We start from the raw sequence: 60,948 nt of genomic DNA, 5'->3' as shown, positions 1-60,948 counted from the left end.
TTTGAGACGTTCAAGGCGAAAACCATCAAGTAAATGTAGGCAGTAGTTTTGTATCCGTTATCATTTAAACGCTTGTTTCGACATACAACTCTGACTAAGTCGGTTTCGGAAATGTGCAGGTATCCTGATATAATTGTTTATCATGACGATAACAGGGTTTTTCGGACATCTTCCGCTGTCGTCCTTTGTTCTTTTCTTTATCACTGTCACGACAGGTATTCATAACGACGCTTGGCAGAAAACCTCTTTTTTTGTTGAAGAGTAGCGTGCATATTTCTTCCATTATTCTTCTAAATATATTAATTTGGATATTATGCATTAGTGTGCAAAAAGTGTCGGTACATGTCATTTCTTTGAAAGCAATAAAGGTAAGAAATAATAAGTGAACTTTGTGTTAAATAGTAGCAGTAAGTGAAAGAACGCTTTTATAAAATTATAAAATAACTATAATCGTCAACAATGAAGTTATCTGTTATGTTTTAAATTTAAACAATACTGTTGAAGTTATATGTAATAAAAAATCAAGTTTTAGAGTGAGTCACAGCTACAGAATCTTTTAATAATAGTATAATTAAGAAATTAGCAATTCTTGTTTAAATTTCTCTAGTGGGGAATTTGAATCATACTCTAAGTTTTATCGCGTCTGTTAATACCGCAAATTCAGTCATTAAGACTTATTCCCACTTCCTTGTAATTTTATTTCAAATGTATAGAAGAGGTCCATTTTTTCTGCTGAGAGTTTTAATTAGGCACGATTATAAACCTACTTCGAACGCACTTTAACAATTGCATGTGTATATGTCTGTGTATGTACTTAATCTTCTCTTAATCAAAATCCGACGTACATTAAATACATACATCGGATTTTGTATCTTGGGCTGCTCTAGCATCCTAGATGGAGAACAAGACTTGGATAAAGATCGGAAGTTTTCGGTTTTGGAGAGGGGGGAATTAAGGACCTCATTCTAGTAAGGATTTTTCATCTACTTGATCCCACTTGGTGTTTGATTCGGAAGAAATCTGTAAACAGACCATGGAAAAGAGTGTAGACGTTCCACAGATTACCCAAACAGGCATGGTTGTGATGCCTGTTTAGTGTTAAATGCCTGTTTTGGGAACTGTGTTCCGCGGAAGGTGAATAAGAGTTTAGCAAGAAGTTCTCCTGGAATTTGTCAGTTTAGTTTTCTAAGCATTTTTCATGAATAAATATTTTATAGTGGAAATAATCTGAGGTGAATAATATTCTTGAATATATCGAAAAGCTCAGACCCAGAACGCTAAATAACATCTGTGTAGCAAATTTTAATGACCAAGCCGTGTATTTTTAAACGTATAAATATTCATGAATTATCGTTAATTTTCACACACCGAAACCTTTCAACATTTGGGAAAGGGAATACCGCTATTTATGATCGGTCATAAAAATTGCCTGCAACCGGATTATAACAATGGGCGGCGTATCCTCTGTTCTCAAAACTGAACGAAATAACATCTGTGTAGCAAACGTCAGTGACCAATCAGCAAGGAAGTATAACGAAAATTTTTGCAATAAAATTGAAGATCAAGGTAGTCTGTATCCGCTTCTCAAATCTAGTAATACTGAATACTTTCTTCGTAAGTTCGTATTGTAGGGCAAAAGTTTCGAAACCGTAGTGCCGTGATTTTTGAAAAGTAATAGGCCTGCAGATGTAAATTTTAATATGAATAAGAGACAAGGGACTTTGTTTAATTTTGGTATTAAGAAATCTCCTATTGAAGGTGTTTGTGATGCAACAGATAGATTCATCCACCTCCAGCCTACAAAGCGATCCTCAGGATATACAAAAAGAGGGGAAAACCACACAGGAGAAAAAGTCTGCATTCACTCGTAAGTACATGTAATAATATTATAAATTTTTGATGATCAGAATGGGATATGTCAATGAAAATCAGCACAAATTAAATTAATAATGTTTATGTTTAATTGATGCTTAATTAATTATTAATTAATAATTAATAATAAAAATCAGTTAAATTAATAATTAATTATTATTTAATACATTACAAGATAACCAAGGTGTTTCGTGAAAATTTCAGGATTTGTAAAGTGTTCCGTCGTAGGAAAAGTTTGGGAAACGCTGCCGTAGGACACGGGGCTAAGATGTTTGGAGAACTTCGACGTGCAATAAACACATCGTGGGCGAGTTATCATAAAAGTTGCCAAATGTCAGCTAACATCTACTCTGTACTTAGAGAGAGAGAGATCTGGTCATGAAAAATTTCAGGCCGTTTGGAAAATTATTAGCCGGTAATTTGTTAGGGAGATGAATAATTTCTGTAGATCATTACGAACAGTAATTCTCTACCAGCTTGATCATAAAATTAGAGAAAGGAAGGAAGTGTGAATTCTGAACACTGAATTCTCCAAGGAAGACGATTTCACTGTTCAGATAATTAGACTGTATGAAATCAACGTACAGAAATAATTAACCAACGAGATCAGCAAGGTCATATTAATTAGGAGAGTAGTAAAGGTCAGTAAATGAAGACAACAAGGAGAAGCAATAAATCTTAAGCCAGAACAGACCGTACTTTGGAGACTCAGGGTTTTGCGAACTTTACATGTAAAACCTGACAAAAGCACATGTCCATCCTTCTTATGGAAGTCATCATACATGAGTAACGGGGATAGTTCAGATGATCTATAGTTGTAGAGGATGCCAGTTGAGGTTAGTCTTCTCTTACTGTGTAGAGAACGTTTCACATGTTGGCAGCAATATTCGACTCCTAGAAACCTAACTTATGCTATAACAACACTAATAATTTCAAAGGTATAACCAGTTCTAAGGAGCCTCTGATTCTCTGCAGCTTAATCAATTGAGTCGAAGCTCTCTGATTGGGAACATCGGAGATAAAGTTCCATCTAGGATTAGAAGAGCCTGCATCAAGTCTTTTCAGCTGACGGTGAGTGAGTTAGCTGTTATTATCATATGCAGGCAGCAGATTTTTCATCCTGTGAACTGTCATGTGAGCGCAAGCAATATAACGAGAAATATATATTTAAGCATAATACTAACCGAATAACCGAATTATATTAAACGTATGGTTAAAGAAACCATTCTGGGAACGTCATGAGAAAAATGTGCCACGGTTTGCTCAGATGAGCTGATAATACAGCGGTCAGTTGAGTTTCTAAGTTATCACTTTGGAAAGGAAGATCATCCAGGCGGAGACTTTGTAGTTATTGATGTTACGGAGATTGATGTGAGAACTGAGGTATAAGTGCTCAACATATTGAAAAATAGCAATGTACATACAAAGGAGCCTGAACGGCATGTCAGCTTGTGTGCTACAAGAATGTGCGAGAGAACTGGTTGCCACTGATGAAGTTAATTTGTCTTATTTTTGACTAGGTTCCAGGAGAGTAGAAATAGGGTAAGATAGTTCCATTGCTAGAGGTGACTCCAAGACAGAAGTAGGAAATTACAGCAAATTACAAACCAATTAGTATCTATGGGTTAAAAGTAAATCTCAGGAATGGGTAGGAACATGATACCATATAAAAGGGAACACGGCTTTGTAAAAGACAGGTTCTGACTTAGTAATTCAGTCACATTTTATAATACAGCGGAAATAGATAAAGGAAATGACTACAACATGACACTACTGGAATTTGCAAAAGCATTTAAACAGAATACTGGAATGAAAAGTATTATATAAGTTGGAGCAAATGGAGATTGATATGAGGCTACTGTAATGGATGCCTGGCATCAGAGAGCGTGCATATGGTGGAGTGGAATCAAAACAAATGAGATTAGTGGAGTGGACCGGGGCTCTGTACTAAGGGATAATTGTCTTTGTATATTAATCACATAATAGAAGACTAAGAGGAAATATTTGACGATGAAAAAATGGAGAGGGCAATGATTGATAAAAGTGATGTAAATGTGTTGCAAAATTATGTAAATGAATTGCCAGTGTAGGAAAATGCCATTGGGTTCAATTCACTGCTGTAAAATGTAAAGTAATGCACTTTCGGATGGAAAGATTACACACTTCGTGTCATATTGATGTTTACAAGAAATTGATGAGGCTAGGGATCTTGCGGTGATGGTGGATAGAGATTTGAAATTCAGAGGACATATTGCAAAAATTGACACAATAGCTCAAAGGATCACTTGGATGTTGAAGAACAATTGATAAGTAAGGATACGGAGGTTATTTCCCTTCTTTCTAAAGCTGTGAGTTGGTCACATCTTGTGCACAGATTTGATCACCCGAGTTTCTTGCAAATCTGGAGGTGGTGGAGAGGATTCTGAGACGAGTGACCAAGCTGGTGATAGGTCTGTGGAATGCATCCTATGATGACAGACTAAAGGAGTGTGGGTTGCAGAGTTTAGTTAACAAGCGAAAGAGAGGAGACATGATAAGGGATTGTATAAGATTGAGAGAAAAAAATGTTTCAGTACATGAGGGATAGGGACGAGAACAAGAGGACAACCCTAGGAAGAGTATGGTGTGTGTGTGTGTGTGTGTGTGTGTGTGTGTGTGTGTGTGTGTGTGTGTGTGTGTGTGTGTGTGTGTGTGTGTGTGTGTGTGTGTGTGTGTGTGTGTGTGTGCGTGCGTGCGTGCGTGCGTGTGTGTGGACTAGGTTCTCTGCTTGGAGATTACTGAATGACTGAGTTGATTGCCAGAAGTATCGTAAATACCAAAACGGTGAATAAATTTCAGCAGAGGTACGATAGGTATTGTGTGAACAATAGTAAGTGTGGGTCTCCCGTGATGTGTCTCCTGACTTTAGGAGATAAAGTCAGTCTTTTACGGTATTGGAAGACTTTTTCTCTCACAAACGTAGCTTTTTGATCCCTCCAAGCAAACAAACTTGTGAGAATAATACGCACAGTTACTAGACTAACCAGATATTGTCAAACGCCGTATTGTAGCATGAAAGAGATCTCTATGAAGTGAAGTTACTCAGCTGTACAGGTGATTTTTCTTAATATAATAACGTAAAGATGAGTGTATGAAAGCAACGATAGCTTTATTAGTTTACACAGAGAATTCTTAAAGTAAAAAAAATCAGCAGGAATTAAAAAAAGGTGAAGATATCAATATAAGCCTTTGTTTATTTATATAGGCTTATTAATTTATTGAGTACAATCCTTGAAATATTTTCATTATCTCAATGTGGTTAGAACAGTTTTAACACGTGCATTGCCAATCACGCGATATCGCGCGATGAGATCTCTCACCAAACGGCAGATCACGCGTTATCGCGGGGACGTCGTTAACTAAATAAAAAAGTAAAAAAAATTTGGCTACCACACGAAATTCCAATTTTCAGCTTGGCAATGAAAGTGTTAAAGGAACATTAAATAAACGTGCAGTTGATGGTAAAAGTAAAGTCACATCCACACGCATATTATCAAGCATGGATTCCCGTATAAATCCTATTGGCGTGATGATGAGGGTCAATCAAGGTGATCATCTAACCGGAAAGGTTTTTTTTTTTCTAAACCTGTTCATGAACGTTTAGCGCGTGACTATGTTACTAAAGACGTCAGTGATTGAGAAAGAATTCTAAACAGCGCTAAGTAAGTTAAGTAAAAACTGCTAATACACATATTTTTATTTTCAATTGTTCCTCGTGTTTTTTTTTGTTGTTTTCATTGAAATTTGGGAAGTTTAATTAAGTCATTAGCTTTGTCCAATGCTATTTGTTTTTTTGTCACAGGAGATACTTATTTTGAGACATAAAAACTCGGAATTCCGCTCAACTTTTATTTAACAACTAAAATAGTTTTCAAATTCTCCGATGTGAAGCATTTTTGCAAGGTGGAATGTTTTGTTGTAGCAGCCAAATCGATGAATAAATTTTAAAACTCTCTCTCATCAGTTTTTTTTAAGAAATCACCGAAGATAATATAATCGTTAAACTCCATGCTTTAAAATATTTCAATCAATATTTTTATTTATTGTACTAATTTAGAAATTTAAAAAGTGCAATTTGTAAATTAAATGTGTGTGTTTTTAGTTCGCATTTTATTTGGTTTGAAGCCTAAATGTGTAATATCAAAAAAAAAAAAAAAAGATGAAAGAACATCCTAGTTTTACTTACTTCTTACTTAATCCTCCTTCTTCTACCTTTTACAGTGTCGAGGTTATTATTTTTTATTTGCAAGAGGCAAGCTGTAGTAGTACAGAGGTATTGGTTGTATTTGACTCGCTATTTCGTGGGATGAAAATTTTCTTTCGAATAGAAGTATAAATGCAAATATGGCTTTAGGATAAAATATGCACTACAAATTTTACTTTATAGTTTACCAAATAAATAAAATACTTGAATAAGAACTATTTTAATTATTGTACCTTGGAAAACCGTAGCATTTAGAAGAAATATCAGGAATATTGATTCCTGCATACCTGACATTAACATCGTCCTTCGAGTTTACAAATGCTGTTATTGTGCTAAATAAAAAAAACATTTGAATTATTATTGTTTATGAATTCATTTAAGTACTGTTGTTACGGTACGTAGATTCCAAGGTTGTTAAAATATTTCAGAATGGCCTCTGGGTCATCATCATTGTTTCAGCTATCAAGCAACTTATCCTTCCACCCCTTCTCTCCTAAAAATAGTTAACAAGATGGCGCCACCTGTTGTATATTTTTCTAGTCGAAAGCGGCAACCTTCGTTAGTGTTGTGTCAACTGTTTATGACATTTGTTTCATTAGAAGCCGAGTTACAGTGCCAACAGTGACAGTGTGATTTCACGAAAGGTCGGAAAATGAGTTTCAAACAGAGGGCAGCCATTGACGTTTGTGTTAATCTTGATAAACGTTTTACTGAAACACATCAAATGCCTCAAAAAGCATAAGCTGGTAAATGTGTACCCCGTACTCATGTTTACAAGTGGTTTAAGCGATTTCGTAGTGGTCGTGAGACGCTTGAGGACGACAAAATGCCGGGCCGTCCAAAAACTGGACTGAGCGATGTTAACATCCAAAAAGTGCGTGATTTCATCAACGAAATCCCGAAATCGTACGTGAGATTGATTGAAAATGAACTGGGGATTCCAAAATCAACTGTGCATAACATTTTGACCGAGAGTTTGGGCCTTTGTAAATTGAATTCACGATTTGTTCCCCACAAGTTGACCGACGACCAAAAAATGTGTCGAATTGAACACTGCAAGGACCTCATTAAAACCGCTCAAAAGGACTCAGACTTCCTTGAAACGATCGTTACTGGTGAAAAACGTGGTGTTTTGAGTATGAGCTCGAAACAAAACGCCAGAGTATTGAATGGAGACCACCAGAACAGGGCATCCGAAAAAAGTCGCTTGGAGAAGTCAAACGTATAGATGCTGATTTTTTTCTATGATTCCAAGGACATCATCCACACAAAATTCGTTCCGCCTGGCCAAACGTCAATGGTGAGTTTTATCTCGAAGTATTTAAGCGATTTATAGCGAGAATTCGTCGCGTACGGCACGAATATCGTGACGATCGACAGTTGGTCAAAACACACTGTCACTCTTGGAACTATAACTCGGCTTCTATTGAAACAAATGTCATAAACAATTGACACAGCACTAATGAAAGTTGCCACTTTCGACAACAAAAAGATACAACGGGTGGCGCCATTAATGTCTTCTATTTTCGAAAAGTTCGGTTTCTTTTTGGACAGAGGGCGTATAAAATCATTCCCTTTCTAACTTTGAACAGGTATGTTCTCCACTCCTTTTCCAGACGCAAGAACAGAACAAGCAACAGACTGTGATTATTAAATACATGTCGAGTATTGTTCGCAGATTATTCAATTATTGTTCATGTTCATATTTCCTGTAACAAGGGATTAGCAAGTTATTATCGTCTTAACCTCCAATAACTGTCATCGTAATAACCGTGACTTCGCTAAGTATCTCAGGGTAGTGGAAGGATCAGGAGTACTTTATTGAGATCTATTTGACTACGTGTGTTCATAGCGTACTTATTTATCACCAGTTAAAAAAACTGACATCTCTCCTTACGAGGAATAGGCTTACCAATAAATGTCAAATGAATTCATATTATGGAATTTTATAAATGTTAAGTGGCATTTGGTTTTCCTCCTTCAGTTTGAAAGTTTGGTTTTTCTTCGTTCAAATTGACAACGGTTGTTTTTCCTATGTCTAGTCGCTTATTGAGTGTAGGATTGAGAAAGGACGATAAAATAAAACTCAAACTGTTGGAAGAAAACTATCAAAATGAGGAAAGTGATGAGTGGCACCAATCAGCTGAATCTCTTCATAGTTTAGATAAGAATGTAATTTGGATTTTAGTATGTTGAGAGATATGAAGATTTCTCCAATTCACTTAAGATGAAGCTGTGATTTTTTTGTTTAGGAAGAAGCCATGTGACTAAATAACCAAAGTGGATTTCATGTGAAAGGAAGTTGTCTTTAAGAGAAGGCACAATGACTGTGCCCCAATCGAGGATGTGACTTGTAATGAATATATTTTCTGCAAGCACAGACCTCTCTTCTGTGTTCCACATCACTGAGATGTTTCTTTTCTCTTATTTCAAAATGTCTACGTGTCTGACCTATGTACGTTAGATCATATAATCGTGGATTTCTTTCTGTTTGTACATTGGGAACAATCAAATAATTATTTGATTGTTCCCTATTGATTGTATCTGTTCCAAAGGTTATGTGAGATTTATTTTTGTTTATTTATTTTTCGCACTGAAGAAGCCACTTCACATTAATGTGAAGCTAGTTAGTGAATTATTTAGTTGTAGATTATTATAGCGATTATTTAAAAAAAATGAATATTATAAACCGTATCACTATGCAATAATCGGATCATCTCCTCATTATCATACGCACACACACACACACACACACACACACACACACACACACACACACACACACACACACACACACACACACACACATTAGGGTATCCATAATTTAAAACAAAAAAGTGGGTATCAAACGGGAGTTTCAAGATTTCCTTAAAAATTTTAAAATATATTTTCAAAAGCTTAAATTTCACCTACACAATTTAAGGAATTTTAATGCAAATTGAAACAAACTAAGTATTTAAAACGATAGTCTTGTTGGCCTGCTACGATATTTCATTTATAATGTAATTGTGTAATAATAAATAAAAATCAGTTGAAATGCTGATATTTTTAGCTGATATGAATTTTTAGATGGCATCAAATATTTAATAATAAGAAAATTAAATTTAAATTTAAATACAGTACCTTGAAATTTATCTGATTGAAATCTAAGTAGTCTCTATTCTTGTAATTATGTTGTTGTGTATTATTATGAAATGGTCAACTGTAATGCAGTTGGCCTTTTCATGATATAATTTTTAATATTAAAATATGCGATCGATTTTTTCCTCTTGCTGCATAAATCCTATATTGAAAAACATCTTTCATTCATTTTGAAGCGATGGAACCAGGCAGCATTAAAATAGTCAACAATGTTTTTTCATACTGTACAGAGGATTTTTTCTTCATGATAGTGTTTCAAAACGATCGAAATGGTGATACTTTGATAATATAAATTACTCCATAATATGATTTGCTTATACGTGTGTGTGTGTGTGTGTGTGTGTGTGTGTGTGTGTGTGTGTGTGTGTGTGTGTGTGTGTGTGTGTGTGTGTGTGTGTGTGTGTGTGTGTGTGTGTGTGTGTGTGTGTGTGTGTGTGTAGCAACCATAATATATTTAATAACAAATACAGTTTAAATGTTCACATTTAAAGTCGGTTTTGATTGCCTTTTCTCAGACTCCAGTGCCTTCCAATCAATAGACATTATGGAATCAATATTTGGCCCACCAGGTAAGAATTTTTTATTTTCTTCTCGTATTAACCGTATTTTTTTGAAACAAAACGCTGAATTTAGTTAAACCAATGTCGTACATAAATATAATTATAAAATCGGATATGTAATAAACTCAGGTGTCTTATCAAATCTAAAAAAAAAAAATCAGCTAACGCCTTTTTATTCCCGTATACGGGGAGTAGGCGAAGCCATTTAGCCCTATCTAACTTTTGGAGACTGAGTGGGCAGTTTAATCTCTACTGGTACCAATCAGAGAGATGGCCCAAGGCTATCACTAATTAAGCGGTACACAGTGAAGAGAGACGGCTCAAATGTGCCGCCATCTCGTGGTCCCTAACCCTAACACAATATATTTTAATGTCTGAAATAATGTGGGTTCTACAGTCGATTTTCTTGACTTTACGGGACGAAAAACCCACTTGCCCGTCCCAGAGATCGACTAACTCGGGAACCGGTCGAAAAAAGGCTTAGAAAAATTTCCTCTAGTCGCCGACTAGACTCGGAACCAAGTCTTCCTTCGTGCGGCCAAGCGCCGTGGTGTGCAAACGCCACATCCACTGAGCTACACAGCTCTTATCAAGGTGTCTTATCAATGTATTTATTAATAATTAATAACATAAACATATAAAAGAGTTTCTAGTTTATGTCAACTATTAAATAATTAATTGTTTAATCAATACTTTTAGGAGTAATGACTAATGCACAATATTAATGTACCAGTTACTCTGAGAATAAGCACATTTATTATTTACATGATTTAAACTGTTTAGCGCAAAAATTATCAAATTCTAGTGCCATAAGTGAAACAAAAAACACATGTTTTCTGTCTATCCAGATTCAAGCGCTAGAATTCCATTCTCGGGAATTTGTTTTTAACAGCAGATGAAGCATTTTAATTCATTTACTATTATAACCGAATTACTGACTGTATAGGTATTCTACTAAAACGCTATGAATACCGCAACGGGTTCAATTAGAATACATTCGACTCTGTTCATTTGAATTGAAAGCGAATGTGGCATTTACAGAAAAATTTCGTCCTATGAGTGTCTTCCTAAAAAGGCATTTGCGTTATTTTCATACGCGACATTTGTATATTGTTTGCGTGTTTTTTCTATTACAAACAATGTGCACAGATCATATGAACTAATTAGAACAACTCTCTTTAAATATCACATTACAGACAATACAGGTAAAATATACTATCGAGGATTCAAATTATATCTTTTTAAAATTTAGTATCTGCTCTGGACCGAGAATTTTATCAAAATGTGAATGCTTTCTTTCCACTTTTCTATAAAAAGTGTTGATAGAGGCAGCATTTTTTGCCATTTCTTCGAGATCACACAAACGTATAAAGATTCTAAGGTCTCTAATAACAGACAGATCTCAAACGTACAGAAGAACATTTCGATTAATTGTCATTTAGATGTTTCGAACAAGGGATTACAAAAGAAATATTCATAATGAGTTTGCTTATATACGCGGGTGTGCTGAAAAGCTATGATAATCACCATGAAGGAATTGAGGTAGAACCATGTAATTACACATTATTCTACATATTCCCCACAAAGTGTTATACACTTGTTCCCACGCTGCTGCATCATTTGCATTCCTCAAAGAAAAACGTTTCTCTTGTTTGCACAAACCAGTCTTTAGTTGCACATGTGACTTCGCCATGTGTGGTAAATTTTGTTCCTTTCAAGTGTTTCTTTAAATTTGGGAATAGGAAATAGTTAGATAGGACCAGGTCTGGCGAATAGGATGGGTGGAGTGAGGCAGACATTGAGAGCCCAAGCTGTGTATTGTCTTTTGGGTTTCATAAGAAGTGTAAGCAGGTGCGTTATCCTTCAAAAGCAACACGCCTCTGCTCAGTTTTCGGCATCATTTTTCCTTCAGTACCTCCTTAATTCCTTCAGAGCTGTAGAATAAACTATTGATGTAACAGTTCATCTTTTTGAGTTACTTCGTAAAGATTACACCATCCATATCCCAAAAGACAAAGACTAGAAACTTTCTACTGAATTTTGGGTTCGGAACTTCTTTGGCCGTGAAGAACATCCGTTTCTACTCCGCTGACTAGGTTATAGAGTCGAAGCCATGTTTCATCAACAGTCAAATTACGAACCAAACAAATTTGTACCTGATTTCTCAAAATGAACAAAATTCCCTTGAGATGACAACACACGTTCTCTTTTTTGGTCCGCACTCAAAGATTTGGGGACCGACTTCGCTGAGAGCTTTTGCATGTCCAGATGTTGGTGGATAATGACCCCAATTAGTTCTCTGGATAATATCCCAAGAGTCTTTGAAATGTTTTTGGCTGGTATTCGTCTCATCAGGGATCGATTTTTCAGGTGTGATTCGCTGTGAAGGTCTTCCTGACATGAGGGTATCTGTTGTCTCAGAATGCCCAGTTTTAAAGTTGGCCACTCATCTGGCAACTGTTGGATATGCTGAGGCACAGTCCCTTAAAAGTCACACACAAAGTTTGGTGAATCTCAGTTGCGGACTTTTCTTACAGTTGAAAAATTTGATGACCGCCCACACAAAGGTGTCTTAGAATTTCTTCAAAACATCTTACATGCCTTCTAATATATCCTAAAAGAAAAAGAACAAATTATTACAGTTTGGTGAAACATGGGTTCAAAGGGGTTAAGATATGTTCTTTCTTGTGTTAATTATCAGTTGCTTTAATATCCTTTTCTGTAGTTCTTTAGGCTAATTTCTTTTTATTATTTTTCATTATTACAGACGTATTTATAACATACTCTTTCTGATTACTTGTTACCAATTTTTCCATTTCTCTTTACAGATAAATCCATGGCGGCGTGGCCACTTGTTGCAAACACCAAAGCGATGTTTTTAATCGTAGCGTCATATGTGATATTTGCCATTGGAGTGGGTCCAAGGGTGATGAAAAATAGGAAGCCGTTCAACTTGAAACTAATAATGATAATCCACAACGCTTTATTGGCAGTTATTAGTATCATTCTTACTTGCGAAGTAAGTGCTTACTTCTTGTTCACAATTTACTTATAAATAAGCTTTTATCCTAATACATACACCATGCAGAAATGAGTTCAGAGACACAGTTTTAGAATGAAACATAATCGCATGTTTTATCACTAGTGGTCCATACTGTTATATAAGTCAAAATGTACCCACTGGCGGCTCGTGTCTTGAAATCGTGGGGGTGCTGCAACTTTCGAAATATACATACACACTGTAAGTACAGTGCATACGTGTTTGGATAAAATATCAAAATTATAGTAAAAATTAAAAAAAATTAAACATTAAACAATATTGTTCATTATCGATAAAATTAAAATTATTTAGTATAACTCAAAATTAGTTAAAAATAAAATCCATTATCGTAACCCTAATAATGTTCTAAAATAAAAACTATAACAAATGTTATGTCTTTAATTGTAATCTCCAAATATTTAAAGAGACAGAGTAAACATGATAAGCACTACGAAGTGGTGCTTTGTAGTGCTTATCTACTATTGGCGCAAACTGCATACAAACAACAGTGGAACTGTGCGACGGACAGTGCCGCATTAAGCTAATAGCTCGCATTTCACGTGTTGATGATAAAATTGTTGATGATATTACAAGCAAATATAAATAAATTAATAAATATATTTATATATCGAGAAAAATTGGGGGTGCTACAATTACGCAGTGCCTTTGCACGAGCCTCCCCTGTATATACCCTTAGAGTCTGTTTTACATCGGTGTGTTGTCAATGCTACGTAGCAAAAAAACTTGAATACTTCAAAAAAAAAAAGGTCTTCATACAATTCCATAAAAGTGTGCTGTCCGTGTTTAACTGTTGATTTGGCTGCCATAATGTTATGACATCAGGTCTAGTGGGCATTTCTTTTATCCCAGTTGTCGTAAATTTCATTTGCAAACCGCCAACAGATTTTAGCATTTTTGTGTGAAGGATTCATCTTAAACTGTTAATGATGATTTGAGTTAGGTCTAAACTGGACAGTTAGATCTACCAGTTCATCTAGACTTGAGTTTATATGTAACAATCTCTTTTTTTTTTGTACAAGTCTTCATTTATTCAAGAAAGAGACATAATTTCAATGATGTTTGTAATAAGGAATTTAATATTCTCTTCACTTTGTTAAGAGATATTTATCTAATATCTAAATTAGATATTATTAAATATCTAATATGATTTTGTTTATGGAAAATATTATTGTTGGTTTAGGTGATTGAAATTGAAATGAAAGCAGTATAAAGATATCGTTATGTTGATAAAATTATGATAAAACGATATTTTACTATAAAACGAATATAGCAGCAGTGTTTGTAGTTTCTCTATTAGTGATTGACTAGCGAGGGGACGTTAAGCCTAAACACGCCTCATAGTTCAAGACATTGGTGGAAACAGCCTATCATTCAGCAGAATGAAGAATCTCATTTCTCATAGATATTTCTCGTACTGAGTGAAATTAAATAACCATCGAGTAGAAAAGAAACTTCACGCACCGCCAACTGATTGCGATACCCGCCTGTCGTAACGTCATTTCACACAGTCGCAATTGAGAGAATACAGAGTATATGCTCGACTGTGATATGAAAACGAACAGCTGATGCACACGAGAGAGAGAGAGCCTGATTTGGCCAGAAAAGTCTTGGAAGGCATTAGCTTCCAAAAAATGCCGGTTTCCTTCGACGTTAAATATTTGTTGGTCACAATAGCCCCCTTCTTCCACAATTTTCTTCAAAAATCTCTGGATAATTTGCGGCCACCTCCTTATCTGCACTTGCAGCTTCGCCTGTGATTATAACATTATGTAGACTATTTCTCTTTTTGAAACGCTCGGGCCATCCTGCACTAGAGTAGAATTCTTCTTCTTTTCCATCTCTGATAGCCCTTTCTTTCAAGGGTTCAAAGAAGCTTAATGCTTTTGATTTAATAAGGTCAGTGCTTAGCGGGATCCGTTTTTGGTTACAACCTTCGATCCATGTAGAAAGAAGTCTCTCTAATCGAATAATTATAATACTTTGATTTCGAGTGGTCTGCATGCATGATGAACTTGAAGCAGCCTTCCTTTTCTCTTTGTATTCAGCAGCTTTGCTTAAAATTGCTCTTATAGTTGATTCACCCATTTTTTGTGTTCTTGTCCTGTCTTTGCTATGAACTTGCCTTGTTCATTGTTCTTTATCATTTGAAATTTTTCTTCCAATGATTATTTGTCGAATCATTTTCGCACTTCCACTTTTTTACTCACTAATTCTTTTACTCATGACGAAAAGTTGGGAAAATGCTTTAAAATTAAAAAAAAAGAGTAAGGACAACAATTACAAAGGAGGCACGAGATATGATCAGCAAAAGGCTGATAATTTCTCGTGATCAAATGAAAATGTCCGCGGTAAATTTGGAATATAGTGTACATGGAAATAGTGTAGTATGCCATTAAAAAATAACTTTGTGAAATGTTTTTAATCGGTAACTAAATTATTTCATCCTGGTGAGTAATTTTGTTTAAATAGTTAGTCTTAAAAAATGTATAGATAGAAAATTTATAAAATCTGTAACATTTGTTTTTAAGATGTATATAGGCGCACTAACCGAATCTAGGTATAGAAAAAAATGACACATTAATAGAAAACGCACTAATCGAAGGTGCGTTAATAGAGGGATCGCTGTGTTGTAATAATGTCACTCTATCTTCACAACTTCTATAATAATTCTGTTGCGTTCGGTTAATGTTTTCTTTGTTTTATAGTCTATATATGTGGCAATTGTGGAATATCATGTACTCCTGTGTGCTCCGGTTCAGCATAAGCACCCTTTAGGTGTAGAAAGGGTAAGTAAAATAACCATACACGTCTTTTTTGTTGTTGTTGTTGTGGTTTGCTTTTGGATCTTAAGTGTTATATTCTGTTATACATATTTATTTTTTCGGCATACTATTTAATAATAAACTATATTATTATTATTGTTGTTGTTGATTTAACAATAATTAATTAATAATAACATAATTAATAATAATTAATTAATATTATTAATATATTAATATTAGTAATAATATAATAAACATAATATAATTAATTAATTAATAACAATAATTAATGCATCTAACAAAATATATAACAAAACATTAACAAAAATAAAAATACGCCCCAAACGAAACAAAATCCGTGGATAACAGACAACATATTAACAGACATAGAAAGAAAAGATTCCCTATGGAAACAACTTAAGAAGTCCCCGAACAATATCGCTTTAAAAAATGAATACAAAAGAAAACGGAATCTACTAATAACACATATTAGAACGGCAAAAAGAAACTATTACAGCAACAAATTAACAACAGCTCAGAATGACATTAAGAAACCTGGCACCTAATTAATGAAATGCTGGACAATATACACAGAACCACTGCCTCAGAAACAATAAAACACAGCTTTGCCTGCTACCCCAAATCCCTCAAACAGTTGGCAAACAGCTTTAATCAGCACTTCGTGAACTCTGTCCAAAAACGATAAGAAACAACCTTTCCTCACACAAACGAACATTCTCCACTAGGTCCACGAGCAACCCAGTCGATGTGGTTTACCACAGTAACAAAAGAAGAACTATCACTGGCAATTCAGCAAATTTACCCTAACAAAGGACGAGGATAGACGAAATCAGACCAAAAGACATCAAGAAACACTCAACCAACCTACTTCCAGTTATACAAAAACTGTTAAATAAAATCTTCGAAACGGGACACATACTTGAAACACTGAAGACTGCATAATCACACCCATACACAAACAGGGAAAAAGAAACATTATAAGTAATTACAGCCCAATCTCCACGTTGTCTGTAATCAACCAAATCATGGAGCGCATCGTGCATCACAAACTCTCCACATACGTTGAAAAATTTCAAATCATACCCAAAACACAATATGGCTTTCAAAAAAATAAAGGAACAGCAACACTCCTGGAAGATTTCACAGACCTAATAAACTCCGCATTAGATAAAAACAGAATAACATTAGTGGTATTCATTGACCTAACAAAAGCATTTGACACACTAACACACAGAACCTTGTTAACGAAGCTAACGCATATCGGAATTGGAGGTCGTCTACTCCAGTGGTTTAAAGCATACATGAAAAACAGAATGCACACCACATGTATAGGATCAGCGTACAGCAAAGAGGTATATGTAACCTGTGGAATACTGCAAGGAGCTTCCCTATCTCCCATTCAGAGATTTACGTATAAGCTAAAAAAGCTGCAGCTTAGAGCCTCGCAATCTGCCGGGGTCTCAAATAAAAAAACAAAAAGACCAGCTGATGTAATTTAAAACAGTGGGGGGGGGCGCTGGGTTTAGTATAGCTTAGGGTCTCAGCAAGTCTAAATCTGGTCCTGCTCCCATTCTATTTAACATATACACACACGACATAAGCCACCTTCCCCTAAAAAGTAAAATCTTCCAGTACGCAGACGACACGGCCATACAAACTACCTAAATACCAAGCTTAGGATAATAGCAAGCAAACTATACAGATTAAAACACATTGCCCTAACCCACATAAAAATGCTAATCCATAAAGCATTATGTGAAATCATTTTAAGATATGCAATCACATCATATATATTCTGCGCAGACTATAGACTTAACAGGTTACAATGGTTGCAAGATAAAATGATAAAACTGATATTCTGGGAACAACCCACTCTTATGCAGGAAGCACGGACAAAACACAAAATATTTAAGGTGAAACACTTATGCCACTACACGGTCATGTTAAAACACTACTACAGCCCAACATATAGAGCAACCAGAACAACATATCAAATAACAAGACCACAGTCAATAAACTACATAACATATAAGTACAACAATCACTACAGGAAAGCCACCCAAAACTTCTACGTACCTGACATGATAAACAAACTGGCGTTCGACAACAGAAAGCCAGGAACATATAGAGAGCTGAAACAGGCGCTATATAAATATTATAGCGAGAATGAAAATTAGAGCAATTCCTGTTTCTACCCCCCACACACACAAACCTATGACAAAACCCCCTCTTAAAAACCATCACTACAAGAACACAAAGAAACAAACATGCCATGTCTAATTCCAACCCTATTTAAAAAAAAAAAAAAAAAGTTAAACTGTAATAGCAGTTGGAGCCTTCCAAGCATGTACCAACAAACAGTAAAATCAACACCTGGCTTGTGACTAGTATAGACACATAACCATGAAACCACCATCTATCATCTATTATCTTCCTCTGCTAAGCTTCGAGGAAGAAATTATTAACTTGTAAGTATCTGTTATTCAAAACTGCAATGTGTTATAAATATTATATATATATATAATTATTACAGCATCTATGTATACAATTTATCTCAGACATAAAAATAAAAAAATAAAAAATAAATAAAAATATTATTTAAGAATATTATTAACTTGCAAGTATCTAAAGATATACGTAGATATCTAAATATCTACGCCTGCAATTGCAAGTATCTGTTATATAATTGTTAATTGTATATATAATTATTACTGTATCTATATGTAATTTATCTGAGACATAATAAAAAATAAAAATAAAAATAAATTATTATACCCATATATCCGTGAAGTCAAAGGACTATATTGCCATTCATTATTCACACAATACTCATCATACCTTTATTTAAATTCGTTCGCATATAAGTAAAGTAAAAATATTGTTTTTTGCTCCAAGTAAAAAATCTAGTCCGAACACCCATGTTAACCACAATGTTATACAATTTCCAGGGGTGTCACTCGTTCTCTCCCCTGCTGCATTGCACTGTACCAAAAGAAAAAAAAACTCATCAATGTCAATCCTATAAAATCCCTTAATAACGGTAACTCTTCTCTTACGCCTCTCTCCCAGTTTTTCGGCCCCACTGACCTTTGGTCTATTCTCATAGGAAGCATTCCACAGAACTATCGCAATTATTCAGTCGCCTCTGAATCCTTTCTACCACTTCTTCAGCACCAACTACATGACTGTTGAAGAACACAATGATTTCCCCTATCTCTGCTTGTTAGTGTCTTCTTCGATATCCATATGCCATATGCAATATGGATATGCCCTCTAAACTTCAACTCCCTGTCCACAATCACACGCAAGTTCCTGGTCTCGTCAATGTCCTGTAGTTCCATCAATATAGTACAGGATATGTACTGACTGTATTATCTCCACGTACACTTCAGTAACGCGGTTTTCTTTTTTTTTCTGATGATTGACTATTCCTTCTTCTAATCTATGTCACTATAGTTAAAATCCCTAATAATAAGTATACGACCTGCAGTCATCATGCAAATTTATTAATGCGTGCCATCTACATTTTCTCTTTTACTGCCTGGTATAAGAGAGAATGGTCTCAGACCATTCTCGCTTACCTCGGATCAACTATCCTCTGCATGCCTGTCCTCTTGATGCACATCTACTCTTTTTAGTTTCAATTCTTCTGCTGTCATTATCAAAACTTTTCCCCTATTCTGACTCCTCTTTTTCTCCCTGAAAATACTGTAACCTTACAGTTCATCCCTATGACTATATCATCCTTAGTTAACCACGTTTCACTAATTATCATTCATCATTTTTGGTCAAGATGTGCTAACTAATAACAAAAATTCCTCACACGTAGTCCGAATACTTCTGGATTAGTATGCATCAACTGCAATATTTCCTTCATATCACAACCTGTCTGTATGTTTGTTAGCTCTTCGCACAATTTACCTTCTGTTAATATTTAATTCCACAGACACAGAATTTATTGACCTTAGAACTATTAACAGCTGACCCTATCACCTACCTCCCTAGCAAAGCCCATTTCCCTGATTTTTCCTATTTACATGTGTTACCAATTCTAAATGCTAGGTATCCAATCAGTTTAAGTGCACGCCATCACTGTTAAGAACATCCTTCATTTTATGAAACTAGTTCCAGACATTCATAAAAATGAATATTCAGTTTCATTTCTTAAAACAAAGTTCTTACTCCATCTCAACATCATATAATTTGCTATAATCGCTCTTATGTTTAATTCATTACTGGAAAATCTTGGTAGTACACTCATTGCTGTTCCACGCTCTCTTTTTTAATTCACTGCTATCATCAAATCTTTCGTATCCTATCTCACAGAAATATTTTGACTACCTAGATCAATTGTTCACACTACTCCAATAATCTCGCTCATTCCATCTCACTGCATATTCACAACCTAAGTTATAACCCTCATCTTTGATCTCGGATAACATATTTTAATGACTCTACCATCTTTCACACCCTTAATTATAGAATCCCCATACAGCACAATATATATTTCCTACTTTTAATCTTCACGTCCCTTACATCTACTGCTGCTTGTTTTTATCTCTGTTCTTCTTTCACATTCTTTGGTACATCGTTCAGTAAATTCTGTATGTGTTACCGCACTTTTCATTCTACGCACACATTCACTTTATCCATTACTAAATAATATATCATTCTCATTCATTATCATTTTAAATCCCCCTATACTTTCAATTCCACAAAAGGCATCGGACTAGATCGGGATACTTCTACACAAACTATACAAATTGGTGAGGATTTCAAAATTATAAAATGTATTCGTCATTTAAAAATATCTTTGTACCACAAGAACCTATAGAACACAATTTACTCCACATGCATCTATCAGTTACATTTGGATATGGCTGTATAAAGAAGGAACTAATCTTATAAGATCGCAATTAACTGTTAAATCTTGATACTCACTTAAACTTGAAACTGTAGACAAATCAGATGTGTTATCATAAATCTGACAAATGCTTCAGTGTTTAAAGGAGTCAAATACAATAGACGAAATAGTATATATATTAAAAGATGAGAAAATGGTCTGAATAATCTTTCGTTGCAATCTTGGCATCAGGTGATATCAACGTTACATAGGATAATTATGACGTGAAGTAATCTGGACTAACTTGCGTTTGTAACTACAAAAGAAACAGTAGATTCTGATGGCTTCTCAAAACTAGAAAATAAACGACCGTTATTTTTATGACCAAAGGTTTTGAGTGGTAGATGATATTGACCAAAGCATCAGAAACTAGAAGGAGCAATACACTGGTTTTGAAATACACTGGTTTTCTGAAAACCAACTGATAGTTCGTTTTCAGAAAACAAGTCTGAGATCGCTCGAAATTTGATGTAGAAGTAACTCCTTATCCTTTAATGATACTGTCGCTTGAATGTCAAATGATTATTTTAAATATTCATCTAGATTTATTCTACTAATTGCGATGAAAACCATATGTTCTGGATGTTTAATCCCTGATAATTTCTTCCTAATGTGAGCTATGTCGGAAAGTGAGTTCCTGATATAGCTCATATTAGGACGAAATTGTCTTTTGCTTTCATATAACATTTGTATTTTATATTTGAATTTGCTTTTATATAATATTATGGTCTAAGTCCATCACATGTCGTTTTGCTGATCTCCCTCATCGAATCTTAGTTATTGGTCTCTGTAAATGTCTTCAGCTGTCTTCCGCCAGACACACGGTGTGGCGATTCATATTCACGTGAATCGCTATACTTTCTGATGACATGGAAGCTCCTTGCTGTGGGCCTCCCATAGTATGTTAGCACTTAATAGCAACTTCTAAGAAATCTTACATTTTTAACAACTCAGTAGTCTTTATCGTTGACGGAAGCATATCTCGTGACATATCAACTTCCCACGATGCATATAATTGACTATCAACTTTAAGTCCGTAGAGTGAACGTCATATCACTAAATGTCACAACAGGATGTTTATTTGACATCTCTAAAAGTAAGCCGGAAAGAAGCTGAGTGCTTGCAGATAGAACTAATTTATGAACCCTAAGAGTTATTCTCTCACACGTTAATTTACATCGACCAGACTTTCTATATCAAGTAAATGATCAAAATAAATTAATATATTAATTTTATTACTGCGTCCTTTCAAGCAAATTTTCTACGATCTTGTCATCATGTTTTTAGTAATGAGTAAACAATAAAATTAATAGGTAATTTCTTAAACCAGATTCAGCTTCACGGTACCATCAACAGAATGTTTTAGCAGTTACGTATAGCGTAGATACTCCTACAGTACTGTATATGCACCTACACAAATGTGTTCTACAATGGTATATACAAAAGCAAAAATTAGGCTTAGCTGTCTGTACATGCGCTGCTACTGAAATTTCATAAAGTATACTCACAAAACCCAATGCAAAATTACACAAACAATACACACAGTGTTTAACCTAAACATTATAATATAAATCAACTATAAATCAAATATAAATCAATTATAATATGAATCAACCGCCAGTTGATTCAGTGCTGTAAATTTTATCATACTTGCTGTAATGATGTAAATTTTATCGTAGGGAAAGATGGCGCTGTGATCATCTTCTCCTATGATAAACATTTTATACGAGAAAAACTTTTTAAAATATTTGTAAAATGAATAATTTCAAATATATACTTATATTTGAAAGTATTTCAAATAAAAATTAAAATAATCGGTCAAATAATAACTAAAAGTTAAAAGAACAGTAATTAAACATTAAAAAGAAATTATACTAAAATATTTAACGACGTTTTAAATAATTTTAAAATATCTTTAAAATAATTTTAAAAATACTCAAAGTATTGTATTAATTTTAATAATAATTAAATAATTTAAATTTATCTTCATAATTTTAAATATTATTTTGACATTACTGTTAAAAGTAATTGTTAAACTTTTTAAATGAAACTGTATGATTTTGTTGTACTCTAATCGTGTAATTTGCATTTAATATGCCAATTTTGTTTTGTTATTTTATATGAATTTTAAGTTTAAACTTATATTAACATCCGGGATCCCTCGATGAATCTTTGGACTCCCTGGAGGTGTCACGTAATAATAATAATATTTCTGTAGACGATTTAAATGATTACAAGCACTATTAGTTCCCTAACAAATGATTGTTACTAATAAATATTACTAATAAAGTGCAAACTACAATTTTATAATAATCCACAATTCTAATACTCTGTAAATAAAATATTTGAATACTGATAAACCTAAAGAGTGTTTTATTATGTTCTCATGTTAGGGAAATTTCGTGGCATGGCTATTTTTCATGACCAAACTTGTCGAATTTTTAGACACGGTAAGTATATGCATTCATTTCATTATTTTTATAATCATTCCTAAATGTACAATTATTTTAAGATAAAAATGATTAATTCAACGCTACAAATTTAATGGTTTGATTTAATTGAAATGACAAAACCACCAGGACTGTATGCATTCTGTTGTATCCTCTCCCCATCTTTCTTTTCGTGTGGGCTCAATCCTGTCACGGTCAGAATTATATGCTCATGTAATATTAATTATCATTGAAAAAATGGTTGGTCTGCTGAAGGAAGACGTGTGGATTATTTTGTTCTAAATTTGTAATATATATGATCTCCATGTCTCTCTTCAGTAAACCAGCAAGTTTTTCAATGGGAATTAATATTGCATGAATAAAGATTTCGGCGAGCACAACGAGTAAACATATCTTTTTTTTTTTTTTTTGAAAGTAAAGCGGAGCATGTGTACTCAGTGGATGTGGAGTTTGCACACCACGGCACTTGACCGCACGAAGGAAGACTTCTTGGTTTCGAATCTAGTCTGCGACTAGAAGAAATTTTTCTAAGCCTTTTTTCGACCGGTTCCCGAGTTAGTCGATCTCTGGCATGGACAAGTGGGTTTTTTCTCCCGGAAACTCGGGTTTTTCGTCCCGTAAACTCAACAAAATCGCCAGTAGAACCCACATTATTTCAGACATTAAATATGAGTGTTAGGGTTAGGGACCATGAGATGGCGGCACTTGTTGAGCCGTCTCTCTTCACTGCATGCCGCTTAATTAGCGATAGCCTTGGGCCAGCTATCTCTGATTGGCTGCCAGTGGAGGTTGAACTGCCCACTCAGTCTCCAAAAGTTAGATTGGGTTAAACGGCCTCGCCTACTCCCTATACGGGAATAAAAAGGCGTTAGCTGATTTTTTTTTGATTGAAAGTAAAGAAAGCGGATACTTGCTTAACTGAAGAGGACGAAGGAATAATTGCAGCAATAACACACAGATTGTCTAAGAATCTACCGAACGCTACAAACACGGAATATTTGAATAGCATATCTGAAAACAAAATCTCTCAAAATGAATCGTATAGAAAGTTGCTAAATTCGTAGTCACAGGAGACCACATTGCTGCTTCCACGACTTGTTGATCTACGCAATGGTGCAGCTGGAGCTTTAAGTCGTCCGGGGCGGTCCCTGAGTTTGCCGCCCCTCACAATACACACCAAAAATAATACATAAAGTTCAAAATGACGTACAGGGAAATAAATTAAAACGCTCTGTTTATTTTGTAAGTAAAACTTTAATTTCAACATTCTAAAATCTTGTTTTTCTTGCTTTTCTGTTAGCAAAATCGTCGATGACATTGTCGAAGTCTATTTCATAGAATAATGTAGGTAATTCTTAATCAGTTTTATTTAGAAAAACTCCTCTCACCACTAGCAACACTTACAGCAAAAGTGAGGAAGATTCACAGCAGTGTTACAATATTTGGAAATTAGTTCTCCAGACTGTATTTTAGAATTAACTGCAAAAGCTCAAAAAGGTTCAAAGTGCCACTCTTCGGCGGACCGCCCCCTCCGCTCTCCCCTAGGCTACGCCTCTGTCTCTACGTACAGTCGCGATGTGTGACAGCGTTTATAACTACTGACTTTTATGCTACTCTGAATTAATCTGGAATCATTTGTTGTTGCTGTTTTTAAATAAAATTCGAAATTGCTATTAATGTATAAATAATAATTCTTTTGAAACTGGCTACGTACATCTAAGCAAATATTTTGCAATCTATACACCTAACTATTGAACGAAAAGGGAACTGTAATAATAATAATAATAATAATAATAATAATAATAATAATAATAATAATAATAATAATAATCTGCGGTACACACAGACTCACGACCTGCTAAGTTTGTCTTTCGTAACCATACTGTAATATAACATAGTTAGGTTTATGCCAAAATATGTGTATGTGTTTCTGTGTAAATTGTGTGTGTTCTCCTGCCTGTAAGTTACACACAAAATGGTATTCCTTGTTACCTGTAGTTATTTATTTGTGCTCTCGCTGAAAGTTGTAAGTCTATAGAACATTAACAAGAGTGCAGTTAGGGTTGGGTTATCTAGAAATTCTACTCTAGAAACTAGTTTGGCACTTTCAAGCAACTACTTATCTCCAATAAGTTGAGGACTTCGCATGATTGATGATGTGTTTGCGAATGTGTTCTCCGTCTAAACACATTCGGAAACATCCCTGCCACTGCAGAATTCAACCTAAGATCATGAAGTTAGAGGGCACAGAAAACTACCCACTCATCAGGAAAAATTGAAGAAAAAAAATCAATATATTCTCCAGATGATTACCTAGAAACTCTCCATTTTCACGTTTGAGATTAGCTAACGCATTTGAATTTAAATAGGATTCCAATCACTGTTGGTCCTAATTAAAGAACTCTTGTGAATTCATTTCTGTGATAATTTTTGTAATTTTTACATTGATAACAAACTATTAACAAAAATAACGAAATGCTGTTTTGCTATTCGATCCATGGAACGTTTTTCTGCAGTAATGAAGGTGACTGTGAACAAATGACCTTACAAGACTTTATCTAAATTCTTGGCCTCAACCTTTTTGCTAACTTATTCATTGGTTTCCTTGACCTACATAAATCTCACTTGCCTTACTTACTTTTCTACATTATTTTCAAAAAGCAGATATAATCGGGCATCAACATCTTTATCTTAAAACCTTTCTGGCTCGCCTTGTTCTACCATATTTGAATGCTTTTCCGCTGCTATCTTTCCCATATAATTTGTACGGGTTATTATTGTTATTGTTTAACATTTTATAGATGTTAAATATCTCAATAACTGCATTTACAGTATGTTTGCCATTTTAATGAAACTATAGTGTTTTTGGAAGAATGAGTTATTTTGTCTGTGTTAAATTTATCATTAATAGTTATTCACGAGGACAAAATGACGAGTACACAAAACAGCAGCATTTTTGATCATTTATTTATTTATTCATTTATTTAAATTCCATAAATGAATTCCATTTATAACAGAGAGAGAGAGAGAGAGAGGGGGGGGAGTAACCGTCTCTAGGCACAGTTTATGTTAACATGGTGTTGGAAATCAAGGTTTAATATCACTCTATATTGCCGTCCACTCAACATCCAAAATGTTTACAATTGCACAAGATTAAAATAAGTAATCGATGAATATACAGTCCGACCACAGATGAGAGACCACTCGACACTTCTGTGCATGGCAGAAGAAGAAGACGAATCCATTTCGGATGTTGATAACGAATTTGTATATCGCCTTATTCCTTATTCCCCTTCAACATGAATCGATTCTTCTTGTCACTGTGCCAGCTAGGGTTCTTCCAACTGTGCACAGACTTATACTCTTCTTACGTTTGGAATACTCCCTCATTGTTCTACAAAAAATGCCTTCACACAGAAAAGAGCCATCAGGTTGATTAATGATCCATCTCTCCTTAGTTTACTCCACTCTTTCTCATGGACATTCAGTTTCTGCTTTCTTTTGTCTAGAAATACTTGGCACTGTGGTGACAGTTGACGAAAGATATGGTCATTGTCCATCTAAACCGGCAAATAATTCTCCAACTCTCATATAAATAGCTTAAAACGCACTCGACAACTATTCAACACTCAGCACGACAATTAAAATCAAAATTCTCGAAAATTGCTTCTATACTTAGTTCATTCCTTCTTCAGCTTCCCCTGGAGCAATCTCATCCTAGTGTTCGTTTCCAGACGAATAGAATTCAGACAATACATCTTCATAAGAAATATCATCATTACGTCTTACTTGTCAAGTTTCTGCGTCTCCTTGGAACGTACGTGCTAGAGAGTGGCCTTCGTCTAGTGTACTGAATCATCATATAGGAAAAAAAACATTAAATGTTTTGTAGATTTTATTATAATATTTAATATGAGATTCGTATAAGTGAGTTTGTACTGACGTAACTAATATTACGTAACTTTTAAAAATGAAAGGTTTCTTTCCAAAATTTGCTTTACATATTTTCAGCAATTATTATCCTTCCAGAGAAGTGAGTTCTTGAGAAAAGATAAACATTTTGAACATTCAAATTATAACTTGATTTTTTTTTGTCTTTTTTCTGTAGGGTTTCTTTATACTGAGAAAGAAGTTCGACCACGTAACTTTTCTTCATGTTGTTCATCACACAGGCACCTTCTTAGTAGCATGGGTCTATATAAAATATGCTCCAGGTATATATTGCATTTCTTCATTTATCTATAAAATATATTTTTGCGTAAAATCGTGTATAATAGTGTAATTTTCTACCAATACGCATGACTTGTCACGTTGGTGTTAATCCGACTAATCCTAACTAATCCAACATATTAATTCTGTCGATACATTTGGAACGATCCTCTAATTCACAAGTTTACAAACATTTCCTTGACTCTTTCACTCTCGATATTGATAAGCATAAATAAATAAATAATCATCTAAGTTTTTTATGTTCTAAAGGGAACAGACTGAGCTTCTAAATTTAGATCAAGCTATCGTTTTAAAGATAGGTAAGCGCCAAATATTCTTCTCTCAACTGTCGCCATCTGATGGCCTAAATCATAACTTCTGTATTATTGTTTGTAAAAGTATGCACTAAATCGATTATATCATTGCCAACATATCTATATTAATTATTAAAAATAATTACTATTAATTGATATTATTAATTATTACTACGGAATATCAGGTATTTCTTTTGATAATTATAATTATCAGTAGAAATACCTGCGAGTGATTATTAATCGCAAACAGCGGCTGCTCCTGATTTGAAATCGTGGGGGTGCTGCAACTTTCGAAATATCCATACACACTGTAAGTACAGTGTCTACGTGTTTGGATAAAATGTCAAAATTATGGTAAAAATTTTAAAAAAAAATTAAACATGAAAAAATATTGTTTATTATCGATAAAATTATACAGTTTAGTATAATTCAAAATTACTTTAAAATAAAATCCATTATCATAACCCTAATAATGTTCTAAAATAAAAACTATAACAAATGTTATGTTTTTAATTGTAATGTCCAAATATTTAAAGAGACGGAATAAACACTAAACACTCTACTACTGGCGCAAACTGCATATAAACAACAGTGGAACTGCGCGATGGACAGTGCCGCATTACGCTAATAGTTCGCATCTCACTATGACACTGTGATAAACACAGTGCTTCTTCGCCCTCCAAAGTGCTACAAGATGGATTTTTATTATTTTTCCTACAAAATAAGAGAATTGTATAGGATTGTTGATGATAAAATTAAATATTACAAGCAAATATAAATAAATATATTTATGTTTCGAGAAAAATTAGGTGTGCTGCTGTTCCGTAGTGCCTAAGCACGAGCCGCCCCTGATCGCAAACATTCTTTTGAACTGTTGATATTAATAATAATTTTTGTTGTTGTTATTTAACATTTAAAAGATGGAATAAGTCTCAGGTGGAAGGCGATAAAAATAACATTATTAGTGTTTCAGACTTTTGATTACGGTGTGATATCGCTCAGTCTGATCAGCTTTATAGTACTAATATGTTCCTGAACTTAAGTTGTTCAGGAACATATCCGAATATTCTTTGTATTCATTAACTTTTTTGAAGTTCATTTCAGTAGAACGAAATGGTTTAAACTTATTTTCAATGGCACACGCATGTATCCATTATATAAACAGAGAAATTTTAGATGTGTTTTCATATTTTATTTACTAACACAAAATATGTAACGAAGGCCAGTTTATTAACTTAGCAGCAATGAAAATCGAGTGTTATACAAAACGAGTAAAATATTCGACCAATCATATTTCAGTAAGAAGAATGGAACGAATTGTAGAAATAATCAACTCTCACAGATTAGTGATGCTCACTGAAGTTTTCCACAATAGCAGAATGAACAACACAATATTGTCGACTTAAACCAAACACTTGTTTCATCAGACATCAATCGGGAAAATTAATATTTTCAATCCACGGTGAAAAAAGGAAAAAGAAATTGTTACTTTAACAAACGAAAACAGATCATAAAAATGTAAGAACAGATGTTAATGAAGACGGTCCTTTCTCTCTATCCTATCATAGAACAAACGAATGTCTGTCCAAAATTTCCCTTCATTATCCTTACTGCACCACCCGGTTTAAAACACAAAGTGTTTTAATAACAAGATTTCACCACCATAATAGAACTTTTATATAATCCAATTCGAATTTAAACTCGCAATATTTAAAAAAAGTAGACTTTCTTTTATTGGAACCTGTAATTGAGCGTGTTTTCCATTTACCATTGTACTTCTAGTTTGAAACGTCATTGTACATACAAATTTTCAAAGGATTATATTTAAATAATAAGATTTGTAAAATATACGTCAGTAATGTGTTTCATTCAGGTGGCAGCAGTGGTATGGCTATTCTACTGAACAGTTTTGTCCATTCCTTCATGTACACGTATTATGCCTTGGCAGCGATAGGACCCAGCATGCAGAAATATTTGTGGTGGAAAAAGCATCTCACTAAACTGCAAATGGTAAGCATTTGAAAATATTTATTATTAAGAAAGTACTGTAGGTAAGCTATGAACGTTTCGTTCATAGCATGGCTTCGAAGGTTGTTTCCGTTCTAGGTCATTCTATTAACTGTTTTTTAAATTTCATACTTGTGCGAAATTTGAAATTTGAGACGATATTGAAAATAATCTAACCTCTAAAATCGAAAGGTGAAAGCAAATTATTAGACAAATGCCCAGGGAATTATAAATAGTCGAGCGGCGTTTAAAAGATCACCGTGAGAATGCAAAAGTTAAGCAGCAAAATGGAAAACAATAAAAGCTCTAAATCAGCTAGCTTATTGTGTAACGAAAATTAGGTAAGTAAAGCTTATTGTTAAAAGAAGGGTGTTCATTTCATATGGAAACTCTATCATAAAGCATGCCATTGGCATGTTAAGTCTTTCCAGAGCAAAATTAAAAAAAAAAACATAACACATGCAGTTAAAAAACAAATAAGTAATCTTAATTCTAGTAGATACGAACGACTTAACTAGCAATAAATTCTGTGTGAGAGGATTTATGAAAATGTTGTTGGAAAAAGAGAAAGGGCATAGCAAAGTAAAAAGCATACTTAGATAAGAAATGGATCACGAAGTAGGACTATGATGGCAAACGTTTCGATGTGCTGGCTGTCTAGAAGAAATGACACAAGTTTATGGAGTTTCGGAGTGAGTTTGAGCGAAGACTGAAATTGTATAACAGGCATAGCCTACACTTTAATGCATCTGGTATCAAGAGTCTTGAAAAATTATTATCAATTCGTATGAGACCTGGTAGGTAAGGAATGGTGAGAATCTGCGTGTTAGAGCGACAATATTAAGAGACTGTGTTCATAATAGTAATGGGTATTATTATGGAAATGTTTAGGAGGAGAGAACGATTTTGTGTGCGTCCGGTTCGTGTCTATCAGGCATGTGTAAAGATGTCGGCATAAGTAAGGCGGTAGATGAGAACAGAGATCTGCAAGTTGTCGAACTCTGTCACGCAGACTACCGACAAGAGTATACAAAAAAAGATGCAGGTAACTTATTATATCTGTACACGAATACGTGGAGTATCAGAAACAAAGCAGTAGAATTTGTCGCCCTTATCAATACGTTAGAACCTCATATTGAAGGCATTGGTGAGACCTGGATATCAGAAGCCGTCATACTAACTGGTATCGAATGTAAAGGGTGCAGTGTTTTAAGGAAGGATAGACCGGAGGGGAAAGGAGGCGGTACGATGCTAATGATATAAATCACTTGAATCCAGTGAATGTCCAGATCCGTACGACACGAGCTGGTATACCATCCAATCCCACAGATATATTGACATTGGGGGTTATGCAATAGACTACTCACATCCACTTCATTCACCACAATTCCCGTATAATCTACTGGTTCATTCATTTCTGCAATGTCACCACCTGGATGATATATTCTTGCAAAATGCTCACTCAGTAACTCAATTGATTCAGTTAGCTCCCTACCATCGGCATTCTTTAAAATCATTCTACCATATACATATTTTCTTATACTTGCAACATATCGAAAAAAACTGTTTAGGATTCTCTTTAGCCTGCATGGCCAATGTTCTTTCGTAATCCTTTTTTGCTTTTCTTACCACACTCGTTACCCTTCTGGCCTGCGCTTTATACCGTTCATGTGCCTGCCGGTCACCTTTCTCCTTAAATTCCCTCCATAGTTGTTTCTTTTTTTCCAGCTCAAGCTTAATGGTGTTATTCATCCATTTAACTACTTGATTTATTATTCGGGCTCTAGGTATACAGTTAACCATTGCTTCATGCAAACACTTCTTAACTGCCTCCCATGCACTATCAACTTCTAGTCCTTGCAGTTGTACATGCCATGGCACTGAACCAATCAAACTCGTAAGCTTGTCATACTTTCCAGCCCGATAATTCCACATGTACCCAGTCTTAATTGTAAATTTCACACCTTTAGCCCCCTCCCAAGTCAAGACCCCATGATCACTCTCACCAATTGGTAGCAATGTGGTCATATTTGTTACAGCCAAATCCTCAGATGTAATTACTAGGTCAAGCACTCTCTGACCCCTAGTATTTTCCATTATATGCTGTCGCAGATAGTTATCCCTTAATAACCGCATAAAATCCAATTCCTTCCTCCCGTGTGTCCTCTCCTCACTACAATCAATCCGACCATAGTTAAAATGTTATGAATGTTATGAATTTTCCATTGAGAAAAGGTTACAAAGGGGAACTACAAAGCAGGAAACTGTGATAGGAGTTATGGCATTGAAAAGATTTCGGATGCAATAAGCAGCTATTTGTTGATGATCTGAAAATAGGTTTGGTAATCAGGAATGCTGCTGATATGCAGGACTTGTAGAATGGTATACAGATTATTTGAATAGGATGGGATTATGCGCATATAAAATGGCTAGAAATTCAATGTTAGTAAATATAAAGTCATGCATTTTGTCGTGATTTGGTATCAAATGTCGTATTATATTGATGGGATTATGCTAGAATAAACTCTAGGGATCTTGGAGTTTTATGAGATAAGAAGTTGAAGTTCAAAGATCATATAGAAATGATTGCAAATTCAACTCAGAGGATACTTCCAAAGCTTAAACGAATTTGAAATGTAAATGTAATGAAGACAGGTTGAGAATATTTGAAATGTAGATGGCGCCACAAGGTTCTTACAAAGTTCCGAAAGGATCATCAAGTAGATCAGTTCATGGAATTTTTCATTTTATGGTGTGTAGGAAAAGAAAGCGAGGGCACCATTGGATGTAGAGAATGAATACTGTCAAAAAAGAGGTGAGGAAAATAATAATTATTTGTTGTTTGTCTTTATAATTGAATTGAAAACAGTGTAATTACGATGTTAATTATATAATGAACACAATTTAATAATTTTCGTGCCTTCTTTTAAAAGTTTATGCTGAAAATTTATATTCACGTGTTATTCTTTTTAAAATATTGTTAAGGCAATATTGCCCATTTGTTATCACCCCAACACATCATGCGAATATGCTACAAGTCTGATTTGATCAAGTTTCTTTTACAATTTCTAAAACAAACTTCATAAAAATCCAAGCTTGTGACGCCATCTATAGGTTAGGATTCAAACTGTTTTAGTCGTTGAACTATTACCTATTTATCTACTAAGATAGTGGTTCCCAACCATTTTCCATTTCTGTACCCCCTTTTAAACCCATTTCTATAAATTGTATCCCTTGTTTTTAAAACAGCTGTTTCTAAATATTGCCACTTTTGTTCAGTGCCTACTTAATCTAAAATAGTGGAAATGAGGTAAAGAGTTGGGAAAGGAAAATTACTACATTAAATGTCCAAACCACAAGTTTAATTTTACAATATTCGTAACACAGAAATAAGTATAGCTTTATGTTAAATTTTGATAATGATGATCAAGCATTTAACAAACTTTTGATTTATTATTATTTATAATATTTATTTGTGTTATCTGAAAAGTCTGTAAATTGGTATATTGATCGCTAGCCGACTGAAATATTGTTGGTGAGATCGTTGAGCTTGCTTCGATGCACTTAGTTTCTTGAAATCAAGCTCAAAAGATGCAAGATACAGTCTTAAATTCGGACTTGCATTAAGCTTGTTGCGGTACTTATTTTTATGAAGGTGTAAGAAGAAAAAGTTCTCTCCACTAGTTCAGTATTAGTAAATGACAAGAGGTATTTGAGTGCCTTCTCACTGAGCTGTTCGTATCTCTCACTGATATCTACCCCGAAAGTAATAAGATGCTTACTTTTAAGATCAGAATTTAAAGAAGAATCGATTGAAAGTTCGATTAACTGTTTTTTTTTCATTGATTGATAGCTCAGCTTCTTTGAAGAATTTTTCATTGAAGGGATCTGAAATCCAGTTGTTTTGTTGTCCACGTTGAGGGAAGTACTTATAAAAGGACACTTTGAGACCTTCCAAGTGACTTAAAATATTCTCTTTCACGTGTTGGGATAGGTGCAAGTCATTCTCAGATAAGAAGTTCTGCAGAGTTTCAAAACCCTCAGGCTGAACTCTTTCGATACACGCTTTCCAAAAGTCCAGTTTTTAAATCATTGATTCAATTTTGTCGGTTAATTTGAAGATTGTGATTGAGCTGTTTTGAAGTCCCAAGTTGAGTTTGTTTATTTCTAGAACAATATCTGATAAATGTGCAATACTTTCAAGCCAATCACTGTCATAAAACTTTGGAGGAAGACGGAAACGATGATCTTCAAAAACGAAAATCTGGACTTCATGTCTAAGTTCAAACAGCCGTGTCTCCGTATGCAAACGTAATGTGCTGTGAAGGCTGTTCATTTCTTCACACAGCGCTTTAAACATTCTGGAGTTCCGTGGTTGTGAGTTAATAAAATTTACAAGTTTTACAGCCTCATCAAGAACGTCTTTCAATTCACTACGAAGAGGCTTGGATGCAAAAGTTTGTCTATGAATGCAGCAGTGACTCCATGGTACATGGGGAGCTACTTCTTTAACTCGGCAGTTTAGGCCTATGAAACAACCTGATATAGACTTGGCTCCGTCAGTGCATACACCACAACAATTCGACCAACTAATGTCCTTTTCAATGAAATAACCGTCGATCACATTAAAATTATCTTCGCCTGTGGTACGCACTGTCAGTGGGTAACAAAACAACAGGTTTTCCTCAATTTCATTCTCTGCCAAGTACCTCACGATGAAGAGCAAAATAGATAAAACAGCAACATCTACACTTTCATCGACCTGGACGGAAAATAATTTACTTTTTTTTTTAAATTTTATCTACTACTGTAGCTTCAACATCGCCAGAGATATCCTGAATTCTTCGAGACATTATATTGTTTGAAAAAGAGATAGTATCGATTTTTCGGAATGTTCTTCCCCAGACATACAAAAAACGGCATCCTTAATAAATTGAGAAATTAAATCTTCAACTCTGGTGTGGATTTTACGACATCTAGTTATGCGATAAGCAACTGCATTCTCATTGGCTTTCTTTCCTGACGTCATGTATGAAGCCACATTTAGACACTTTTCTAAGCGTTGAAAATAATGTATTGCTTTGTTTTTATACATAGGATGTTTAGTTTCTAAATGTCGCATGAGTAGAGAGGGTTTCATGCACCCGTTGGATAATACTTCCCCACACAAAACACACAAAGGGTTAGGACAATCATCATCCCCTACAAATGAAAACTCATATTTAATATACTCTTCACAGTATTTCCTTTTCTTCTGTGTAGTACCTGAGGCAAGCGCCTTTTTACTATCTCCCGGGGTGGGTGTGCTAGTAGCTGCGACACATGTCGAGAAGAACTTGGCACATCAAATTTTGGTTTTTAACCGTTCCTGTTTTCAACCACTGATCCAAACTGACACGCTTAAAAATCATTGACAATAATAACTGAAACTTCGTTAAACATTAAATAAAAAAACTACTTGAAAAGAATCACAATTAAAGACACTTATACTCTTACTTATACGCACTTACTTATAATCAATCAATAACTGAACTAATCAAACAGTCTCACTACGGATGTATTTATATTTTTGGAGAAGTTCTAGAAACGTCGCAAATGGAAGTCAGTGGAAGGTTCGTTATCGCAAAGGTCATTTCTTAGTACCACGCGATTGTTCTGAAAAGGAGGATGGGTGACAAAAGTGACACATGAACTGTTCTCAATGATTGGTACAAGAGTGGAGTGCTTTGGGGGAGGGGTTCATAGTCACTCTCTCACCAATCATTATTCGCTAACGTGAGCTAGTTTTGAAGTGTCTCCATTAGCATTGATTCAAACTTAACATTTATTGTTCAATAATTAACGTTTAGCATTTTGTTTACTTTACTTTTTTTCCGCCATTACTGATTATTTTTCGTTGTACCTCCGAACTGCCCAACGCGCCCCGTGGGTACACGTACCACCGGTTGGGAACCAATGTACTAAGAAAATAAAATGAAAGAATTGTGAGATTCAGAACATAAAATATACTGGTGCAGCTGCGAGAGTTGTATATTTAAGGCAATGCTAATTACACTATGACCCCAATGACCTTGTAAATGGTGTGGAATTTTTAAATCTTCTTCGATTTGCTGCTACATAGAAGTGTCTCCTAAATTACAATTATATCGACTGTTTTGATTTTTCGGAGAAAGAACAAAGTCTAGATTTCTTAATCATTTCGGAATCATGCAAAATATTAATGTGTTCACTAAAGTACAGAAACAGGCAATGAGTATGGATTCCATTATGGTCGGCTTTTATTGATGGAAAACGAATTTCTCTCTACTTACACAATAGCAGTTTTCTCTGCATTAGAAAAAGCAATGATCGAAACTGTATATATTCTATTTCACTTTTTTATCAAGGCGTCGGTTTGTCTAAAAGCGTCATTCAACATACGACTGTATCAACATAAAAAAAAAACTTCAATGGTGGAATACGAGATCACTTAAAGTGCTTAAGAAACACATTTACAAGAAATGTTTAACAATTAAATTGGAGAGTAGTGGTGTTTTCATGGAAATTGAGCTTACATAATCCACGCCTAATTTTCACTAACGATATTGTCTTATTTGCATCTGATGCAGAAGAATTACGGAAAAGTAAGTATAAATCAATTAATGAGACTAGTACAGAATTAGGTCTGATAATGACCCTAAGAAAAGCAAAAGCAATGAGTATTGAATAGAGTATTCAGCACTGTGATATCACAACATAATAAAAATATAATTAATATATTAATTATATATTATATATGTTTGTTAATTTATATATATATATACTGTATATATATTATTTATAAAATAATTGAATGACTAGAACCGAGATTTAAGTAAAAAGGTTTTAATATAAAACACGACTAGTTTGGGCTTGTAACAGCCTTCATCAGGTGATATTATAAAATAAATAAAAAGAAAAAAACTCTCTACGCTCTCTCCATCCGTTAATTCCTCGCATATACGGTGTTCCTAAAATCCATAAAGAGAACACCCCACTATGCCCAATTGTAGAAGGTATCAATTCTCCAACGTACAACCTTGTCCAGAGTACAGGGGGTAAAGGATTACCCATAGCCAGTCCATGATTTCAAGATAATATATACAAGCAAAATCATGGACTGGCTATGGGTAATCCTTTGTCCCCTGTACTCGCAAATATTTACTTAGAGGATTTTGAAACCAAGGCTATCTCTTCCTTTATTTTAACACCTAAAGTTTGGAAACGCTATGTAGATGATGTCTTCATTATTTGGAGCCATGGACATGATTCCCTTATGGTTTTCCTCGAACATCTCAATAGCCGACATCAAAGTAATAAGTTGACTGCCGAGCTTGAAACGGATAATTCCTTGCCTTTTCTTGATGTCAAACTGACTCGCTCTTCTGGTAAACTCAAAATATCGATATATAGAAAGCCCACACATACCACCAAATATCTGCATAGTCAGTCCCATCACTTCCCTCCTCATAAGCTTGGAATAATATCCACCTTCTGGATGACCCGAATGAACTTCTTTCAGAAATAAACCATCTCAAACCTTCTTTCGAAGTTAATGGATATTCCAAGAAAATCGTTGAAAGATTCCTTCTTAATCCTCCTAGACATCACTCAGAAGAAACAAATAGATTCAAAGGCAATATATCTATTCCTTACATAAGTACAGTTTCACAAAAATTAGCCACGGTTCTAAGAAACTACATCAGAACTTTGTTCACTCCACTTCCAAAGATGCGTTTCTTAATATGCCACCCAAAACCTTGTCATCATCAACTCAAATACCCTGGTGTATATAAAATATTGTCTGATTGTGATATTCCTTATTTTGGACAGACAGACAAATCTGTCGAATTGCGTATGGAAGAACACATGAGGGACATTACTTAGAAGAGACAGCGAGCCAGTGCATTATCAAGTCATATTCTTTTCTCAGCTAATCCTAATGTTGAAACCCAAAGTCTCAAAGTTTGCTGTTTCGGACGTCCTTCACGTGGATTATCTTCAAGGCTGATACGCTCACGTTTAAACTCGGCAGCCCATTTCTTAATTGTCGAAAACGAAGGAGAACAGGAGAGTAGCGTGTGTGTGTGTGTGCGTGTGTGTGTGTGTTAAAGATACCAAGCTATTGTAAACCTGGTTTTACTCCATTTCTCAAGTAAGCAAACAGACAAATAAGTCAAGTTTGCGCCTGCAGGCAGTGCAAGACCAAGATAACTCATGGTAAAAGTAAAATAAGCTCTGATCACTAATCTTAATATTTACCCATAATGCAAAGCACATCTCCTGGAGGAGATGTATGATGCTTTGTATTAAAGGCAAGGGGCCACTACCCAGACCGGTTTCGACCTTTATTGAGGTCTCATCAGTGAGAGCCAGGCTAGAAATACTAAGATATTAGTAATACAGAGCTTATAAGTATTTTACCAGAACAAGTTACCATAAGGTGTTTTAACCTTATTAAATAAAAATCTCTGGAGGAGATATAAATGTAGGAAGTATTTTACCTTGGGTATAATAAATGTTAAAGATACCAAGCTGTTTTAAACCTGGTTTTACTCCATTTCCCAAGTAAGCAAACAGACAAATAGGTCAAGTTTGCGCCTGCACGTAATGCAAGTCGAGCTGACCCTGCAGGTAATGCAAGACCAAGATAACTCATGGTAAAAGTAGAATAAGCTCTGATCACTAATCTTAATATTTACCTATAATGCAAAGCACATCTCCTGGAGGAGATGTATGATGCTTTGTATTAAAGGCTCTTATAAGCTCTCTACTTATAAGCTCTGTATTACTAAAATCTTGGTGTTTCTAGCCTGGCTCCCACTGATGAGACCTCAATAAAGGTCGAAACCGGTCTGGGTAGTGGCCCCTTGCCTTTAATACAAAGCATCATACATCTCCTCTAGGAGATGTGCTTTGCATTATAGGTAAATATTAAGATTAGTGATCAGAGCTTATTCTACTTTTACCATGAGTTATCTTGGTCTTGCACTACCTTCAGGGTCAGCTAGACTTGCATTACGTGCAGGCGCAAACTTGACCTATTTGTTTGTTTGCTTACTTGGGAAATGGAGTAAAACGAGGTTTAAAATAGCTTGGTATCTTTAACATTTATTATACCCAAGGTAAAATACTTATATATATATATATATATATAACGTGTCTGCCAAACCGTTGTTTGACAGACACGTTATATATCTGGAACACAAATCTACACAACATCATTCAAAGACGAGGCTCACAACATGGATTTTTATGGTAGGACAGCAATATGCAAGCCCCACAATACCCGATCCAACATGCAGCGTCCTATTTAGTGGTGCAAAGAGAGTGGAAGATTTGAAAGCAGTGTTATGACGTTGAATCACGTTTCACCCTCTACCGAGCAGATGGACATGCGTGGGTGTGGCAGATGCTCGTAGAACGTCTCTTACCAGAGTGCGAAACTCGCACTGTTTAAATTCAGAAATGGCGAAGTGTTGTATGGTCCTGTTTTTACCGGTTTGGATTCAGGCCTCTATTTGTGGTCCCAAGAACGTTGAACTCCTAACGGTATCTGAACATTCTGGACAATACAATGGTTTCTACTTTGTGATGTTTCAACAAGAAATGCATCGTGTCATAAAACTGCTGCTTCAATAGCGCTTTTTATGGACATGAACATCATCACACTTGACTGGCCCCCTCAGAGTCCTGATTTGAATCCTTTTGTACATCTGTGGGATGAACTGTAGCGTCCGGTGAGGTCAAGGAACGTTTGCCTAAGTGCCTATAGGATGAATGGTCCTATATTCTCATTGATCGCTATCGTTTGCTTGTGGAATGTATTCCCAGTAGGACTGCTGCAGTCATCGCAGCGAAAGAAAGACCTACATCTTATTAAGGTGGGCGCCATGAGTGTTTATTCCTCACATTATGGTGTCCGTTGACTTCTTTACAAGCAGTATATATACCAGGGTGATCTGAACAGTTTTTGGTATAGACCATAGATGGCAACTATATCTGCAAGATTTTTTTTTCTAAGTTAGAACATCTGTCATAAGCATCTCTGTGAAATTGCAAGTCTTTCTATCAAGTAGTTTTTTATACAGCTGTCTGAAGCAAAATGTTTGTTTGTATCCCTCGAAATGGATAAAATTGAGTATCGTGCGGTTATAAAATTCTTTGTAAAAGAAGGTTTTACGCCAAAAGAAATTCATTCGAAGTTCATGAAAGTTTATGGGCACTGTACTCCTTCGTTTGCGACAATTAAGAAATGGGCTGCCGAGTTTAAACGTGATGGTATCAGCCTTGACGATGATCCACGTGAAGGACGTTCAAAAAGGGTAACAACACCACAAATCATTGATCAAGTGCACGGGATGATATTGGATGACCGGCGAGTCAAAGTGCGTGAAATTGCTGAGACTATAGGCATTTCAAAAGTGTGGGATATGTTTTGCATGAAGAATTGCAAATGAAAAAGCTTTGACGAAGGTCAAAGGCCGGCACCTTGCTCATGTGAGCAAGGTGCCGGCCTTGCTCACAGCAGATCAAACACGCACTCACTTGAAAATCTCTGAACAGTGCTTGGAGCGTTTTTAATAAGATAAAACTGATTTTGTACGTCGATTTATTGCTGTAGATGAGTCTTTGATTGAGTATTACACACCGGAATCCAAACAGCAGTCAAAACAGTGGACAGAAGCCAGTTGTTCAGCGACAAAGTAGTTTCCATCAGCAGGAAAGGTCATGGCATCAGTTGTTTTTTGGGATGCCAAAGGCATTTTGTTTATTAATTATTTTGAAAAGGGTAAAACAATAACCGGGGAATGTTATTCCGATCTTTTAACCACTAAACGAAAAATTTCGTGTGCAGAAGAAAAAAATCATCTTTCATCAGGACAATGCACCTGCCTACAAAAGTGTTTTGGCAATGGGAAAATAAAGGGATTTGCACTATGAATTGTTGGACCATCCACCCTATTCCCCAGATTTGGCTCCCTCTGTCTTCTATCTCTTTCCAAAACTAAAACCCTTCCTCTCTGGTCAGTGTTTTTCTACGAATCAAGAAGTGATTGCAGCTGTAGAGGGGTATTTTGCTGATCTTATTGAGAACCACTATAGGGCCGGGATAATGGCGCTAGAGCATCGCTGGAATAAATGTATTAGTCTTAAGGGAGATTATGTTGAAAACTTAAAATACGTTTTTAAATTATAAATTCGTTTTTTTTTTCATTATTAGACCAAGAACGTTTCAGACCGCCCCCATAAGTAAATTCAGATATTTCTGTCTTCTAAGACACATTTTGCAGCATTTGTCCATGTATATAATATTGATTTTGTTTGTCGTTTCTCCGGTCTTTTGCCTTTCTTCTTTCTGGAGGTTCTTTTTCACTGGCTTAAAAGTATTACAATATTAAAAGATTTGAAGTAAGCTCATTTGTGCCAACTAGAAAGGAAAATAAAGATCATCTGATAAAAGTCAGAAGGAAGGCCATAGTTGTCATCTTCGTTAGACTTATTTTGTATCAAACCGACTTGAATGCCCTTGAGATGTCAAAAGTGGATTGAGTTTTTCTAAACTTTTCCAACACTTACCTACTTCCTAATATATTTGTAACGATCCGTGGTTTTGTTGGCATGATTTCTATCCGCGTGCGTAATTAATCAAACTTTTCCATTGTTCTTCGTGACAAGTGATTTCTACCCATTTTTGATTTTTAATGGCGTGCTCTGATTATTGAATTATAGCGTTGGAGTAGAACCAAACTTCCTCAATGCAAACAGCAATGATGTAAGATGTTGCTGAAAGGAAAAACTTACAAAGGCTTGTCAAAGTGAATGAGAACATGATTTTTATGCCTCTAGTGAACATTAGAAAAAGAATATTTCTTAAGTTCACACAAATGACATCATAGGAATGCTAAAATCGCAATTCTGAAATGATAGTAAAGAACATGGTCAGATTGATATGTACTGTAAAGGAGTGCAGCACTACATAACATTTTACGTTATTACCAATTTTCTATTGACATTTTGCCTTCCTATTAATTTGCTACTTGTCAGGTTCCCATAGTGCCAGATATTTTGTTAACAGACGCTTCTGACCGCATCAGTCCATCTAGGTTTTAACGCTCCATTGTCTCGTCTTTTTCCTATCGTTTTAGTAGCGTCAGACACCTTTGATAACCTTCCTTCTCACATTCTGTTTCAGGCACTAAATCATCTCAATGCAATGTAAAAGTATGTGATTTTCATTTGCATTATTTTATCGTTCATTACCTCATCTCGTTTAATAAACATAAAAATAAACATCGCCCACTTTTATTTTTCAGTACTATTCACATCCAACAGTTACATCAAGAAATTCTTAAAATAATAAACTGTTTTTCTTTTTAATTAAGATTCATTATGTTTGGAATGATCTTGACCTACTTCTTGAAAACAGTATTTTATTATGTTTTTTCTTCTTGTAGTGGAATTGGAACAACTGTAGAAGGGTTTGCTTTTACAGTGGTCTCTTTTGTTGTGGTGCAAACTTGAGCTCTCTCATTTTTATAAATGAGAGAGTTCAACGATTGTTCATGTTTGAGGATTATTCAAGCATTTCTTTAAGAGATAATTCTTTATGTACTAGCGATTTGCCAACACGTTAATTGGCTTTATACTAAAATAAACACATTTTAGTATAAGGTGGCTAGTTATCTTAATACATGTGCAGATTGTATGGGTTTCTCTGGCATGCTTTCCTAATTTCAGGAAGAAAAACTGTAATTGCCAGGCGGAGAAACCTCTATTCATCTCCGTATGAGATTGGTTCACTCATCTTCAAGTGAAAAGCCGTAATAAAAATTCTTCGCCTCCTAGAAGGGATCGAACCCTGATAATCATAAGCAAGGTGCTTTCGAAACCTATTCAGCTGCGAAACTCTAAATCCATGCGAATATGTTGTTTATTTAGAATCAAATTGATTATTTATTTACATAAAAATGTCCATCTGCTACGCCGTACATTTCGGCATATGTGGATATATTCCATTAGAGAGAGAAATTCCATATGAAGCCAAGACGATATACGAACGCCTGAATTTTACATCATATATACCGTAACTAAAATGAAGTTTCGCAGAATTCCGAAATTCGTTTTTCTGCTTTTTCCTTTTATCACAGAATTCATCTGAATATCGTGCATGTCGACATGAAATTTTTCTTTATCACATGTATAGCAAACAACCTTGAGAGATGCCTAAAATTCCTGTAACGCTTGAAATGTTCCATTATCCGGCTGAAGGAAAAGGGGGTGTGTTTTACATATAAGAGATAGGAAGGAAATAAAAAAGCTTCCGAGTGCCACAAGCAACACTAGTGTCTGACGCACATGTTAGTGAACAAACTCTAAGGCTGGAGAGATAGGTGACAATAGTTAAATACTTCGCAATTGCTAAATATATGTAAAATACTTGGTCACGTGCTCACTTCGTGTTCTAGGCAACTATTTAAGAATGCTGCTGGTCAGTAATTGTCTGTAGTGTTGATCAGGAAAAAAAATGATCTTTGAGAGTTCAATAAAAAGTTCACTGTGGGAATCTTCTGGCTGGTTCCACGATTCTCAAAACAGCAGAGCTGACTGGTTTCTCAAAAGGTGCGATGACCCGGATATTTAATCAATGATAAAATAACGCAAATTGCATCTATAAGAGGCATAACTGTGGTTCTCATACAATCTGTCAAGAATGAGATCGCTATCGTCTCACAAGGCTTCTACTGACAAATACAACTTTTGGTGTGCAGCAATTGTGAAGCATTTTATGAAGGCTGTTCCTGATCCAAATCTCACCAAACTGTGCGCAGGGAACTGAAGAGGATCAGTATTGGCAGTCGCTAAAGGAAGTCCAAATCGGTATTAAATAAAAGCTTCTAATTCAGTGGATCTTATGTGCATAATATTCAGTGCCGAACGTGCCTCATAGAAACTCTGCCTAAATTCAGTCAGAAGGCAGTTTTGATACATGAAAGGTTAGATGTCAGATGTCAGACCCAGTTGGTGAAGTGGTTTTCCAGAATTGGATATGCGAAATATGGACTGAGTAACAAATATCTCATAATGTTGACTGTATTGTCTTCTGAAGAGAAAAGTGTTTTTCTTAGTTTCCTCAATGTAGTTGCGCCATACTTGCATTTGTGTTCCAAGAATTGTTTTGTATTTTCACATTTGAAGTCCGTAGACGCCGTATGGTCACTCTCGTACCTCATCGGGTTTTGAAAGTGGTGCCTTTTGCTAGAAAAAGTGTTAAGGTGGCAGATGCACTTTCCGCACAGTGTAAGACGATCACAAACATCCATGAAACGGCGGGATTCGAATCCGCAGCCTCTTGATAAAGAGCCGATACGCTAACCACTCGACCAATCAGGCCGGCTGTGTGTTCCAGGATAGAAAGCAAAATATCGTGCACCATAGGAGAGAAAAGTTTGTCGTTGTCTGAGTTAAACGGTTCGAGATGTTCTCCATATATAACTTACACTTAGTTTAAAGATAGTGGAGTACTTATTCTTGTAGTGATGTAAAGAACCTGAATCTTGTTCTGTCATGAAATATTGCTTGCTTTTATAAAGAATAATGCAACACAATATTCTGTCCCTTATATAATAATTCGGATATCCCCAAAACAATTATTAATGGATATACGTGTGGTCGGATCACTGGTAGCACATACTCATTTGCAGTCCGATTGAATTGCATCTCCGCATTCCAACCAAACGCAATGAATTTGAATTGTAGTGTGGGACGGATTTTAGAATGTATCTTGGTTAGTGACCAATTTTATTGGTCGGTGTGTAACATTGCCTCCTTTGAGGCCGGTAGCATCTTGTGAAAAAAAGGTCCATGTTTGGACTGTAAAACAATAACTTCTGAATTATGTATCACTTAGCTCGCTCATGACAAAAACGTCCTTTATATTTACAACTTTCCTTCATTGGGTTATTAGCAACTGTAATAGAAATCATTCTTATAAGGAAAAATATATATAAAATCTTATAAGGAAATCCTGAAATAGGGTTACTGGAAGAAGGAAATTTCCATGCCGACAGGGGATTGTCTCTTAGATTGATTATGATGATGATATCGTAATAAAAATATCCAGTATCTTCAGGAAATGCCATTTAGAAGCATAAATCATGAACAACTAGACACCATAGCTTGAACATCTGGTTTTGTTCGCCAAGGACATGTTAAAGACAGTATAAAATGAGTAATATTTTATTTCCATCTGATACCACGACCTTATTATTAAATTGTGTTACAGTGTTTTTTTTTGTATTTTTAGTAACAGCTCTATTGACATTAAAGAGGTGTTGTAATAGTACAATAGAAGTAATCCTAATACTAATGTACCATCGTTTAAATTTAAATCTTAGGACATCTGGTGGGATAAGGATTAGATAATCTAGAAATTGTTATTATGATATAATTTCTATGACTTCCATTGTTTCACTTTTGACAGTTGGGTTGCATAAAATTTCAAATTATTGTAATATTAAAATCCAATTTTCTTTTTCTTTTTCAGGTACAACTCTTTCTTCTGTGTATCTTCTATATCCAGATTCCCTTCCAAAACTGTGGTTATCCTTTCGTATTCTGTCTAATAGGATTTTCTACAAATGGAGTGTTTCTTTCCTTATTCGTTAATTTTTACATCCAGACATATCTTAAAGGTGATAAAGTTTCTCGCCTTGCAAAATCTGTAACCATGACATGCGGTGGTGAATATTATCAGGAGATAAAAGATACAAAACGTGCATCAGAGAATCCAGACTTGGTTCGTCGGTACTCCAAAGTACTTGAAAGGACAGGATCTCGAAATACTTAGTTTGGGAGAAGAAACGAAGAATGAATGGCGACAAATAGAATTTATTTCAAATGCTATTTCTTTTCAATTCTCTGAGGAGCAGAAAATAAATTCTTTGAATACAATCGTCTGTTACTGAATATATTTTTCAGTTTATAGCATATGTTTTCTTTTTTTAAGTATATTTTATATGTAATATCAGTATATTCGCAATTCATGTTTCAGTTTCTTGAATCACATTTTGGTATAATTGCGTTCATAAAGAGCGTCCCAAAATTCACGCAAGATTTAAATTTAGCGCCATTTGTGCAGTAAAGTGTTGCCAACGAGAAAAAAAAAAGACAGCGTGACAGCTGACAGTTCAGGGTTATTAAAAATGGAGCGCTACATGAAAGAACAACGCATTTTCATTGTTGAGCAATATTTTAAAAATAATGAAGGTTTGGCAGCTACAGTTCGCAATTTTCATACAAAATATGGTCGGAATAGTGATTTAACTTAACCAACTGTGAAAATATTAATTAAAAAATTCAAGAAACTGGATCAATTGGTGATCTTATACACTCTGGCCGTCCTTCAACAAGTCGTTCAACAGAAAACATCGAAGCAGTTCGTGAGAGTGTTGCTGAGAGTCCAGGAACATCAATTCGGCATCGTGGTCTTGAATTGGACATTTCGAGAAACTCTCTACAGCGTATTCTCACGAAAGATTTGCATCTTTATGCTTACAAAGTTCAATTGACTCAAGAACTAAAGCATACTGACCACACACAGCAAAGAGAGTTCGTTGAATGGATTATGGAACAACAAGTGGATGCTTATTTTTCGAACAAAATCATCTTCAGCGATGAGACTCATTTTCATCTTGATGGCTTCGTTAATCGACAAAATTGTCGCATTTGGGGTTCAGAAAATCCACGAGTGATTGTTGAGAAACAAATGCATCCACAACGTGTTGTCACTGTTTGGTTCGGATTTTGGGCTGGAGGCATCATCGGTCCATTCTTCTTCGAAAATGCAGCTGGGTAAGGCAATAACAGTTAATGGTGCTCGCTATCGCGACATGATAATCCATTTTTTTGCGCCTAAGTTGTAAGATATGGATGTGGACGACATGTGGTTTCAACAAGACGGTGCTACATGCCATACAGCCCGAGAAACAATTCAATTACTGCATGAGTCATTACCTGGTCGTGTAATTTCCCGTTTTGGTTAGCAGAATTAGCCTCCCAGATCAGTGACTTAACGCCGTTGGACTTTTTTCTTTGGGATTTTTTAAAGTCTAAGGTTTATGCCAACAAGCCCACGGCCACCCACGCTTTGAAGGAGTTAACTGAGCGCTGTATCAACGAAATTCAGCCACATTTATGCAAAACGGTCACGGAAAATTTCGACAAAAGAGTGCGCATGTGCCAGCAAAACCGCGGAGGCCATTTACCCGATATGCTATTCCATGCATAACCCTATACTGTATCCTTTATGAATCAATAAGAAATTACAATTTTTAATTAAAAACCTGTGTTTTCTATCAAAATTACTTCTTGCGTGAATTTTGGGACACCTTTTATAAGAAAATAGTTTGGTGTGTTTATTAGCCAATATATAATTTCTACTTATAATTTCTTTATTCTATGATTGCTGAACACATATGTGACATTAGATTATGGATTAAATGCTTGATGTTACTTCCCTTGGTGTTGTGTTCCTATCGAATATGCGACATGCGCATAAGGAATACATTTGCAACTGATGTGAGCATTATCACACTGCAAAAACAGGAATTATTGCCAGCCTTGTTAGCCGTGTGGTTAGGGTACACTCTATCCTACCAACAGGCTGTTAGCCTGGATGTTTGTAATTGTCTTTATGTGGAAGTTGAATGTCATCGCCTAGTGTGAGATAACCATCCCGCTTATTGGAGATCAATAAGTGGCTTGAAAAAGTTCCTCGTTTGTTCTCTAGAGTAGAATTTCCAGATGATGTAAAAATAATTGAAAAATACAAAATTATATTTACAAATTGATAAAAAATAGAAAGAAATCTATAACCCACCCACGGTACAAAATGTACTATAGGTTTACAAAATATTTCGTGGGTGGGGGCAACATAAAGAAGAAAATACGCACATACGAGGTAGTATCAAAATGTTTCGAGACTAGGTTTGTAACACGCCGACAGATTGCAGCACAAGGCTGCAGACACACAGACATACACACAGTCACAGGGAGCACCTACCTTCATAAGTCAGTGTGCCAAAAGACATCGTCCTGTGTACATCAAGAGCTGTGCAACTGATGCTAATCTGACCACCTGCATTACCACATCTGCGATTTCGTCATGGACAGCAAGTTAGAACAAAGAGCAAATGAAATTCTGCATGAAACTGGGCAAATCTGCCACAGAGACGTTTGACATGATTCGGCAAGTTTACGGCGATGCTGTAATGAGTTATTCGAGTTGTTTTGAGTGGCACGCGTGCTTCAAGAGCAGAAGAACATCACTGAAAGACGGTGAGAGATCAGGAAGACCTTCAATGAGTTCAATCCCCAAAAATGTCAAAACCATTCTGCAACTTGTGCATGAGGATCATCAGAGAACACTCCACAACATTGTTGCCATTGTCTGTGTGTCAAACGGAACAGTCCAGGCAATCATGTGTGATTTGAACTTGCGCAGTGTTGCTGCCAAGTTCGTCCCCAGGTTTCTGACCCAGGGGCAGAAGGAACACCGCGCCGAAGTCTGCCAAGAACTCCATCAGAGTGCCGTGGATGACACATCCTTTATGTTGAGGATCATTATTGGTGACGAAACTTGGGTGTACGGGTAAGACCCTGAGACGAAGCAACAGTCCTCACAGTAGAAGAGTCAATCATCTCCACGATCGAAGAAGGCGAGGCAGGTCTGCAGCTCAACCAAGTGCTTGCTCATCGTATTTTTCGACATTCGCGGCATTGTGCATCGAGAATTCGTCCTCAGGGTCCAGTCCGTCAATAGCGAGTTCTACTGCCAGGTTTTAAGGCGTCTGAGGGAAGACGTTCGGCAAAAGCGACCAGATTTATGGTGCGCGAAAAACTGGATGCTCCACGAGGACAGTGTACCCTGTCACCCAGCTCTCCTCACATGTGAGTTTCTCACCAGAAACAACATGATCTCACTTCCGCACCCACCGTACTCGCCAGATTTGGCTCCTGCAGACTTCGCCCTCTTCCCGAAGATGAAGATCCAGCTCAAATGTCACCGTTTTGACACCATGCTGAGATCCAGCGCGAATTGCAGAAGGTGCTTGACATGCTTAGAAAAGAAGACTTACAGGACACATTCCAGAAGTGGCAGGAACGCTGGGAGCGCTGTATTGATATGCAAGGGGACTATTTTGAAGGTGATAGTGTGTAAACGTAGATAAATAAAGTAATTTCTCGTAAACAGAGCTAGTCTCGAAACTTGTTGATACCACTTCGTAAAAGAATCCTGCGAAACGTCGGTTATTTTAAGCTGTAAAACAGTGTGTGTGTGTGTGTGTGAGAGAGAGAGAGAGAGAGAGAGAGAGGATTCGAGTGCTACAACTTCGGTGTATTTATTAAATAAACAGCATTTACACAGAATTACAAAAATTTCACATTTTTGTATAAAATAAAAGATAAAATGTCCATTCCAGTGATAGAAAAAACAAGTTCATCATATATGTGCCGAATCCTTGTTCATAGTCCCCTTTACTGCGCAAAAATAATATCGAGTAACAAAATGACTTTTGCTTTATTAAATGTACATTAACACGAGCTATGCATTCTATAAGTCACCCCAAACACGATATCAGAGTTAAGTAAATCGAGGTGGTAAGAGGTAAATTGTAATGCATAATACTATTATGGAAAAGTAATCCATTCTACTGAACAACAGCAGATCTAAATGAAACAAAATAATAAATCCTATAACCTCTATTGGGAATAGGCAAGACTACTTTAGCTGTATCTAACTTATAGAGAGTGACAGGGCAGTTCAATCTCCACCTCTAGCCAATCACTGATAGCTAGTCCAAGACTATCACTAGCTATAAACTGGACCCAGTAAAGAGAGGCTGACAACTATCATCTCCTGGTCCCTAATCTTAACAATAAATTTATTGTCTGAAATAATGTGGATTCCACGATCGATTCTGAGTTTACGGAATGAAAACCCAAATTTCCCGGAGAAAAACCTGCTTATATACCATAGATCGACTAACTTGGGAACCAATTCGAGAAAGGATTAAAAAAATTTCTCTACTCGACAACTAGAAATAAACCTCGGTTTTCCTTTGGTCAGCATAGCATTGTGGATGCAAACACCACTTCCACTGAACTTCACAAGCTTCATTGTTTTAAAATTGATAATCCGCTTACAAAAGGGTAAGCTTCCTTATAATAGAGAAACTATATGTTTCTCATCTTCTTTTGTCCTCTGGTTATCTGAATTAGAATATTCCCTGTATGTTTCGGTTCTTGATATTTGTAATATAGCAGATATAGTATTTGGTCTTCTATATATAGAAGACCAAATATATACAGGAAATTACTCGTATATAGAGCCTATGAATGTAAATCATTCTAAATTACAGATAGAATCCATTACATGAATAATAGTGCATCCATTTAGTAATTTAAATATCAGAACTGTGTTTCTGTATTTTCATTCACCTTTCATTCAGTTGCGCTTCTTAATCACAACTACACACTTTTTAAGATTCGTCTCCATCCAGATAAATGCAAAAAATGATAGCTTTATGACACGAACAGTTGAAATAAAATTAGTGTGTATTTGAGATTTTTCCTAAAACGTGTGTAGCCATTGTTTTAGTCAAACTTCAAGGACTAAACACATTGGTGTACAGTGCAATGTAATTTTTATTTATTTCATGTGAAAAATGAAGGGAAATTATATGCCACAGTATTCCACAAGTATCTATAGATCAAGTGATATGATAATGTTCCTTTCCAAGAAATAGGAATGCCATCAACGAGTCAGCAATCCACTAGAATACCTTTCCCATTCAGGTAAGAGAAGCAAGACAGAAATACAAGATGGAGAAAAAATATCAACAATCATTAGTAAACAGATAATTTAAAAAAATAATAATAGTAACACTGAGAATGATAAAAGAACTACTCCTGCCGAAAAATCTCTAAACCCCCAAATCACAAAACACTATATAATTATATATACATATATATATATATACACACACACTAGTGGGGCTCTTCCCCCCTAGTGCCTATGGTGCCCCCCCCTTGAGTTCTGGTCTGGTAAGACGGTTCTCCACTGTTTTGACAACATGAAGGCAAACGCATTGTGTGGTCTCAATTCCAACTTTTCTGACGATGTGTAGCACCAATTTTGCATATCACAGGTTGATGTATTATTTTCGACAAGGGCTTTGAGGCATTATGAGAAACTTGCGATTTTACGTGATTATTTCTATAAGGATGAAAGTACATTCACAATTGTCATATTGTGCATTCTTTGCTTCGATTCCTTTTATACGATCTGCTCTTTTTTTCAATTTTTTTGCTAAATTTTGTCGCATATTTACATGAAACGTTCATATGAAAAGGCATCAATATTCCTCCTCTCTCTCTCTCTCTCTCTTAACAAATTCATTGAAACACGTGTATCTACAACACAAAATCCTTTCCAAGTTTGACTCTGTTAACCATCAGAAAAAGATTCTCCTCTTCTTTCATTTTTACTGCAGCTGCTGTTAGTAGTAGAGGGGGGCACTAATAACCAGATTCGGATCAAGATAAGATAAGGATTCATTACGTCATTGGCTGATAAGATCAGTGACGTTATTGTGTGATAAGATCAGTGGCGTCATGAGTATGGAATGTTTGGAATTTCGCTGGTCGACACATCTGTCAGTGACAATACGTTGTGTCTTTTGGTTCGCATATGGCATTCTGGGTAATGGTTCATGTATGGCATTGTGAGTGATGGTTAGAGATAAGGATAAGTAATATTATTCTTTTGGTTCGCATATGGAATTCTGGGTGATGTCTAGAGTATGGAATGTTTGGAATTTCCCTGGGGGACCATCCGTCATTGACGTCACGTTGTGTCTTTGGTGAGTATGGAATTATGGGAAATCGTCAGAACATGGAATTCTGGGATGTAGGTGTATTTGTCAGAGATGTGAGATGAGTTTTTTGTTCATGGGTGGCATTATGGGTAATGATTAGAGATTGGAATTCTGGGAGGATATTTGGTCAAGTGATGGGGTACTTGATTCGATTGTGGAACTGTGGGAAAATATTTGTCAATAGATTGCAGTAGGTATTTTCTAAAATAATTAGCTACTGGATATCATTGGTGCCCCCAAAACACACACACTTTTTTTCTTTCATGTTCACATTTTCTAAAATAATTAACGACCACACACAGACATACACACCGCATTTTTTTTCTTTCATGTTTTTCTTGTCAATAGGTTGTAGTTAGACATTTCCTAAAATAATTAACTACTGGATATCATTGGTGTCCCCTCGAAACACAGACATCATTTTTTTTCTTTCATATTCACATTTTGAAAATAATTAATTTCTGGGTATCAATGGTACCCCCTCACCCCCATCAAACACACACACACAATTTTTTTTCTTTCATGTTAACATTTTCTAAAATAATTAATGACCGGAATTTCAGTTTTACTGCTTCTTTGTCATGTTGAAGATCTTAAAAACTTCATTGCTTTTCTAATTAAATGTTAACTTTTTTACAAATTCTAAGCAATTAAATATTCCTCGATATGGAGAACACATCAATGACATCTTAATTTTTCATTAAAGTGGATGTTCTCTACTTAGGGACGTCAAGGGAAGTAAAGTAAACTCGCCGCTATCATCTTCTGTTAATTTCACACTGTAGTGTGACAGATTACACTACGAATTGGTAATTTGAACTCATAATTTTTTTCACATTCATAACTAAACAGAAATTATGACTTTAAACTTAATAAGTGTCTGAAAGTAGGGTTACCATATTTCTGAATACAATATGTGACATCAATGTCGACCATAAAAAAAAATTGTAAAGAAAAATAAAATGTTTACCTTCAAATAAATATTTAATCATTTTAATTATAACATTCATTTTTTCAGAGAAATGAACTTTCTTTTTTAAAAAAATAATTGTGTCATTTTTATCAGCTCAGAGAAATCTGAGCAATTCTCATCTGAATTCACTTTTATTTGAAAAAGACATTTAGTGTTTTAAGTGAAAAGTCATATTAGATCAGCAGACCAAATATTGTTCATCAGAGAAAATAATCATTTAACTGGCACTGTTGATCACAGCAAGCAAGAAATTCATCAACTTTTTAAAGTTTTGACATTCACAGCCATCTTTTTTCATCGTTTAGAATACTGCAACCCGAAAATTCGCATCACTCGATGCAGCCTTTTGATATGCTTCTATATATTTTTTCAATCTGATTGCTTGTTTTTCTCTATTTTGCTTTTATATCTTGCAGTAGTATTTTCATAACTGAAATATGTAATTACCTAGAAATATTTCACAAGATTAAGTTCACACTCTTAACATTTTCCAATGAGTTCAATAAAGAAAATGTTCCTAGCTCACTGTTTCTTGGTTACATTGCTGGTCAAAATAACTGGTTACATAAAGGAGTCTTAAGATGAGACACCATAGGAAGCAGAGCTCCATACATTTGATAGAGCGTTAGTCTAGAAATGACACCATGCCTGATTATCGATTCCCCATATTTTTTTCATCTGAAACACACAAGCAGTCTTCATATAGTGTTTGTAAATGTCCAAAATAAATAATCTTTAACGAATTAAATAAAGTGTTGAATGTCTAATTTAACCATCGATGAATTTAAATGGGTTGCGATAATTCTTCCCATGATACGAATAGCTGGTAATTCAGTTTCCAAAAATAGTAAATGATGATCAATAAGTATATTTTGGGTGAAAATTGCTCACCCAAAATATTTGGGTGAACCATTTCCTGTTTCCTCTATCATTAGTTCACCATTTTGGCATGTGAGAATATAACAGTCTCAAATGTCCAATTTGTACTCTACTCTTTTTTGCAAGTATCCTAGTATATCATTCCAACAGCAGCACAACTTGTCCCATGTGCTTCTAGATAACCACAACACAACATATGTATCTTTTAAAATAATAATTGGTTTCCATCCTTTTAGAGCTATGTGGATTGTTTTGTCTCATGCTATTTTCCTGATGAAAATAGCATGATACAAATAGCATGAATCCTAAAAGCCATTAAAATTTCAATGGCTTTTAGGGCTCACCCATTATTTTTCTTTACCCAACACAAAACAGTACAACACAATATGATAGCTGCAATGTATGTACGAATTGCAGTAAACTGAAAATGCACTAGACTGTTATTGCTTATAGTACTGTTTACTCTGACCGTTTCTTCAAAATGTGACATATCTGTTAGTGATGTCACTTATCTCAAACTCAAACTTACTCAAACTGTCACTTATCTCAAACTGATAACAAACTCAATTCAAACTTATCTCAAAGTTTGGGTGAATCACTAACAAATATCCACAAATGGGGGAGATCACTCATCTCCTTGGACTGAGCAGACATCTTCTGGAGGAGAGGGGTGAGGGGGTCATTGTAGGGAAGACTGCAGTCACCCTCTCGACTATCCCATCAACCTTCATCACCTAATGCTATTTTTCCCTATCCTAGTAATTATTGGATATATGACTGACAGAACTAGTCACTTGCTCTTACATCAAACATGCTGTTTGAGTAAATTAATATTAGTGATGGAGTTTTCAAAAATAAAGAGAAGGTACATTTTCTTTTCTTTTCACAGTTGTACATGATAAAAGTTTAAAATCATGTCACTAACAGTCAAAACTTCTTTCAAAACTTTAAGACACTACCCTACTATTCTACAAGCAGAACAAAAAAGACAGAGCTACCAAATAAAGTAATTATGGATTTTGTAATGGATAAAATATAGAATGAATTAAATAGGGACAATTTTGTTACTATAATAGATGTATTCAACAGATTAGAATGTAAAAACCTAAAGAAATTTGCAAGTTTGCAGAGAGAGATATTGTGAAATTTCTTGCTCCAAACTAATCAATCTTTTATGAAAATCCAATCAGTGAATTATTATTCTCATGCAAAGGCTTAGATGTTGGTTATGCATTTTTAACTAAGTATTTTAAGGAAATTACAACGTCATTAAGATACACATTAAAATAAATTTTAATATACTTCAATATTTTGGCAACGTCACATTGCCATTTTCAAGAAACTTAAGTACAACACATATGCACACAGGCACAACAAACAGTAAATGAGGAAGAAGCAGGAAGCTATTATTTTTCCTAAAGTCCTGATGGTGCCCTCTATTTATGGACTCCCAAAAATACATAAAGAAAATGTGCCTTTACGTCCCATAGTGATGGCATTGATTCCCCACATACAAACTAGCTAAATATTTGGCCAAAGCTCACACTATACTGGCAACACATCTTCACACATAAAAAAACTCAGCCCATTTCAAAGCCAGCATAGAAAACCTTACACTCAAACACACTGACATAATGGTCAGTTTTGATGTCTCCTCCTTATTCACAAACTCAAAGAATCCTTAGAGCTAATCCAAGCTAAATTTCCTCCCGATATCACAGCCCTTTTTCAGTTCACAATGAACTCAGGCTATTTTGTTTGGAAAGGAAAATTCTACAAACAAATAGAGGGGACAGCCATGGGTTCTCCACTCTCCCCACCCTGGCCAACTTTTATATGGAGACTTTTGAAGAGAAAGCCTGAAACTCTGCCCCACAAAAACCATCCATTTGGCTTTGCTATGTTGATGATGTGTTCGCTATTTGGTCACATGGCGCCAATACACTCATCTCCTTCTTAACACATATAAACAACCAACACCCCCAGAATCAAATTCACAATGGAAGAAGAAAAAAACAACTGCCTTACTTAGACACACTAGTCACCTGCCAGCTTGATGGAACCTTGGTTTTCTCAGTCTATAGAAAACCCGCCTATACAGGCAGATACATTCACCAACAATCCCACCAACCCTCCTCAACAATATGGAGTCATTAAGACACTACACAACAGAGCTAAACTTATCTGTTCAAATGACAATGCCCAAACCACAGAACTAAAGCACATTCTCAACACTTTCTCAGCCAATGGCTATCCCCCCAAAAAATCCAAAAAATATTGAAACCAGTAAACCACACACCCCCTCCCTTCACAACAAGGATTACTCTAAATCCATCACCATATCCTTTATCTGAGGCACCTCAGAAAAAATCACAAAAATCCTAAATAAACATCGCCTAACTTCTTGTTACAGACCAAATAAAAAATTGGCATCCTTTATCCACTCTACTAAAGACCAACCTCCCCCTCCCCCAGACCTACGTGGTGTATACCAGGTCCCTTGCAGCTGTAAGTTGTCCTACTTTTGCCAAACAGGCAGGATAGCCAATATCAGAATTTCAGAACACAAGGACTACATCCGGTTTCACCAGTATAGCCACAGGTCTTGGTGACGATGCACTGGATACCTGCCATAGAATACAGTGGAAGAAAGCCACGATAGTATACTGTAATAAATACAAGTATGAAAGGCTTTTCATGGAATCAGCTTCAGCCCTAAGAAACAATCCGAACCTCAACAAATTTGGCTGCATGAGACTTCCTAAAATTTGGGAAACCTACATCAGAAGACCTTCAGCCCAATCGCCCAAGAATACCAACATTGCATGCTAGAGGGCACCATCAGGACTTTAGGAGAAATAATAGCTTCCTGCTTCATCCTCATTTACTGTTTGTTGTGCCTGTGTGCACGTGTGTTGTACTTACATTTCTTGAAAATGGCAACGTGAAGTTGCTGAAATATTGAAGTATATTAACATTTATTTTAATTTATATCTTAATGAGGTTGTAATTTCCTTAAAATACTTAGTTAAAAAATAGTGAATTATTAGTTTTATTTGTTCATGCCAACCTTCAAATATTTCAAGACACTGAGCCAACTTTTTGGGAAAAAAATTCAGCTACAGAAGTAGCTTGGAAGTACAAGGAATCAGATGTTAATTAATATCCAGAATTTTTAGTGGAGAAGATTTAACATGAAAAGTATGCTATCAGACCTAATGTTCAGTTTGAAACAATAATAACAATAATAAATAATTACTTTATTTGTGTTGGAAAAAATACTTAACATAATAATGATAAATAATATAGAAAACCATTTGTGGCCCAGAGATACATTTTGTCCTATGATGTCACAAAGTAAAATAAAATCACATCAACATCACATCCACCAGCATGCGAAAACAGGTTCATGAATTATCTGCTTGAATGTTAGTTACATTTTGAAGAAACGGTAAGGGTAAACAATACTATAAGGAATAATACACTAGTGCATTTTCAGTTGACTGTAATTTGCACATACATTGCAGCTATTATATACAGTTTGTGTCCGGTAAAATAAAATAATGGGTGAACCCCAAAAGCCTTTGAAATTTTCTTTCTTCAAAAAAATAGCATGAGACAAAACAATCCACATAGCTCTAAAAAGATTGAAACGAATTATTATTTTAAAAGATACATATGTTGTGTTATGGTTATCGAAAAGCACATGGGAGAGATTGCGCTACTGGTGGAGTGGTATTCTATGTTTGCAAAAAAGAGTAGAGTACGAATTGAACATTGGAGACTGTTATATTCTCAGATGCCAAGATGGTGAACTAATAATAGAGGAAACAGGTAATGGTATAAGTAAACTTTTCCCTATTACCTGCGAAGAAGCTGAATGATTTTTAACAAAAATGTACAACATTGATAATCATTTACTATTTTGGAAAGTGAATTACCAGCTATTCGCATCATGGGAAGAGTTATTGGAAACTCATTTAAATTCATGGATGATTAAGTTAGACATTCAAGACTATTCAATTCGATAAAGATTCTTTATTTTGGACATTTACGAACACTACATGAAGTCTGCATGTGTATATCTGATGAGAAAAGAATAGGAGGAATAGATAAACAGGCATGGTGTCGTTTCGAGACTAACATCATAACAAATGTATGGAGCTGTGCTCCCTATGATATCCAGTCTTAAGTTTCTTTTGCATGACCAGCTACTTTGATGCAATGTCATCAAGAAACGGTGAGTAATGAAAATTGTATTTATTCAACTCATTGGAAAATGTTAGGATTGTAAACTAGATCTTGTGAAATATTTCTAGGTAATTACATATTTGTATTTTTCTCTGTGAATATTTCAGCAAAATAAAATATGCACTTGTAAACTTAAATGAACAAAGATGTGTGTTGTTGGTGTGTTTTCCACAGTAAAATTTTTACTCAGTTATTCTGTTTTGAAGTTGATATATAAATCCAAAACTTTATACCTTAATGCAAATCTGTTTAATTATTCTTAAAAAATTAATATTTCTTTTGGAAAAAGTAATGAAGTTTAAGGATCTAGAAAATTACACCTGTATGAAGACCATATGTGTAAAAATTGGTGACGAAGAAATCTTTATGCAGAATCATTAACACAGATCATAATACATCTTAATATAAGAAAACGTAAATGTTAAAAAAATCACTACTGTGAAAGTAATGCTGGGAAGGGAAATAAGTGGGGAAAACTGATATCCTGTAATTAATTATTTTAGAAAACTTTAATGCTACCTATTGACATTGTTTGAGTTATCTGTAAACATTTTGTCTATATACATCCATCATTGGATGGTCCCCCCAGGGAAATTCCAAACATTCCATACTCTAAACATCACCCAGAATTCCATACCAAACCATTATCCACAATGCCACATTTGAACAAAACTTGCATGCATCCACAACTGTGGTCAAAAGACCAGATCCCAGAATTCCATACTAACACCATTACCCAGAATATCACATGCTATCCAAAGACACAATGTGACATCACTTATCTAATTCTTATCTTATCAACATCTCCATCTTTTCAGAATTCCATACTCTATCCATCACCCACAATGCAATATGTGAACCATTACCCAGAATTGCCTAGGCGAACAATTACCCAGAATGCAATACGCAAACCAAAAGACAATGTGACATCACTGACAGATGTGTGGACCTGCAAAATTCCAAACATTCTATACTCTTGACGTCACTGATCTTACCACACAATAACGTTACTGTTCTTATCAGCCAATGTCATCAGGAATCCTTATCTTATCTTATCTCGATCTTCCTAATAATGACATGAAACTTCAAGAGCATCTTCCCATACACGATACTGATGCACTTTAAGTTGGCCAATCAAACTCTTATGTATGCTAACAGTAAGAAATGCAGATCTAGCCAATAAGCAGTAGATTCAATTCCCACTGTGGCCATGAACGTTTGTGAATGTCATAGATTGGAAACAATTTTTGTTAAACCTCATCGGAGATTTTTAAAATGCTTCATACAAATCCGGATTAAAATTTAATCCGGATTTAAAAATTTAATAATCTGGAATACAGTGTTCGGTATTATTAAATTTTATCTACCAACATTACTCATTTTTGTAGACTGTGCCAACACAGCTAGCCTTAAAAAGAGAGAGAGAGAGAGAGAGAGAGAAAGAAAGAAAGAAAGAGAGAGAGTTAAAATAATTTTCATTTTATCTAAATATAGGTTCCTTTGTAGTCCTGACATATTCTCAACTGTATAGAAGGAATACACATTACGGCGAATAGTAATGTTCATACTGCACATTATTTGGACATTCAATATTAAATGCAGTTTACAACTATGAAAAATAAACAAGTGAAACATTTATACATGAATCGGTGCTTGAATACCAAGAATCTGCTTAACTGAATGCATAATAGTAATTGGTGTTATAAATATAAATATAAACATTGCCGATATAAATCATGCCAGTACTATACGATATTTAGATCTGTTAGCCATGCTTATCCTAACACCATCAATGATAGTCTACAGTCAGCCTTAGTTCGATAATAATAAAATAATTTAATCAAATGTTTGTAATTGAGAATCAAACACTGAATACTTTCCAAAAGAGTAAGGTGATAAACTCTTTTTAATAAACTCTCTTTTTGGTATATTTTGCAGATCTCATTATTGCTGACTCAGTTGAAAACAAAACTGTAATAATGTGTTAGAGTAGCTTAGCACGAGATGGTGTAGGCGTCTGTCGTACTCTCTTTACGATGACGTATGAAGAAAGTCGTCTTAGTGATAGTCTTGGGCCAAATATATTTGATTGATTAACTTTTTTTTTCAAGCCTGAGGGACAGAATTTTCAAAGCTGTCCCTCAGACTTGAAAAGTTAGATATTGATAAAAAAAATTACTTTACCATTATTGTTTAACTGATAACTTTAATACTTTATAATACTGAGAAACGATTTTTCACAGCAAAGAATAAAAGCAAGAATGAACGATAAACGGTCATATGTATTGTATTGCAAATAAGACGTTAAACAATTAACGCGTTTCAAACGTGGTATTATTAGACGCTTCATGTTAGTCATCAATCGGTTCGTGCGATTTCAGCACTGTTATTGCAATAAGACCAATTGTGATGCCGTCATTGAGAGGCGGGAACATAACAATGAAAAAAGAGACGGAAGTAAGTTTGGCAAAACCCAAAACTGACCGTGGGGTCAGTTTTGAGTTTTGCCTAAGGTAATTTTTCTGAGGTCATTTATAGGTCTTTAAGAACAATCACCGCCCAAGAATCCCTGGCTTACGAAACCTTAAATTACTATTATTTAGATTAAGGGGATATTAAATCCCACATTGCTTTAAACCCGAATAAGAAACACATGGAAAATACTAAGAATAACGATCAGAACTTTCTCCACCTTTGCAACGAGTTGCCCTAATCTGTACTACGTACTTGAACTACGTGCTTTAGCTAACGCTAGTAGTATCCGATACGTTTATAGTTACTATATTGGGCATGAAACTGTTTGATTCCGATTTTTGAGTTTCTTATTCGGGTATAAAACAATGTGGGATTAAATATCCCCTTAATTTAAATAATGTTTTACATCGCCGAAATGAAGCCTATTGGCCCTTTACTTTAAATAACTTCAATTACTATTTTAAATTGATTACTCTATTTTCTGCTGAAAAATATGTTTATAATTCGCGCTTGTTCTGTTGGGTGATATATGTTTGTACGATAAATAACCAGAGTGTCCCAGAGGATATTTCCATCTTTAGTACCTTCGTACCAAGTTGCATATAAAATTGCTAGGTGCAAAAAGCCGCACACTATCGCAGAAGAATTAATTCTACCAGCTGCGATTGATATTGTGGAAACTATGCGTGGTGGCGAAAGTGCCTACCTCTATCAAACGATGCTGTTTCTCGGCGAATTTGTGATATATGTGAAGGTATGCAGAACAACTGTTTTCGAAGCTTTGTAACCAATTATTCTTATTTCAGCTTGAATTCTCGTAGGGAAACCCCCCCCCCATGTATTTGGACACATTGCATGATTCACAGAG

At 35.3% G+C, this 60,948-nt stretch overlaps 1 protein-coding gene across 1 annotated transcript; it reads left to right on the top strand.

Annotated features, from left to right (window-relative positions):
* Positions 1–276: 276 nt before the first annotated feature.
* LOC150093061 (very long chain fatty acid elongase 1-like) lies at positions 277–45,411 on the top strand. Its single transcript, XM_090414136.1, has 8 exons — positions 277–368; positions 9,772–9,825; positions 12,645–12,835; positions 15,583–15,663; positions 22,957–23,013; positions 27,122–27,227; positions 29,410–29,546; positions 45,109–45,411. The coding sequence occupies exons 2-8, from the start codon at positions 9,801–9,803 to the stop codon at positions 45,409–45,411; spliced, it is 900 nt and encodes a 299-aa protein (XP_090270262.1). The 5' UTR covers positions 277–368; positions 9,772–9,800.
* Positions 45,412–60,948: the final 15,537 nt, after the last annotated feature.

This window comes from Typopeltis vanoorti, chromosome 24 (genome assembly GCF_054136105.1).
Source record: "Typopeltis vanoorti isolate ZY-2024b chromosome 24, IOZ_Tvanoo_1.0, whole genome shotgun sequence".
Taxonomy (NCBI): domain Eukaryota; kingdom Metazoa; phylum Arthropoda; class Arachnida; order Uropygi; family Thelyphonidae; genus Typopeltis; species Typopeltis vanoorti.
Note: the sequence above shows the minus strand (reverse complement) of the source record. Positions and strands in the feature narration are given on the sequence as shown.

What these genes read in the sequence shown, in the direction of transcription:
- LOC150093061 (XM_090414136.1), top strand. Translation starts at nt 9,801, where the DNA reads ATGGAATCAATATTTGGCCCACCAG. An exon ending in ACCCTTTAGGTGTAGAAAGG is followed by an intron (nt 15,664 to 22,956) that starts GTAAGTAAAATA and finishes TTCTCATGTTAG; the next exon opens with GGAAATTTCGTGGCATGGCT. An exon ending in CTATATAAAATATGCTCCAG is followed by an intron (nt 27,228 to 29,409) that starts GTATATATTGCA and finishes TGTTTCATTCAG; the next exon opens with GTGGCAGCAGTGGTATGGCT.